Raw genomic sequence first — 69,465 nt, forward strand, 5'->3', positions numbered from 1 at the left:
TTGTGATGTTTTAAATACCACATTTACTAATAAGATAATCTCTGAAAGTGATTGCCATATCATAACTCATTTTAAAGTTATTTCCAACATCCAGAGAATTCTGCCAGCAATACGTTTTGGTCTCAATTTCCCGGTTAGGCATTATCCAGTCCAGAACAGAAGAACCCCATGTCCTGAAGTTAACTTTTAACGGAATAACATTGAAACATTATGGCTAACCCATTTGATGTAATCTTCTGATAAATCATCAAAGTGTTTGTGAGGTTACACATTTGAACACCAGAGCAAAAGCTTAGTGTTTATTAAGATGATGGATTTGGACAAATCTGTTCAAGGCTTGCTTGATGGTTATTTGAAAAATGAGTTTACATTAAATTGCACACTTAGCTTGTAGGAGGTGAAGGCCGACATTTTGCACCGTTTTCCAACCTTGTTAGACTTTAAAATTTTGAACTGACCTTTACTATGAAATTTTATGACACCAGTAAGTATCTCCAGAAAAAGGAAATATCAAAATCGTTAAAGTCCCTCTAGGATATGGTCTCAGATCTAATGGAAACAAAAGATTATCATTGTTTACAGCTAATAATGTCAATATGTAATTGCATTGACAAAAAGCTTGAACATAGGATAGTTTCTTGGTAACTCATTTACAATTCAGTAGCAGCGAAGCGCAAACATCTCTGATGAAAACAATATTAGATCTATACTTGTATTTTGTGTAACATTCTATTTCAATGCTAGTTAATTGTTCAGATAACTGTGGATCGATCCTCTCTGTTCCAAGATTTTGCATTACATGTTTCCTATTTCAAGATGGGTCATTATGTACAGACTTGTATTCCCGGACCTTCTTTGTGTTCTGTGCTGTACACCTGTACATAAACGCTGGCAGTTCATGAAGTCCAGGTATTGTGGAAGTTTGTATGTAAATTAGGATTCCACAAACAAAGTACATATATAGAAATAAAATGGTATGATGATTACAAAAATGATTTCCTTATATTCAGTGTCATTTTATCATGGTGTACAGATTTTGAAGATAGAAACTTTACTGAGAATTGCTGCAGATCAGCTGTTGAATATTTGCTTCTGGGTATGTCCAGATAGTCCATGGAAACATACTGTTTACAAGCCCAATATTACCGCTTCCAGATTTCCAAATAAGATCAAATAGGTTATGCTGTGATTGATTTGTTTACATTAATTATATACAGACAAATAAGATGCATGAAGTAGTAGACGGCATGTAACTCATTTTCACTCGCCATTTGCAATCTGCCAGCTAAAATACATTAAAAATCACATACGTATAACTTGCTTCTTTAAATAACATTCACAAACGACGGATACCAAAGTATCACAAGCAGAATTCATCAACAACGCTCGCAATCACGTAACGTTTCGCCGGCGGTGACGCCATTGCGATTTGTCAGTGGTTGTCCCCCCTAACGTCAAAAACGAAGTGGGCGGGGCTTATCGGCCGGGACTGGATCGCCAGTGGAGAGTTAACCACGCCCCCAAAAGAAAGGGAGATAACTCTCAAAAGGTCCGACAACATAGCTGTCAAAACCAACTGTCAAAATGGCAGTCGTGATATCGTTTAGAGACACTCCCGATGATATTGGCCCGAAATATTTGCCTTATGAACCTACTTTGCAAGGTAAAAACAACGTGGAGTGGCTTTAGTTCGGCCTCATACCTTCATTCCGGTTACTTTCCATTCATGCTGTGATAATATCGTACACCCCAGGAGTGACTTATAGGTCACCCAAAACCGAAGCCCACATGTCAACAACTGTCCCTTGGACAAAATTCACAACCGTTCACCGACGCCCACAGCTGCAAATGCGGGTGAGTAGCAATAATGAAAACACTTCGCGCCTTCCAATTTGGCGGCATAAATCTGTTGGGTTTTATAAGCTGCGCGCTATGATATCAAATCACTACAAGTCCGTGCTGGCCGCTTCAGTTGTTGACAATGAAACCATGCTATCCCATAATTACGTTAAATCTCCCCATCAACGTAAAGAAACAGATTCTGTAACAAACGCAAGAGGTAAACATTCAAGTATTAGAAGCATTGCGTGAACAAAACCATGTAAACGTATTTTCTTCCCACCATATCATAGCATTATATATTCCTGCCGTCACAGTCTCTGCAAATGTTCTTATTCACCCTACTCTGTTCAGCGCAAGTGGGAAAGCGTTCCATGTAATCGCACTTGTCCTGATACTGGAAGGCTGAAGAGGACAGCTATCAAGCCATTCCTTCCACAGCCCCTTCCACTAGCCCGCCCCAGCAGTGGACATGTCCGCGGACCAAAGATTGAATCTGAAGCAGTGTCACAGATAATTATTGCCAGGCCTGAAATCTTAATAGAAAAGGAGACCTGTGATGGCCACATTCACGACAACAGGTGATGTTATTATATACTTAAAGTTTTATTTCAGATTCTGAACTGTTTCATGAAAATGATGTATCATAATGCAAGAATTACCTATATGACATTTTACTCCATGATCATCAGATATTTCCAAGGATGAAAATACTCATCACAGTTTAGAAAGCAATATCAGATGACTATTGAGCAGTTGTTTGCATAAATATTACAGCGTTCAGTTAAGTGAACAAGGAACAAGAGCACGTACAAAATATTCATTGACATTGCAAGTTTTAACATACACAAATACAATATTTGTGACTAATATTTTGTAATGAAAGTTCAAATATTAGGTCTTTATATGTCTCTGCTAGTAATAAGTATGAAGAGATTCCTATTTCATACCTGACAGATACATGTTCCAGCACCAGTCGACAGTTGACACACCAATAGGTCCTTCAGGTTGTTGGATCAACTTTGGACATCATAATTACCTTATCTTGAATTAAATATGGTATAAAATTGGTCAAGAACAGCACACAAAACCAAATTTGATTTACTTGAGGAAAAAACAAACTTAAACGCAATTTTTACCAACAATTTTGAATTTTTACTCCTTCCAATGGCATTTTCACTCCTAATTTGTGCGTACCTTTCACTGTTTCTGCCACATCAGACACACACATCTGACCTATACCTGGTGCAAAAAGGGGAATCGCTGAGGCAGTAATCCAGTGGTCTCTTATTTCAATATTAAAGTCTCTTGTTCCGCCATCAGACCATCTCCACTTGAAGTTTCCAACACTTAACTATTTGAGGAGGGACAGATAACCACTTTTTTCAGTTAATTTTTGTTCGATCGCCTCTAGAAAACAGCATTGATATGAATGTAATTGAACCTCTTGGGTCCACACCAATGAGACCTTTCAGGGTAGTACTCTTGATTTGTAATCTGAATATGCTTGACTTTGCCTTTGTCAGCGAAGAGGGTCTCGAATTTTTATTTCTGTTCCATCAACATACTGAAAGTGTTTGATACTCCGGCGAAATTTTGAAGGCATATGTTGCTGCAAAACATCACGGTGGAGAAGCAAATTGACACAGATCCAAACCTGTAATATAAGTAATTTATCCAATTTGAAAACGCAGCAATTGCAATCTTGGGGTGATATCAGAAACAACTTTGAGAGATGTTTAAAAATCAAAAATTCTGTCGAGTTTAATCAGAACAAGCAAAAGCCGGTCTTCAAGACCCATACACTTCAAACTGCTGAACTGTTCTGGGTAAATTGGAAAAGGTTCATCATCAGCATTGCCAGGACAACAAATTTAAATATCTTCTGAAACCACCTCGTAGGAAACTCGTGTATCACTTGCACTTTTTTCATATTTTACAAAAAGAATACACATCATGCTTAACATTTTTAGCACTACCTTGGTGTTGATCTGCTGCCATGAGTCCTCCCTTTCAGGATCAGCTCTACTACATCTCTTTGGAGTTGTTTGTTCTCGCAGCCAGAGCCAGCATATCCAGTGGCAGAAGACCTGGTAAAAGCAATTACAACTGTTTCAACTTCAATAATACATTTACAGAGAAGAAATGATCTGGCTAGTTTAGGGCACCAAACTCATTATTGGCCTGAAACAGACTCTTACGTATTATCAATCTGACTTGTTGTACGTTTAAAAATGCAATAATAAAAGAATAAGTTAAGAATGAACACATAGCACCCAATAACATACTTGTTTCCAATTTGAGATTTAAGAAGCAAAAACAGCCTTATTACCTCCCCTTGTATGAAACTAAGGTAAATAAACTGGCTTCTCTTTACAGGCACCCCTAATTGTGACCAATAGTGGTTCCGCAAAGATGGAGGACAGTGCGGTGATATCACATCTAAAAGATGACAACTTACCCGAACTGATTCAATTGTAACTTTAAAACATCAGTGGAAAGATTTAGAACTTCAGCTGACGAGTCCCATAATTTAGAAAAAAATACAAGATCCTCAAAGCAAGTCTGATTTGTGGTACAAAGAGAAAGGGCGAATTATCAAGCCCAAACTTGGTCTGCTTAGTGACTCGCAAAAACAAATCAATGACACATTTATCAGAAACACCTTTGACAGCAGCCTTCTCCAATCCAACAACTTATGGGAATTCTACGAGAAAATAGCCAAACAAATGCACATGAAAACTCAAAATCATCTTCATGATATTGGTTTCTGTTGTAAAACCCATCTATTCCATTTATAGGAGCCACCCCTGATGCTATAGTGTGTGACACTTCTGTTTCTGGTATTAGAAATTAAGTGTCCTTATGCTGTAAGGGACTTGACCATTAATGAAGCCTCCTGTATGACTGGTTTCTTTTGAAAAGGAAGAAAATATAACTTGAAGAGAGGTGGATATAGGCATTGGTATCAGGGTACAGGGCCAACTACTGTAACTGGGGCACCATTTTGTACTTGTAACCTACACCAGACAAGATCTTTAACATTGAACGGATATATCCAGATAGGAATAATTTTCAGGACTTGCTTGAAAGTCTGTCACAAACATATGTCAATCACTTCTCTGAAACCATACTTTGCAGGGAACAGATTCTCTATAAAAACTTACCCATGGTGTCAATATTGGACAAGAATATCAGATTCTGCTGCATGGTTGTAGGCTCTTGATGTTCCATATCCATTTGATTTGGTGAATCAGAAACATCTGTATCATGATTACATCTGAAAAGAAGATGAAGACCAAATTTTCATCTTATACCTGAACCTCAAATGTGTTACAGCCTTTAAATGGTTACCATCTTTGTCGATTTCCTATAACTTCTTGATTACCTATCAGACTATTTATGCCTTTTCTAATATATATGTGTTTATTAAGTTGCCATAATTCAGCTGATAAATAACTTCTTTGGCTTCACTTGTTAAGTGCCCACAGTTGATATCATCATATGACTGTTGTTCTTTTCACATGTAATATTGCTATCTTGCTTCCTAGTTTTATTCCTCTCCCAGCTGATAGCTATAAGAATATATTCTGGAAACACTGTGCCCGCCGAGAAATGACAAGTATGAATGGACTAGTTGGATGTGATATTGACCATCTTGATTCATACACATCTCTATATTTGGAGAAGTCATCTTTCATGAAATATTACAGCAACTTCGGATAGGACTAATGGCTGTGTCTGGCCATGCCAGCGTAAAAACATCTATAACATGTAAATTAATGTTGCATTTAAACATTATTTAAAAGAATCCACCGTCGTATTGATCCTCAAAGTGGTTACAGCAACGTCCATGTTGATGGCCAATATTTTATGATGGATTGTAATGAATACTGAACCTTCCCAGAGCTACAGTAATATCACTCAACATTATGGGCCCTAAGAAACACAGCCTTTACCTGAGCAATTAGATGTCAATATACCGCAAGCAGATATCAGTCCCCTTCATCATGCTTATATGAATAGAACCAGCATGATTGTGATCTTGTGATGCACGTGATACTTCTGTCTTTCATAACTACAAAGGATCTAAATGTGTGACATTACCTTTACTAACTTTCTCGTGATACCTCAGAATAAACAAGGATTTGTTTGGATTTTATATTTCAAATGGCCTTGTCGCAAGCCTTTGAGTTGCAAGTATAAAGCAACAATGCTCTTTACCTGTGTGCCTCTCAAGAAGAACTTCCTTTTCTGTCGCCCATAAACGGCAAGTGGCTTTGGGCTGTGGTCTTAATTGTCTTTGGATTTTCATTTTGTTCATGAGGTAGCGCAGACGCAGGGTCCGAAATGTCTTGAGGGTTTTCCATCAACAAAGTGCCGGTAAATAAACTCGCATTTACAATTCATAGAAACGACGAAAAACAACATGGATGAGCTCAATCGTATGTCAAACACAGACATCGTCTGTCCTGACATACCACGCGGTGAAACATTAGTAACTAAACCAAGGAAAATCGGTGTAAACTGCTATATAACAACTAACAAGCACTGAAAAATCTATCAAGTTAAAGATTTCTAAATTTACATTAACTACAACATTCGTTAAGCTGTTATTACCTTACATTTTAGTTTCCATACCTTTGTACATACGAAGAAATGTTTCCCTCAGCTGTGGTCACGAAGCATGTCCATGTTCAGTTGATATTTGGGGCGACCACACAAACGTATCCATCGCTGACATTTGTCAAAAATTCTGGCATGCTTGGGTAATGGAATAAATGTGATACCACCAGCAAGTCGTTCCGGGTACCGCGTGTCCGAGTTGCAGGTACCCCAGCTACACCTTTTCACCATGATCTAAAAGTTGACTGTAAACGTTGATTTACTTTTGAAAAGTCCTCCAGACCGCTGATATCGGACAAAATGGTGGTTAGCTGACCGCAGCGCGATACCGATTGAATAATTTGACGTTCCTCATTGGTCAGGTCATTTGTTTGATTGACAGGTGGCGATATGTTAATTTAATGCTATCTAATGAATTCCCTTTGAATCCCACTATAACTTCTAAAAGTCTTATCGAATATATTTGTTTGATTTGATGTATTGATGCCTCCAGTTTTCCATATGTTTATGAGCTGCTTTATTAGTCAGTTTCTGCATTTCATATTTTAAAAAAGACACAAAGTAATTGTAGTCATATTTTGCTGTGCTCCTACACCCAAATAATTAACTTAAGGTAGGTGCACATGAGCAAACTTGTAGGCATGTAGAAATGTAGTGGTGTGTGTGTGGTGTGTGTGTGGGGTGGTGGTGGGGTGGGGTGGAGTTGTAGTCGTGAAGAATCTACAGGATCAGCAGAGCTTTTAAGTGATAGTATATGGTCCTACAGACATACAGAATTTGTGTACAACCGTCCATATCTATCAACACAGACAGGATACATTCCAGACGTAAGGCAGAATAAGCTTTTGGACATGAAGTATACAACTGTAACTGCACTTCTAGTGATGATGTCCACAGCAGATACAGATTGTCTTTGATCAGTATATACATGGTGATGATGGCATCAGTAGGTCAGTCCCACTCCAAGATAGGTGAAGACCAAGGCCACTCTCTATTTTGCGTGTGTATACATTACCCGTTTCATAACAACAACATGGTCAGCATTAGAGAATTATTGTTTTCCCCCAAATCCAAGTAAGATGTTTTCTGGTGCAGTCAATGTTGCCTTCAGTTCCAGTCATGTAGCCATGTGGTCAAACTCTCCCAAACTCTCTTGACATGACACAACAAATACGAATAGATATGGGACAATGAGTTTCAGTTCCTTTGAAATCAGAACGTACATTTGTGACCGACCTATTTAAGAAAATGCTTGCTGGCAAAATATCACATAACATTCCATCTGCAGTCCATTTCCGCGTTACTACATGCTGTACATCGATTTGTTAATCATACATATATGTTTCGTAACATTGTGTCATCATACACGTGTTACAGGTGACTTTTCCCAACTTTGCATAAGCATACGATTTCAGTGCAATTAGGTCCAGTGGAGATAAGACAAAAGGTTTTGGATATATTGAATGGTAGTATTTTAGGAAGCACATCACCTCATTGCAGTTATGGAAGATTTGATACTATGATATCTTAAGATATTAGTTTTAACTTGATAGGATTTTATAGTTCTTCATTAGTATAAGACTCTGTAGTTGGGTCTTATTAGATCATAAATAAAGTGTATTCCTGCATTGTACCAACCTGTTTATAAAATTGTCTTGTTACTTCCAGGCAACATATAATTAAACCAAATACATTGATTGGTTTAACATGTCGCCTGAGCTTAGTGTCTTATACTGCTTTCTGTAAATATTTAATCCCATGAGGAGATTACATCTCTGATTCTGTATCTCTATTAGATCGTATATCAGCCTTGTGACCTCACCAATATATCTCTCCTGGTACAAAACCTTTGGATCACGGCCTTATTATTAGCCAGGTATCTTTTTCATTCTATTGGCTATAACAGCCGATGAAAATTTTATATGACGTGTTAAGGAGAGAAATTACCAACTTTTAAAATGGTTTTGGCTGGGTTTTTGGGCAGGCATGCAATTAATCCTGTTTCGAAGAAACTGATAGATTTTTGCTTCGATATGCATAATTTACAGAATTTATCAAGAATTTATTTTAAGTCTCCAAAATAATTTTTAAAATTTCGTTGTAAAATCCGTCTGTCTGTTTTTCGGGTACAGATAAAGAGGTGTATGATAAACGGGCGCCAGGAGCTGTTGTTGCCAGTAGACGTTATGTTGGTGGCTAAGGGTCAAACTAAAGGCAAATTTTCGCCAGTACTATGATGAGAGGCGATAAAATGGCTATGTAAACGATGTGGCGATAAAACGAGGTGGCGGATAAAATGAGGTGTATGATAAAACGGGGTGTATGATAAAACGGGCGCTAGAGCTGTTGTTATGACCGATGTTGCGTGTTGGTGGCTAAGGGTCAAAATACCGGCAAATTAGTCACAAAGTGCTATGGATGAGTAGAGTAATAGAACGCATGATAAACGAAAAGAGAAATGAGGTAAGGAAACGAAGGATCAAGAATGCTACACAGATAGAAGAAGGTAACAACCAGCAAAACGCGTAATACATTTTAGAGGCGATAAAACGGGCTGATAAAACGAGGTGATAATATACGAGGTGGTATGATAAAACGGCGCCAGATCTGTTAAAGCATTTACGTTATGTGTTGCGGCTAAGGGTCGTCTCAAAGCAAATTGTCACAGTACTCTTTAAGATGAGAGTATGATAAAACTGGCTGATAAAACGAGGTGTATGATAAAACGAGGTGTGGCGGATAAACGGGCGTCAGAGCTGTTGTTATGACAGATGTTATGTGTTGCGGTTAAGGTCAAAACATCGGGCTAATCGTCACAGTATCGTCTATAACAGGGATAGAACGGTTTTAGAGTCGTTATGTCAGATGTTGGTGCCAAGGATGTAAATCTATATCTTTTCTACAGAATCGTGTGATGGGTGACAATACCCATGCTATAGCTGCGATGGATGATTGTTAGCCCTAATTTCCGTGTCCAGTTAGAAACAATAGACCAGCAAAACAAGAAAAGGAAGTTGTCTTCCGGATTGTTGTCACTGACGGCAAACACATTGATAAAATTCCCATATTTCGTTCAATAAAATACCGTATTTGCTGTTACTGATCTTTGTAAGAACGAAAAATTTCTATTTTCAACAGCTTCTGTCACAAGTAAACCCAGCATATGATGTAAAAGAAATGTACTTACAACTGATAGTGTTAATCTTCCACAGCTTGTCACAAGTAAACCCAGCATATGATGTAAAGAAATGTACTTACAACTGATAGTGTTAATCTTCCACAGCTTGTCACAAGTAAACCCAGCATATGATGTAAAGAAACGTACTGGCTGTAACTGATAGTGCGTTAATCTTCCACAGCTTTGTCACGAGCAAAACCCAGTATATGATGTATAGAAATGTACCTCTACAACTGATAGTTAATCTTTCCACAGCTTATCGTACAAGCAAAACCCAGCATACATGCCTAGAAATGCAATTCTACAACCGATAGCAAGTTAATCTTCCAGCCAGTCACAAGTAAACCCAGCATATGATATGTTTAGAAATGCAATTTACAACCGATAGTGTTAATCTTCCACAAAGCTTCGTCACAAGCAAACCTATAGCATGATGTAAAGAAATGTAATTTTACAACCGATAGTTAATCTTCCACAGCCTATCACAAAGTGTTCCCTTAGTATATGATGTAAAGAAATGTACTTTAATAACCGATAGTGTTTATCTTCCTACAGCTTGCCTACGCGAGTAAAACCCAGTATATGATGTATAGAAATGTACTTACAACTGATAGTGTTAATCTTCCACAGCTTTGTCATGAGTAAACCCAGTATACGATGTAAAGAAATGTACTTACAACTGGATAGTATTTATCTTCCACAGCTTTGTCACGAGTAAACGCAGTATATGATGTAAAGAAATGAAAATTCTACAACTGATAGTGTTAATCTTCCACAGCTTCTGTCAGCTGGAAGTAAACCTTTAGTATATGATGTAAAGAAATGTACTTTACAACTGATAGTGTTTATCTCCACAGCTTCTTTGTCAAATGAGTAAACCCAGTATATGATGTATAGAAATACCTTACAACTGATAGTGTTAATCTTCCACAGCTTTCTTGCCGCGAGTAAACCCAGTATATGATAAAAGAAATGTACTTTACAACTGATAGTGTTTATCTTCCACAGCTTTGTCACGAGTAAACCTTAGCATATGATGTAAAGAAATGCACCTACAACTGATAGTGTTAATCTTCCACAGCTTCTCTTTGTCACACAAGTAAACTTAGTATATGATGGAAGAAATGTAATTTTACAACTGATAGTAAGCGATCTTTCCACAGCTTTGTCATGAGTAAACCCAGTATATGATGTGTATAGAAATGTAATTTACAAATTGATAGTGTTAATCTTCCACAGCTTTATCACAAGTAAACCCAGTATATGATGTCAAGAAATGTACTTTACAACTGATAGTACATCTTCCAGCTTTGTCGCCAAGTAAACCCAGTATATGATGTAAAGAAATGTACTTACAACTGATAGTGTGTTTATCTTCCACAGCTTTGTCGTCAAGTAAAACCCAGTATATGATGTATAGAAATGTACTTTACAACTGATAGTGTTAATCTTCCACAGCTTTGTCACGAGTAAACTCCAGTATATGATGTAAAGAAATGTACTCAATAACTGATAGTGTTAATCTTCCACAGCTTTGTCACAAGTAAACCCAGTATACGATGTATAGAAATGTACTTACAACTGATAGTGTTAATCTTCCACAGCTTTGTCACAAGTAAACCCAGTATAAGGATGTATAGAAATGTATCTTTGCTAACTGATAGTGTTTATCTTTCCACAGCTTTGTCACGAGTAAACCTGTAGTAAATGATGTAAAGAAATGTACTTACAACTGTTAGTGCTAATCTTCCACAGCTTGTCACAAGTAAACCTAGTATATGATGTATGTGAAATGTACTTTACAACTGATAGTGTTAATCTTCCACACAGCTTTGTCACGAGTAAAACCCAGTATATGATGTATAGAAATGTACTTACAACTGATAGTGCTAATCTTCCACAGCTTTTGTCACAAGTAAACCCAGTATATGATGTAAAGAAATGTACCTACAACTGGATAGTGCAAGTTAATCTTCCCACAGCTTTGTCACAAGTAAAACCTAGTATATGATGTAAAGAAATGTACTACAACTGATAGTGCTTATCTTCCACAGCTTTGTCATGAGTAAAACCCAGTATATGATGTGGCAGAAAATGCACTTACAACTGATAGTGTTAATCTTCCATGCTTTGTCACGAGTAAAACCCAGCATATGATGTAAAGAAATGTACTACAACTGATAAAGCACCTTCCACAGCTTTGTCACAAGTAAACCAGTATATGATGTAAAGAAATGTACTTACAGCTGATAGTGCTAATCTTCCACAGCTTTGTCACGAGTAAAACCCAGTATATGATGTCAAGAAATGTACTTACAACTGATAGTGTTTATCTTCCACAGCTTTGTCAATGAGTAAACCCATATGATCTGCATAGAAATGTACTTACAACTGATAAGTGTTAATCTTCCACAGCTTTGTCACAAGTAAAACCCAGTATATGATGTAAAAGAAATGTACCTACAACTGATAGTGTTTATCTTCCACAGCTTTGTCACAAGTAAAACCCAGTATATGATGTCAAAGAAATGTACTTGCTAACCGATAGTGTTAATCTCGTCCACAGCTTTGTCTAGAAGTAAAACCCAGCATATGATGTCAAGAAACGTACTTTGCACAACTGATAGTGTTTATCTTCCACAGCTTTGTCACAAGTAAACCCAGTATATGATGTCAAGAAAATGTACTTTACAACTGATAGTGTTTATCTTCCACAGCTTTGTCACAGAAGTAAACCCAGTATATGATGTATAGAAATGTACTTTACAGCCTGATAGTGTTAATCTTCCACAGCTTTGTCACGAGTAAACCCAGTATATGATGTATAGAAATGTGGTTATTAAACTGATAGTGTTTATCTTCCACAGCTTTTGTCACAAGTAAACCCAGTATATGATGTATAGAAATGTACTTACAACTGATAGTGTTAATCTTCCACAGCTTTGTCACAAGTAGTAAACCCAGTATGATGTGATGTAAAGAAATGTACTTACAACTGATAGTTAATCTTCCACAGCTTTGTCACAAGTAAACCCAGTATATGATGTAATAGAAATGTACTTACAACTGATAGTGTTAATCGTCCACAGCTTTGTCACCAGTAAAACCCAGTAAACGATGTATATGATGTACTTTTATAGAAATGTACAGCTTACAACCCTGATGTATTCTTACAACTGATAGTGTTAATCTTCCACAGCTTTGTCACAAGTAAAACCCAGTATATGATGTATAGAAATGTACTTTACAACTGATAGTGTTAATCTTCCACAGCTTTGTCACAAGTAAAACCCAGCATATGATGCATAGAAATGTACTCCTTTACAGCTGATAGTAAGTTAATCGTCCACAGCTTTGTCACAAGTAAACCCAGTATATGATGTAAAGAAATGTACTCTTACAACTGGATAGTGTTAATCTTCCACAGCTTTGTCACAAGTAAACCCAGGTATGATGTAAAGAAATGTAATTTACAACTCGATAGTGTTTATCTTCCACAGCTTTGTCATGAGTAAACCCAGTATATGATGTATAGAAATGTACTTTACAACTGATAGTGTTAATCTTCCACAGCTTTGTCAATGAGTAAACCAGTATATGATGTATAGAAATGTAATTTTGCCAACCGATAGTGTTTATCTTCCACAGCTTTGTCACGAGTAAACCTTGTGTAAATGATGTAAAGAAATGTATTTCATAACCGGATAGTGTTAATCTTCCACAGCTTTGTCACAAGTAAACCTAGCATGGCGATGTATAGAAATGTACTTACAACTGATAGTGTTAATCGTCCACAGCTTTGTCACGAGTAAATCCAGTATATGATGGCAGAAAATGTACTTCATAACCGATAGTGTTAATCTTCCACAGCTTTGTCAGCTGTAAGTAAACTCCAGTATATGATGTATAGAAATGTACTCTACAACTGATAGTGTTAATCTTCCACAGCTTTGTCACAAGTAAACCTTAGTATATGATGTAAAGAAATGTACTTTAACAGCTGATAGTGTTTATCTTCCACAGCTTTGTCATCACAAGTAAAACCCAGTATATGATGTATGAAATGTACTTTTACAACCTGGATAGTGTTAATCGTCCACAGCTTTGTCACGGAAAGTAAAACCCAGTATATGATGTAAAGAAATGTACTTACAACTGATAGTGTTAATCTTCCACAGCTTTGTCAGTTAACCTAGTATATGATGTAAAGAAATGTACCACAACTGGATAAGTGTTAATCTTCCACAGCTTGTCAATGAGTAAACCCAGATATGATGTCAAGAAATGTACTTACAACCGATAGGCAGTTTTGTCTTCCACAGCTTTGTCAGCGAGTAAACCCAGCATATGATGTAAAGAAATGTACCTACAACTGATAGTGTGTTAATCTTCCGGCTTTGTCAGAAGTAAACCCAGTATATGATGTCAAGAAATGTACTATTAACTGATAGTGTTTATCTTCCACAGCTTTGTCACAAGTAAACCCAGTATATGATGTAGAAATGTACTTACACAACTGATAGTGTTTATCTTCCACAGCTTTGTCACGAGTAAAACCCAGTATATGATGTATAGAAATGTACCTTACAGCTGATAGTGTTAATCTTCCACAGCTTTGTCACAAGTAAAACCCAGTATATGATGTATAGAAATGTACTTTACAACTGATAGTATTTATCTTCCACAACTTTGTCAAGTAAACCCAGTATATGATGTAAAGAAATGTACTTACAACTGATAGTGTTAATCTTCCACAGCTTTGTCACAAGTAAACCCAGTATATGATGTATAGAAATGTACTTACAACTGATAGTGTTTATCTTCCACAGCTTTGTCACAAGTAAACCCAGTATATGATGTAAAGAAATGTACTTACAACTGATAGTGTTAATCGTCCACAGCTTTGTCTAGAAGTAAACCCAGTATATGATGTATAGAAATGTACTTACAACTGATAGTGTTTATCTTCCACAGCTTTGTCACAAGTAAAACCCAGTATATGATGTAGAAATGTACTTACAACTGATAGTGTTAATCTTCCACAGCTTTGTCACGAGTAAACCCAGTATATGATGTATAGAAATGTACTTACAACTGATAGTGTTTATCTTCCACAGCTTTGTATTAACGAGTAAACCTGTAGTATATGATGTAGCAGAAATGTACTTACAGCTGATAGTGTTAATCATTCCACAGCTTTATCGCGAAAGTAAACCCAGTATATGATGTATAGAAATGTACTACAACTGATAGTTAATCGTCCAGCTTTATTGCCAAATAAAGCCTAGTATATGATGTATAGAAAATGTACTTACAACTGATAGTGTTAATCTTCCACAGCTTTGTCACAAGTGAACCCAGTATATGATGTCAAGAAATGTACTTACAACTGATAGTGTTAATCTTCCACAGCTTTGTCACAAATAAAACAGTATATGATGTAAAAGAAATGTACACAACTGATAGTGTTTACATTCACAGCTTTGTCACAAGTAAAACTCCAGTATGATGTATAGAATGTACTTTACAACTGATAGTGTTAATCTTCCACAGCTTTGTCACAAGTAAACCCAGTATATGATGTATAGAAATGTACTTACAACTGATAGTAAGTTAATCTTCCACAGCTTTGTTGTCACGAGTAAACCCAGTATATGATGTAAAGAAATGTACTTATTAACTGATAGTGTTTATCTTCTCCACAGCTTTGTCACAAGTAAACCCAGTATATGATGTAGAAATGTACTTACAACTGATAGTGTTAATCTTCCACAGCTTTGTCACAAGTAAACCCAGTATATGATGTAAAGAAATGTACTATTACACTGATAGTGTTAATCTTCCACAACTTTGTCACAAAGTAAACCCAGTATATGATGTATAGAAATGTACTATTACAACTGATAGTGTTAATCTTCCACAGCTTTGTCACAAGTAAACCCAGTATATGATGTAAAGAACTGATATGTTAACTTTACAACTGATAGTGTTAATCTTCCACAGCTTTGTCACGAGTAAACCCAGTATATGATGTATAGAAATGTGCTTACAACTGATAGTGTTTCGTCCACAGCTTTGTCCACAGCTTAGAAATGCAATGTGGCCACGTTAGTGATGGTAAAACCCAGTATATGATGTATAGAAATGTACTTACAACTGATAGTGTTTATCTTCCACAGCTTTGTCACAAGTAAAACCCAGTATATGATGCAAAGAAATGTACTTACAACTGATAGTGTTAATCTTCCACAGCTTTGTCACAAGTAAACCCAGTATATGATGTAAAGAAATGTACTTACAACTGATAGTGTTAATCTTCCACAGCTTTGTCACAAAGTAAACCCAGTATATGATGTAAAGAAATGTACTTTACAACTGATAGTGTTAATCTTCCACAACTTTGTCACAAGTAAACCTAGTATATGATCTAAAAGAAATGTACTTACAACTGATAGTGTTAATCTTCCACAGCTTTGTCAACAAGTAAAACCCAGTATATGATGTAAAGAAATGTACTTACAACTGATAGTGTTTATCTTCCACAGCTTTGTCACAAGTAAACCCAGTATATGATGTATAGAAATGTACTTACAACTGATAGTGTTAATCTTCCACAGCTTTGCAGTAAACCCAGTATATGATGTATAGAAATGTACTTTACAACTGATAGTGTTAATCTTCCACAGCTTTGTCTACAAGTAAACCCAGTATATGATGTAAAGAAATGTACTTTACAACAGTAGTGTTTATCTTCCACAGCTTTGTGAGTATACCCAGTATATGATTAGAAATGTACTTACAACTGATAGTGTTAATCTTCCACAGCTTTGTCACAAATGTAAACCCAGTATATGATGTATAGAAATGTACTTTACAACTGATAGTGTTAATCTTCCACAGCTTTGTCATGCAAGTAAACCCAGTATATGATGTAAAGAAATGTACTTACAACTGATAGTGTCCAGCTTTGTCACCAAGTAAAACCCAGTATATGATGTAAAGAAATGTACTTACAACTGATGGTGTTTATCTTCCACAGCTTTGTTGCTGGAGTAAACTGGCCAGTATATGATGTACAGAAATGTACTTACAACTGATAGTGTTAATCTTCCACAGCTTTGTCACAAGTAAAGCCAGTATATGATGTAAAAAAGAAATGTACTTACAACTGATAGTGTTAATCTTCCACAGCTTTTGTCAGTAGTAAACCATGTATGATGTAAAGAAATGTACTTACAACTGATAGTGTTAATCTTCCACAAGCTTTGTCACTTAAGTAAAGCCACAGTATATGATGCATAAGAAATGTACTTACAACTGATAGTGTTAATCTTCCACAGCTTTGTCACAAGTAAACCCAGTATATGATGTAAAGAAATGTGCTTTTACAACTGATAGTGTTAATCTTCCACAGCTTTGTCTAAAGTAAACCCCAGTATATGATGTATAGAAATGTACTTACAGCTGATAGTGTTAATCTTATCTCCACAGCTTTGTCACGAGTAAACCCAGTATATGATGTATAGAAATGTACTTACAACTGATAGTGTTTTATCTTCCACAGCTTTGTCACAAGTAAACCCAGTATATGATGTAAAGAAATGTACTTACAGCTGATAGTGTTAATCTTCCACATCTTTGTCACAAGTAAACCCAGTATATGATGTATAGAAATGTACTTACAACTGATAGTGTTTATCTTCCACAGCTTTGTCACAAGTAAACCCAGTATATGATGTATAGAAATGTATTTTACAACTGATAGTGTTAATCTTCCACAGCTTTGTCACAAGTAAACCCAGTATATGATGTAAAGAAATGTACTTACAACTGATAGTGTTTATCTTCCACAGCTTTGTCACAAGTAAACCCAGTATATGATGTATAGAAATGTACTTACAACTGATAGTGTTAATCTTCCACAGCTTTGTCACAAGTAAACCCAGTATATGATGTAAGAAATGTACTTTGGTAAATAGTATCTTGATGTAAGTAAACCCAGTATATGATGTATAGAAATGTAATTTACAACTGATAGTGTTAATCTTCCACAGCTTTGTCACAAGTAAACCCAGTATATGATGTATAGAAATGTACTTACAACTGATAGTGTTAATCTTCCACAGCTTTGTCACAAGTAAACCCAGTATATGATGTAAAGAAATGTACTTACAACTGATAGTGTTAATCTTCCACATCTTTGTCACAAGTAAACCCAGTATATGATGTATAGAAATGTACTTACAACTGATAGTGTTAATCTTTCCACAGCTTTGTCACGAGTAAACCCAGTATATGATGTAAAGAAATGTACTTACAACTGATAGTGTTTATCTTCCACAGCTTTGTCAGTATATGATGTAAAGAAATGTACTTACAAGTAAACCCAGTATATGATGTAAAGAAATGTACTTACAACTGATAGTGTTAATCTTCCACAGCTTTGTCACGAGTAAACACAGTATATGATGTCACAAGTGAAATGGCTTACAACTGATAGTGTTAATCTTCCACAGCTTTGTCACAAGTAAAACCCAGTATATGATGTATAGAAAATGTACTTACAACTGATAGTGTTTATCTTCCACAGCTTTGTCACATGAGTAAACCCAGTATATGATGTAAAGAAATGTACTTACAACTGATAGTGTTAATCTTCCACAGCTTTGTCACAAGTAAACCAAGTATATGATGTAAAGAAATGTACTTACAACTGATAGTGTTTATCTTCCACAGCTTTGTCAGTGCAAAAGTAAACCCAGTATATGATGTATAGAAATGTACTTACAGCTGATAGTGTTAATCTTCCACAGCTTTGTCACGAGTAAAACCCAGTATATGATGTATAGAAATGTACTTACAACTGATAGTGTATCTTCCACAGCCAAGTGACAACTAGTATATGATGTATAGAAATGTACTTACAACTGATAGTGTTTATCTTCCACAGCTTTGTCACAAGTAAACCCAGTATATGATGTATAGAAATGTACTTACAACTGATAGTGTTAATCTTCCACAGCTTTGTCATGAGTAAGCTGATAGTATATGTCAGAAATGTACTTACAACTGATAGTGTTATCTTCCACAGATGTCACAAGTAAACTCCAGTATATGATGTAATGAAATGTACTTACAACTGATAGTGTTTATCTTCCACAGCTTTGTATTACAAGTAAACCACAGTATATGATGTATAGAAATGTACTTACAACTGATAGTGTTAATCTTCCACAGCTTTGTCACAAGTAAACCCAGTATATGATGTAAAGAAATGTACTTACAACTGATAGTGTTTATCTTCCACAGCTTTGTCACAAGTAAACCCAGTATATGATGTAAAGAAATGTACTTACAACTGATAGTGTTAATCTTCCACAGCTTTGTCACAAGTAAACCAAGTATATGATGTAAAGAAATGTACTTACAACTGATAGTGTTTATCTTCCACAGCTTTGTCACAAGTAAACCCAGTATATGATGTATAGAAATGTACTTACAACTGATAGTGTTAATCTTCCACAGCTTTGTCACAAGTAAACCCAGTATATGATGTATAGAAATGTACTTACAACTGATAGTGTTTATCTTCCACAGCTTTGTCACAAGTAAACCCAGTATATGATGTATAGAAATGTACTTACAACTGATAGTGTTAATCTTCCACAGCTTTGTCACAAGTAAACCCATATGATGTAAAGAAATGTACTCTACAACTGATAGTGTTTATCTTCCACAGCTTTGTCACAAGTAAACCCAGTATATGATGTACTATAGAAATGTACTTACAACTGATAGTGTTAATCTTCCACAGCTTTGTCACAAGTAAACCCAGTATATGATGTAAAGAAATGTACTTACAACTGATAGTGTTAATCTTCCACAGCTTTGTCACAAGTAAACCCAGTATATGATGTATAGAAATGTACTTACAGCTGATAGTGTTAATCGTCCTCAGCTTTGTCACGAGTAAACCCAGTATATGATGTAAAGAAATGTACTTACAACTGATAGTGTTTATCTTCCACAGCTTTGTCACAAGTAAACCCAGTATATGATGTATAGAAATGTACTTACAACTGATAGTGTTAATCTTCCACAGCTTTGTCTCAGCCAAGTAAACCCAGTATATGATGTATAGAAATGTACTTACAACTGATAGTGTTAATCTTCCACAGCTTTGTCACAAGTAAACCCAGTATATGATGTAAAGAAATGTACTTACAACTGATAGTGTTAATCTTCCACAGCTTTGTCACAAGTAAACCCAGTATATGATGTAAAGAAATGTACTTACAACTGATAGTGTTTATCTTCCACAGCTTTGTCACAAGTAAACCCAGTATATGATGTATAGAAATGTACTTACAACTGATAGTGTTAATCTTCCACAGCTTTGTCACAAGTAAACCCAGTATATGATGTAAAGAAATGTACACTGATAGTGTTAATCTTCCACAGCTTTGTCACAAGTAAACCAGTATATGATGTAGAAATGTACTTACAACTGAATCTTCCACAGCTTTGTCACAAGTAAACCAGTATATGATGTAAAGAAACCTTACAACTGATAGTGTTTATCTTCCACAGCTTTGTCACAAGTAAACCCAGTATATGATGTCAAGAAATGTACTTACAACTGATAGTGTTAATCTTCCACAGCTTTGTCACAAGTAAACCAAGTATATGATGTAAAGAAATGTACTTACAACTGATAGTGTTTATCTTCCACAGCTTTGTCACAAGTAAACCCAGTATATGATGTATAGAAATGTACTTACAACTGATAGTGTTAATCTTCCACAGCTTTGTCACAAGTAAAGCCAGTATATGATGTAAAGAAATGTACTTACAACAGTAATAACAGGGTATCAAATTTTGCCACAACAGAAAATTTGATTATCCTGATTGGGCCGCACTCACGCACGCATGCACGCAACACACACTCTCTCTCTCACTCACTCACTCACTCACTCACACTAAGACAATAGGTGACCCTTGCTGCTCCACTACATATTGTTTTCTATATGTTCTATAGCAGGTTTCCATGCATCCCAGGATGGAGGCAGTATTGGTTGCTGTGGTTACATCTTGTACTTGGTATCAATCATCTGTATGCTAGCAACCATTCCATTCTCCCTCTGTCTGTGCACTAAGGTAAGATCAGTGCTTTCAAGGGTGTGGACATGTCCAGTTAGCACATCCTTTAATGGGGTCAGGGCTCGACCCAAAAGACCTATTGAAGTGCTATGAATGTTTTGCGGTTTGGGTCCCTGAATGAAATCTTTTACGACTAGTTTTAAGAGTGTTTTATGCTTGGAACTATTTTTTTTGTTTTTTTGTTTATTTTATTTTTTGGTTTGGTTTGGTTTTTGTTTTGTTTTTAGGGTTCCCAAATCAAGTATACATGATGCATATAGAAATATGTAAGCAGGTGTAATTTGCTGATACAACCAGGTTCTCCAATAAATACCGGTAAAATATCAAAAGTTAACAGAAGTCATCAGGTTCAAATACTGGGTAAATGGAGACCATTTCGTTTTTAAATTTATCAAAATCATTTTTTCTTTTTGGAAATAATTTTTTCAACTATTAAAAACTTTAAGAAATTGATCAATTTTGGATACATTTTATTCAAAGTGCAAATGTATATCTAACTTTTAGCAGAGAGGATTATATGATTTAATAGTGGGTCCTTATCTAAACTACCAAACCAAACAAGGAATAATCCAATTTTCAAGGTCATTCCAAAAGGTTTTGGTTCCATTGCTATCCCAATAAACGTGGCATAAATTACGATATCATTACAAAAAGAACATACTGCATTGTCAACCAATCTTATTTTCACCATTTCTTTTTTAGTATAAATAGTTCAGGAACTTTTATTGAAAGTTTGTTGTTTATATAAGTGAGATATACAAAAAGGAATATGCCCAAGCCATCAACAGCTTGTGGTATTTGACTAAGGCCCCCGACAGAACTGCATTAGACTACAAGCAGCATTGTTCGCAATGTATCTATTTCTTTTTTGGCTTTATAGAAAATATTATTTAAATTTTTCAGTTTGAGCAATGGCATGACATATTTATTATTCTAATTTCTTGATATTTAATATAAATTATTCATGAAGACATATTTATATTCTCCAAACATTTCGTATTTGCATCATAATGTATTGGCTGCAGACTATTCATGCCATCGCTACTCACCCCTTGATGACTCGTTTATCAGATCTGATCTCCCCGATGACATTATTCATCTTTGAACTTCCTTGTTATGGGGGGGCGCTGGGGTAGCCTAATGGTTAAAGCGTTCATGCTGAAGACCTGGAGTCGATTCCGCACATGGGTACAATGTACTGAGCCCATTTCTGGTGTCCCCTGCCCTGATATTTGTGGAATATTGCTAAAAGCGGCATAAAACAACACTCACCTTTAAAGCGACCCATTTTCTCCACAGCAGCATACAGTGAGTGAGCGTGTGTCAGCCATCCACTGTATTCTGGGACTTGGTAGTTCCGGTAGATCTCGCAGAATTGGTTCTCAGCACACATATGTCTGCTTTGAGTGGCATTTTAGAAGTTGGGAAGTACAATATGATGCACTCTTCCACCAAGCCCAATCTACTGTATAAACTCTGCTGTATAAACATCTCATTATTATTTGTACATCGTTGGCTTCCACGCCTGTCCTTTGTCTACTCTCTGGCTTCATCAGCTTACTGCTTTGCCAATTATGTTAATTATGTGGTTTTCTTTGTTACATTGTTACATTCAGTATATATATACTTCCCCCTTCTTCATGTTCCATTAATGCTTGACAACGGTACAAGAGTCTGTATCGAAAACGTCGCACTCACGAATAAAAAGAAGTTGTTATCCATAAAGTTTGTTGTATATTACACATATGTCCCATGGTTTTTTTACAACAATGTTTTATCAAAATCCTTACAGTCACTGGTCTAACCACTGGTATTGTTGTTACATTGACCTTCATTTCTCCTGAGATTTTGACAAGTTACATCAGATAAATATAATTGATAAGAGGATTAAAAAAAACCAGGTGATTATTTTCAGTTCATCACAATATTTTTTAGAATTATTTGAATATAAATACTGACAACATTTATGATGTGGCGATCTTTGTAAGGTGTGTTTCTCAAATATGTAGATAGCCTTCAGTGCTTGTGACCATTAAAGGTAGGGTTCAAACTTATACACACATGGGGTGTAGGCACATAGCCTGGTCCAAGCTGTATTTCGATGCAAAGCAAAGCAGTATCCCAGTACAATCCATGATATATCTTGAGTTACCGGTTCAGGATGATTTTAGGCCATAGTATGTAAAGAAGTGTGTTTATGAAGGCTCACAGCTAAACGTATGGATGAAAACAGTCTACAAAACATACATTTTGAAAATATAATTATCTTTTTCTAAATCTAGATTTGAATTTCCCACTGCATCACTATACGGGGGATGTTTCATTCAGGGTTTCATATTTCATGCCGGCTGAGAAAATGACCCCCTACCCACTCCCCCTGACCCCAAGCTGTGCAGGGTTAGGGCTGTACATGTATTTGATGCTGACATCATTTTGTTGGAGTTTTCAGAAAATAGTGAGTGAGTGAGTTCGGTTTTATGCCGCACTCAGCAATATTCCATTTTCAGAAAATAAGTATAATTTGACTCTGGCCACTCATGGGCAGATAACATCTTCACTGCTGAGGAGTAGCCAATGGAGGACTAGTTGGAAACCCATGGGATATTTTGAAGTTTGCACTCTGGCCTGTAACTTTTGACATAATCTTTCATCTTTGGGACAGGTGCTAAATCATTATGAGAAGGTGGTTATATTCCGACTTGGTCGACTGAGGTCCCGACAAGACAAGAAACCAGGTACAATGTTTTTCTTTGTTTAAGTACCACCTGACTTCCTCCCCATTGTCATATCCCACTGGACACCCGTGAAGATCCGGGTGTATGGGTCTTCAGGACCCCATGCTTGTCGTAAGAGGTGGTCAAACTCGCTGACTTGGTTGACACATGACATTCCAATTGCGTAGATCGACACTCATGCTGTTGACCACGGGATTGTCTGGTCCAGACTCGATTATTAGCAAACCGCCGCCATAGTGCAGCATTCAGATAGGAATAGGTTCCCAGCAGGCAGCGCTGGTCCAAAAATGTATCCAAATGTGTTAGCAAAATCAGGCTTTGTTTGTTGTTTATTGTTTATAATATCAATCACTAGCAAATCCGGCCCAGATTCCAGTATATTCAGATCAGTATATAAATGATGGTCAACAGAACAGCGCACCTGGTATAAGCAAATGAGCCACAACACAAGAGAGGGTTCACAGGCCAGTGGCCAATTTGCCCACCTTGTGCATTCATGCAGACCTAACACTTTTGTCTCATTGAGGCCACTAAACGATTTCCAATCCAGGCATTTTCTTCATCAACCCATACTTGGACTCCTTCATCAAGGTGGACATGAGGACCCTGATCTTTGATGTGCCGCCCCAGGAGGTGGGTGTCATTGGGTTTAGGGGGATATTTCATGCGTGTGGTGGGTTTAGGGTTGAGGATGGTGTCGCTGCTAGGAAGGGGGTTTTATCACAAAGGAACAAGGAAGTATATCTGGCTGGGGGTGGGGGGGTGGGGTGGGGGTGGGGGTTAGGGTTGAAGATGGTGTCGCTGCCAGGAAGGGGGTTTTATCACAGAGAAACAAGGAAGTATATCTGGTTGGGGGTGGGTTTAGGGTTGAGGATGGTGTCGCTGCCAGGATGGTGGTTTTATCACAAAGTAACAAGGAAGTATATCTGGCTGGGGGTGGGTTTAGGGTTGAGGATGGTGTCGCGCTGCCAGGAAGGGGTTTTATCACAAAGTAACAAGGAAGTATATCTGGTTGGGGTGGGTTTAGGGTTGAGGATGGTGTCGCTGCCAGGATGGTGGTTTTATCACAAAGTAACAAGGAAGTATATCTGGTTGGGGGTGGGTTTAGGGTTGAGGATGGTGTCGCTGCCAGGATGGTGGTTTTATCACAAAGTAACAAGGAAGTATATCTGGCTGGGGGTGGGTTTAGGGTTGAGGATGGTGTCGCTGCCAGGAAGGGGTTTTATCACAAAGCAACAAGGAAGTATATCTGGTTGGGGGTGGGTTTAGGGTTGAGGATGAATTGTCGCTGCCAGGATGGAGGTTTTATCACAAAGTAACAAGGAAGTATATCTGGTTGGGGGTGGGTTTAGGGTTGAGGATGGTGTCGCTGCCAGGATGGTGGTTTTATAACAAAGTAACAAGGAAGTATATCTGGTTGGGGGTGGGTTTAGGGTTGAGGATGGTGTCGCTGCCAGGAAGGGGTTTTATCACAAAGCAACAAGGAAGTATATCTGGTTGGGGTGGGTTTAGGGTTGAGGATGGTGTAAGCTGCCAGGATGGAGGTTTTATCACAAAGCAACAAAGAAGTATATCTGGTTGGGGGTGGGGTTTAGGGTTGAGGATGGTGTATTAAGCTGCCAGGAAGGGGTTTTATCACAAAGCAACAAGGAAGTATATCTGGTTGGGGGTGGGTTTAGGGTTGAGGATGGTGTCGCTGCCAGGATGGAGGTTTTATCACAAAGTAACAAGGAAGTATATCTGGTTGGGGGTGGGTTTAGGGTTGAGGATGGTGTCCCTGCCAGGAAGGGGGTTTTATCACAAAGCAACAAGGAAGTATATCTGGTTGGGGGTGGGTTTAGGGTTGAGGATGGTGTCGCTGCAAGGAAGGGGGTTTTATCACAAAGCAACAAGGAAGTATATCTGGTTGGGGCTGGGTTTAGGGTTGAGGATGGTGTGGCTGCCAGGATGGAGGTTTTATCACAAAGTTCCAAGGAAGTATATCTGGTTGGGGGTGGGTTTAAGGTTGAGGATGGTGTCGCTGCCAGGATGGAGGTTTTATTACAAAGTAACAAGGAAGTATATCTGGTTGGGGGTGGGTTTAGGGTTGAGGATGGTGTCGCTGCCAGGATAGTGGTTTTTCACAAAGCAACAAGGAAGTATATCTGGCTGGGGGTGGGTTTAGGGTTGAGGATGGTGTCGCTGCCAGGATAGTGGTTTTATCACAAAGTAACAAGGAAGTATATCTGGTTTGGGGTGGGTTTAGGGTTGAGGATGGTGTCGCTGCCAGGATAGTGGTTTTCACAAAGTAACAAGGAAGTATATCTGGCTGGGGGTTTGGTTTAGGGTTGAGGATGGTGTCGCTGCCAGGATGGAGGTTTTATCACAAAGCAAACAAAGAAGTATATCTGGTTGGGGGTGGGTTTAGGGTTGAGGATGGTGTCGCTGCCAGGAAGGGGGTTTTATCACAAAGCAACAAGGAAGTATATATCTGGTTGGGGGTGGGTTTAGGGTTGAGGATGGTGTCGCTGCCAGGATGGAGGTTTTATCACAAAGTAACAAGGAAATATATCTGGTTGGGGGGTGGGTTTAGGGTTGAGGATGGGTGTCGCTGCCAGGAAGGGGTTTTATCACAAAGCAACAAGGAAGTATATCTGGTTGGGGGTGGGTTTAGGGTTGAGGATGGTGTCAAGCTGCAAGGAAGGGGTTTTATCACAAAGCAACAAGGAAGTATATCTGGTTGGGGGTGGGTTTAGGGTTGAGGATGGTGTGGCTGCCAGGATGGAGGTTTTATCACAAAGTAACAAGGAAGGATATCTGGCTGGGGGTGGGTTTAGGGTTGAGGATGGTGTCGCTGCCAGGATAGTGGTTTTTCACAAAGTTCCAAGGAAGTATATCTGGTTGGGGGTGGGTTTAGGGTTGAGGATGGTGTCGCTGCCAGGATGGAGGTTTTATCACAAAGTAACAAGGAAGTATATCTGGTTGGGGGTGGGTTTAGGGTTGAGGATGGTGTCGCTGCCAGGATAGTGGTTTTTCACAAAGTAACAAGGAAGTATACCTGGCTGGGGGTGGGTTTAAGGTTGAGGATGGTGTCGCTGCCAGGATAGTGGTTTTGTCACTAAAAGTAACAAGGAAGTATATCTGGTTGGGGGTGGGTTTAGGGTTGAGGATGGTGTCGCTGCCAGGATAGTGGTTTTTCACAAAGTAACAAGGAAGTATACCTGGCTGGGGGTGGGTTTAAGGTTGAGGATGGTGTCGCTGCCAGGATAGTGGTTTTGTCACAAAGTAACAAGGAAGTATATCTGGTTGGGGGTGGGTTTAGGGTTGAGGATGGTGTCGCTGCCAGGATAGTGGTTTTTCACAAAGCAACAAGGAAGTATATCTGGCTGGGGGTGGGTTTAGGGTTGAGGATGGTGTCGCTGCCAGGATAGTGGTTTTATCACAAAGTAACAAGGAGGTATATCTGGTTGGGGGTGGGTTTAGGGTTGAGGATGGTGTCGCTGCCAGGATAGTGGTTTTTCACAAAGTAACAAGGAAGTATATCTGGCTGGGGGTGGGTTTAGGGTTGAGGATGGTGTCGCTGCCAGGATGGAGGTTTTATCACAAAGCAACAAAGAAGTATATCTGGTTGGGGGTGGGTTTAGGGTTGAGGATGGTGTCGCTGCCAGGAAGGGGGTTTTATCACAAAGCAACAAGGAAGTATATCTGGTTGGGGGTGGGTTTAGGGTTGAGGATGGTGTCGCTGCCAGGATGGAGGTTTTATCACAAAGTAACAAGGAAGTATATCTGGTTGGGGGTGGGTTTAGGGTTGAGGATGGTGTCGCTGCCAGGAAGGGGGTTTTATCACAAAGCAACAAGGAAGTATATCTGGTTGGGGGTGGGTTTAGGGTTGAGGATGGTGTCGCTGCAAGGAAGGGGGTTTTATCACAAAGCAACAAGGAAGTATATCTGGTTGGGGGTGGGTTTAGGGTTGAGGATGGTGTGGCTGCCAGGATGGAGGTTTTATCACAAAGTAACAAGGAAGGATATCTGGCTGGGGGTGGGTTTAGGGTTGAGGATGGTGTCGCTGCCAGGATAGTGGTTTTTCACAAAGTTCCAAGGAAGTATATCTGGTTGGGGGTGGGTTTAGGGTTGAGGATGGTGTCGCTGCCAGGATGGAGGTTTTATCACAAAGTAACAAGGAAGTATATCTGGTTGGGGGTGGGTTTAGGGTTGAGGATGGTGTCGCTGCCAGGATAGTGGTTTTTCACAAAGTAACAAGGAAGTATACCTGGCTGGGGGGTGGGTTTAAGGTTGAGGATGGTGTCGCGCCAGGATAGTGGTTTTGTCACAAAGTAACAAAGGAAGTATATCTGGTTGGGGGTGGGTTTAGGGTTGAGGATGGTGTCGCTGCCAGGATAGTGGTTTTTCACAAAGCAACAAGGAAGTATATCTGGCTGGGGGTGGGTATAGGGTTGAGGATGGTGTCGCTGCCAGGATAGTGGTTTTATCACAAAGTAACAAGGAGGTATATCTGGTTGGGGGGTGGGTTTAGGGTTGAGGATGGTGTCGCTGCCAGGATAGTGGTTTTTCACAAAGTAACAAGGAAGTATATCTGGATGGGGGTGCGTTTAGGGTTGGGGATGGTGATGCTAATGCCACACTCTGAATACCACTCTGAAAGTCCTTGAAGACGATTGAAGTCGTTGAGAGCCCGCATAGTTGTGTTTATACTCTGTTTCTGACAAGGTGTTGACACGTGACTCGGTGACAGTGGCAGTCGACGCCGTCATCTACTACCGCATCCAGAACGCCATCATGTCTGTCACCAATGTCCGTGACGTTTACAGCTCCACCAAACTGTTAGCAGCATACACACTCAGGAATGTCCTGGGAACCAAAGATCTCAGCCAGCTTTTGTCAGAGAGGGAAGCTATCAGCCATCTCATGCAGGTATTAAATATACTGTAGAAATAAAATTACGGGTGATAACTATTTTCAATGTGAGTGGATAGGAGTGCAAAGGGAAGAACAGCCAGGTGTGCGTCAAAGGATGGATACGGCACAGCACAGATAAATGTATCAATATCTATGTTGGCACTTGTGTACGTGCCTCGCGTACACCTGGCTGTCCCTTTCTCTGCACACCTCCCTCGTAACAAATAGTAAACTGTCAACATTTTAATGATAGTTTGTTAAACAAGTTTTTTTATATGTAGGACATAAATTCTGCAAATAACTCCCAGATTTGATCTAATGTTTTGATTATGATCAGCGTTTCATTGAGTATTATATGTTTTCGTTTTCGAGTTCGATTGCAATTCATGGGTCTGCTTTTAAGCCAAATGGACTATAGCATGGTTAGACATGACTGAGTAGACTTAAATATGCTGAGCAAAGCGGACTATATCATGGTTAGACATGACTGAGTAGACTTAAATATGCTGAGCCAAACGGACTATAGCATGGTTAGACATGACTGAGTAGACTTAAATATGCTGAGCCAAGCGGACTATAGCATGGTTAGACATGACTGAGTAGACTTAAATATGCTGAGCCAAACGGACTATAGCATGGTTAGACATGACTGAGTAGACTTAAATATGCTGAGCCAAGCGGACTATAGCATGGTTAGACATGACTGAGTAGACTTAAATATGCTGAGCCAAGCGGACTATAGCATGGTTAGACATGACTGAGTAGACTTAAATATGCTGAGCCAAACGGACTATAGCATGGTTAGACATGACTGAGTAGACTTAAATATGCTGAGCCAAACGGACTATAGCATGGTTAGACATGACTGAGTAGACTTAAATATGCTGAGCCAAACGGACTATAGCATGGTTAGACATGACCGAGCAGACTTAAATATGCTGAGCCAAACGGACTATAGCATGGTTAGACATGACTGAGTAGACTTAAATATGCTGAGCCAAGCGGACTATAGCATGGTTAGACATGACTGAGTAGACTTTAAATATGCTGAGCCAAACGGACTATAGCATGGTTAGACATGACTGAGTAGACTTAAATATGCTGAGCCAAGCGGACTATAGCATGGTTAGACATGACTGAGTTGGACTTAAATATGCTGAGCCAAGCGGACTATAGCATGGTTAGACATGACTGAGTAGACTTAAATATGCTGAGCCAAACGGACTATAGCATGGTTAGACATGACTGAGTAGACTTAAATATGCTGAGCCAAACGGACTATAGCATGGTTAGACATGACTGAGTAGACTTAAATATGCTGAGCCAAGCGGACTATAGCATGGTTAGACATGACTGAGTAGACTTAAATATGCTGAGCCAAGCGGACTATAGCATGGTTAGACATGACTGAGTAGAGTTAAATATGCTGAGCCAAGACGTGTAACATTCGGGAAGGACTAATGACATTTCCTACACTACCAAGTTTTAATTAGGTTATTGAAAACCGTATAGGTGATTATGTTTGTGGAATGCTGATAATAGTTAAATCTATTCCTCTCCGTCATTAGTTTACACGCTATAACACATTGTATCACAGTACAGATAATGTTGAATTCAGTTTTTCATCCTCGGAAGTAAGTATCAATTAAATATTACAACAAACATTTCTGTTTGTGATGACTTGTCAGTGTTTTCATTGAACATTTTGTCGTCTAGAGTTTACTAGCGGAAGCGACTGCTCTGTGGGGAGTCCAGGTGGAGAGGGTGGAAGTGTGAGTAGAACCCGTTTGTTTTCAAATTTTCTTTCATTCACGACCTGGTTTCATGACTGATTTTCAGCGATCCATTGATATACTTTTCGTCATTATTCTGCCGTTTGTACCATTTGTACCATTGCCGGAATGACACGAGTACTTACGAATGCCTTTTGCACCAAATGGAATCTGTTTCAGGCAATTACTGATTTTGGTCATTTTCTCGTGCTGAAATTTTGAATTTTCCTAAAACCAGGGGATTGTGATTGGAATGAAATTGAAAAGAATCATTATGGAAAGATGTTTTTTGTCCCAAAGTGATCCCTGAAACATATTGTTGGAGAAATACAAAAAGCACCTTTTCTATAGCTACAGCTCCATAAATACATGTGTTGATAGTACACTGTAATACCGAGACGGTAGAATGTTTTAAAAGTGTCTCCCCTCGACCCAAGTCTCATCATCATCATTACAGCAAGGATGTGAGACTGCCTTGTCAGCTTCAGAGAGCCATGGCTGCTGAGGCTGAAGCAACACGAGAGGCTCGGGCCAAGGTACGTCACTCTTCCATGATTGTTCCACTCAAGTTGTGGATGAACTCGAGATTTTTACGGGGACGTCCCACCGCTCGGTTTCATGGTCGTTATGAAGCTGGATATGAATATAGGGTCGTTGTTCCTATGGTCCTCCAATATAGATTGAAACACTGTGAAAGCTCTATGCGCAGTGAGAGATAGAACACCGGTCTGGTACAGATCACCAGTGTACCAAACAGTCTAGGCCTGTGATGACTACTGGATGTGCTGGTCAGACTAGGTGACTTGGTTGAGTAGGTGTCATTATTCGCGGGCTGTTGCTCATGACATCAATCTCTGGTTTGGCTGACCCAGACTCGATCATGTGCAGTTCATATAGCTGGAGTATGGCTGAGTGTGCTGCTAATCAACAACAACGATACAACTGAGACAAAAGCTTATATTGATTTACATAGGTTGACAATTCTATGACCTTATGTCACATGGTACATTCAGGTTACATAGGACCAACTCTGACCTTGACCTTTGTATGTCCTTTTGACCTCTTGACCTCTTGTTGCAGATTATTGCTGCTGAAGGAGAACACAATGCATCCCGAGCCCTGAAGGAGGCTGCAGATATCATCGCGAAATCTCCAGCTGCTCTGCAGTTGCGTTACTTGCAGTCTCTGAGCAGTGTCGCAGCTGAAAAGAATTCGACCATCATTTTCCCTCTGCCGATGAACATATTGGATGGACGTCTATGAAAATGAAGTCTGGCAGTCTCGTGTGTGGTTGAGAACGCTATAGTACAAATGGAATATTTCTGAGCGCATCTTTAATAAACATACAATGAAGCTTGGTAGAACTAGCTTGTCATGAAAGTCATTAGGGCATGACAAGTCTTCAGCTACAGTGTTTGTGTTATACGCCTAACTGTCATGAAAGTCATTAGGGCATGAAAAGTCTTCAGCTACAGTGTTTGTGTTATACGCCTAACTGTCATGAAAGTCATTAGGGCATGAAAAGTCTTCAGCTACAGTGTTTGTGTTATACGCCTAACTGTCATGAAAGTCATTAGGGCATGAAAAGTCTTCAGCTACAGTGTTTGTGTTATACGCCTAAAATTAGTTAAGGAACACTCAAACATGGCATCGGTGTCAAAAACAAAACCAAAATTAATAAAATTGATAATTTAATTTTTAAGGCGGAATAGACACAGGTTCACACAGGAGAGCGATCTATTGTTCATTGTCCTGTTGTAACAAAGGTTACAGACTTAAGACACGATCTGGTTGTGGACGAGACATGACTTCCTCTGTTCACATCAGCCCTGACATCTTGGCATAGAACGGACAAGCCTCTGTCTCCTTGTACTTGGTATTGCCTGCCATTGAATCTTGCTGAAGAAATCCCTCTAGCTGAAGGTTTTCTGATTCGGCATAAGGGTGGTTGTTTTAACAACATTTTTGACACCGAAGACAATCAAAGATTTTCGGTTCATTCATTTTGTTCAGATTAAGGGTGTTATAATTTTATAACTGTTTCACCAATTAACAGAGTTTTATGATAAATTATGGGAACATAACAAAAGGGTTTGATACTGAGGGAGTTTATGAAAGCTAAGATTTGTGAAGATTTTCTTCTTTGGCATCTGTAAAACGTTAAACATATGTGACCCTTTAAGTTTTTCAGTTTGGCATAATGTGAAGAAATTTATCCTGCATGACTGAAAAAATACGATTTGGCTGAATTTCTCCAATCCAGCCCATGTTTTAGGAGGGGCTATGGGGCAGCCTAGTGGTTAAAGCGTTCGCTGAGGACCCAGTTCGATTCCCTACATGGGTACAATATGTAAAGCATGTTCCTGGTGTCTCCCGTTGTGATATTGCTGGATTATTGCTAAGGCGACGTAAAGCTCAACTCACTTCCTCCCAAGTTTTAGGTACAAGTAGCCATGTGAGCACATTTTGGTGAAGATGAAACCATGGTCCATAGCTGCGATAAAATCGTTGAAATACCATATTTCCTCCACTAAACGCCGGAACAAATAAGCGAGGGGGATAAATAAGCTGGCGGTTTGGATAAATCAGCTGGCGGTTTAAGAAATACTGTATTTCCTCTAATACGTTTTTTAAATAAATGTATTCTCCCTTGATCCAAAAATGGATTTCTTAAGGAATGGTTCCTAGCTTTGACGTAACGTTCACTAACAAGTAATTACTGTACACCCAGTAAACGCAATAAGCGCCGGGTCTCCAATAAGAGCCTTGCACTCTAATATGTGCCGGGTCTGGATGTCCGTTTAGAAAATAAGCGCCCGACCGCTTATCAGCGGAAATACGGTAAGTGTTGGGTCTCTAATACACGCCGGGTCTCCAATAAGCGCCTTGCACTCTAATATGTGCTGGGTCTGGATGTCCGTTTAGAAAATAAGCGCCCGACCGCTTATCAGCGGAAATACGGTAAGTGTTGGGTCTCTAATACACACCGGGTCTCCAATAAGCGCGGAGTACGTTTTCAAAATGTATTTTCCCTTGATCCAAAATTAGAATTAATAAGGATCGGTCCCTTTGGAGGACATGGGCTGATGTACCCTCGATGTTTGTGTATGTTTGTTTGAACATAAAGAAACATCGAGGGTACATCAACCCATGGGCCCCGAGGGACCAGTGAACAAAGTATTTATTTTACCAAACACCTCAGTGGTAATTTTGAACTGTTGAAGCACGGGTATCGGATCATAGTTATAAGTATGGAGGACAAGACGACAAGACGACAAGAAATTTAGAGTTATCTCCCTTCCATCGATTTGAATGCGCAAACATCGGTAATCTCCGTACATCATATGTGTGATTCAATGTTATTTTAACCTAGTATTTAAACCTCTAAACCTTCTGTCCAAATATTGAAGACCCACATCGTTGGAACATGGTGACACGTTTAAGGTTCTATTGTTTAAGGGGAGCGGTGGGGGTAGCCTAGTGGTTAAAGCGTTCGCTCGTCACGTTCGATTCTCCACATGGGTACATTTCGGGTGATATTGCTGGAATATTGCTCAAAGAGGCGTAAAACTAAACTCACTCACTCATTCAACAGTTGTAAATAATATTATGTGACAGATTTGCTTTTAAACATGACAGTATTTGTTTACCTCTTAGGTAAATGTACAAACCTGGTCTCACCGCTGTATGACTGAAATAACGCGGAGACGAAGTTACCTTGGGTCTCACTCACTCACTGTGGGAAACTTCACACGTGCACCCTTTTGAGACCAAAATAACGACCTATGAAATATGCGCTTGCTCTGGAAAACCCCACAAGTGCATGCGTACTATAACATATTTTTATCGTACATTACATCCATCTATACAGGGAATATATATATAAAATGAGACATGTCTTATGCATCGACCACCTATGGTACTTGTACGTTATTTATTTTATTTTAACTTTGTTCCTAACCTCCCCCCACCCTGTTTTTTTTTTATTCAGGCCCCATAAACACACGCCTACAATATGATTACGATTTGTAAAATTGTTGTTTATTAATTTGTTGTTTAATGCCGTACTCAGTAATATTCCAGCTCTATGGTGGTCTCCTGTCAATACTAAATAATTGAATCTGGATCATACAATCCAGTGATCAACATCATGGCCTAGATTTTCGAAGCTCTCTTAGCGCTTATAGCGTTTATATATCGGCTCTCATGGGTCCAATTGAGTGTATTTCTGACGCATTCGTGATCAACTCCATTTGTGACCAACTCGTGTTATTCCGGGACAAGCCGAATCTTTTAGGAGGTTACGGAAAGGTGCAAGTGGTGACGAATGTTTCTGACGATCATACGGGCTTGTTTTGGAGATTGTACGTGCGCTTCCCAACACTGTTTAGGAAGGACAATTATATCGCTTTGAGTTTCAAAACAATAATATTATATCTATGTAACTAATCAACTTTGGGCTTATATTTCATATCTCTTTAGATATTTTAGTCTGACTTTTGGGGGGTCATTCACATTTTTTCAAGCGTATTCAGTTTTATATTCTCCCAGGGGTATGGCAGCAAGGTTACACGAATGTTCAGTTTCAGAAATATTTTAAAGTCATTTTTGAGCATCCTATTTGGAACAAAAAAGAATCTTGTATTTGCAAATTCAATAAATAAATTCCATTTATGATTCTTAAAGCCTATTTAGAAATATACATTTGGAATTATAAGGTAAACAGCTGGTTATAATTAAGTTAGATTGTCTTTCACAAATATTTTTTCTCCTTATTTTAGTTGTATCAAAGAAGTTTACTTCATTAAAAGAAATGAATAAAAAAAACCAAGCAATTCAATATGCAAGTGCTTCGGTGATATTATAAGTACCTTTTAGTGCTGGGACGGGTAACCCGGATACCTGGGACGGGTAGGTAATGAGTTGGACCCGGGTACCCGTCACGTTACCCGGACCCGCTTTGATCACCTGACTAATAAATAAAGACTTAATTCAATGTGTTTATGATTGTTATATTTACAACGAGATTGTTGTGTTATAGCCCAGCGGATAAGTGATCAAATTGTGCACTTTGTGTTACAAGCATGAAACTTGGCATGATTGTAGCTTATACCATTCTAACTGAATAAAGATCGAGAGGCCTCGCAGATTTTTTATATTTTCCATAATTGTGGGGAAAAAAGTGAAAAAATATAATTTTTTATACTATTTTCGTTATAACCTTTTACAAAATTCTCCAATTCTCATAAGACATATATCAAATTGTAGTAAATCCATAGCTGGTCATTTTCCATCTATACATGTCTTTTTATCTTTAACGGTTAGGTCTACGGAAGTCAATTTATATCATGACTACCCGAAAATGCGAAAATTGGTGGCCATTTTGCAAAATGGCCGCCAATTTTCGCACACCAGTTTGCAAAATGGCCGCCATATAGAGTACATCAGTAAAATAAGTATGAGATCATCCCATGATCTAAAATATTTTTATCATTTCTTTGCAAATTCAATACGAGAAGCCTCACAGATTGTTGTAATTTTATATATTTGGGGGGGAAAAGTGGGGAAAAAATTGACTTTTCCAAAAAATGTTCCTTTAACTCAATTTTAAATCCTCATAAATTATCTAACTAGAATATTGTGAGAACAGACCAAAGTTTATTTTAAGGAATATATCATTAGATTTACTTACATTTATAATGTATGAGCTTGATTGGCTATAGAACACCTATAAAAACATATCAAAATCAAGACAACATCAATGTCAAAGTAGCTATCTCATCACTCTATGGAATGTGTAATTGTATCTAGCTTGACTGAATGAGAAAAGTGCATAGCACTTGAGAGATGCTTTAACGCACTTGGACCGGTTTGAACATTTTATACACATGCATTTCAGCAATTCCCGGCAGCTCTTTCATGCCTTCGTGAGAGTTGTCCATAGTTACTAGTATGTTGGATCAAAGTTGATTCTGTTGGGGGAATGATTCTGTTGGGGGAATATTGTCCAGTGTTCTCCCCTTTGTGGCAAACAAATGTTTTCTTGCTCATTCACTTTCATGAGGTTGCTTGCACTGTCATACAGCAGTACAACAACTCTCTCATGCTGATTAATTTTGTGCATTAGGATTTCAAGTGGTGGACAAGCGAGGGAAATAAAGGTGCCTGTAAGTTCAGGAAAAGTATTCCATGTATTCCGCGAGGCCTTCTTTTCAATTCCACCTAAGGATGACATACTGTCATGGCCTGTGAAGCTGTGAAACACTGAGAACGCTTGATGCAGCAATGGCCAACACAACCACGTCTGTGTCAACAATACGGATGTAGAACTTCTTCCATGAAGACAAGATATACACAGACGAGTCAAGGGATGGAAACCTGGATGAGTTTGTCAGACATAAAAATCAGTCTTGCTACCCAACTATATCTCATCAAGGTTCTCTACGTCTATGCGCAAAATCAGTTCTTCTCAATTGCTTTGAAGAAAATTTCACCACCAACTGACTCAACACCAAATGTTGACGTATCAATCCTTGATGGATCTGCAGTAATAAACATGCTAAAACCAGCAGCTCCAATAGCATTTGATGAATACTAGTATGCTGATAATGTGTTCTTGAAGTACTTGCAGTCTCTTCTGGACACTAATCAGAGAGTGGATATTGTCTGAGACGAATACAAAATGGACAGCGTATAAATCCAGTGTAAGAACAAAAGAGGAAGTGGAAAAAGACGACGAGTGGAAGCCAGTTCTGAGGAACTGGCAAGAATTCCCGAGGTGTGATACCAGCAAGAAATATCTTTTTGCTTTCCTTGTACAGAAAATAGCCTTGATAGAATCAAGCAAGTCATCAGCCCTATTGGCGAATATGTGGTGTCCAATCATCCAAAAGACCTTTTTGGAATTGGCACCCTGTAACTATGAAGAGATAAAAAAGATAAAAGAAAGTTGCTTCACTGATGCTTCACATAAAGGATGGAAGAAGTTTTACAGCCGTAATGTTGACACTGATGTGGTTGTGTTGGCCATAGCTGCAACAGGCATTCTCGATCTTGAAGAAGTATGGGTGGGGTTTGGTACCGGAAAACTCTTCCGCTATATTGTAATTCATGAACTTGCATCAGGTCTGGGTCCTGAGAAAAGTAGATCCCTTCCAATGTTTCACAGCTTCACATTCTGTGACATTGTGTCATCCTTTGATATGAAAAGACCTCGTGGAATGCATGGATTGCTTTTCCTGAACTTACAGGCACCTCTATTTCCCTCACCTGTCCACCACTTGAAATCACTAATCACTAATGCTGATTCATCAGCTTGAGAGATTTGTTGTACTGCTGTATGACAGAGCAAGCAACCTCATGAAAGTGAATGAAGCAAGAAAGCATTTGTTCACCACGATGAGGAGAACTTTGGACAATATTCCCCCAACAGAATAAGCTTTGATCCAACATATAAAGAGAGCTGTAAATCAGGGGAGTTATGTTTCAGAGCAATCCCTGATGAAATCACAGGAGTTACCAAGCCCTCTGTATAGGGTTGGCAATAACTCTAGGGAGAGCTTGGGCCTGTATGGACAACTCTTCTATTGGCATGAAAGGGCTGCCAGGAATTGCTGAAATGCATGTGTATAAAATGTTCAAACTGGTCCAAGTGTTTAAAAGCAGCTCTTAAGTGCACTGCACTTTTCTGATCCAGTCAAGCTAGATACAATTACACATGATTGAGTAACCTTCCATAGATTAATGAGATAGCTACTTTGACATTGATGTTGAAATGAAATATGTTTGCGTTGATTTTGATAAGTTTTCATAGGTGATCTATAGCGAATCAAGCTCATACATTATAAATGTAAGTAAATCTAATGATATATTCCTTAAAATAAACTTTGGTCTGTTCTCACAATATTCTAGTTAGATAATTTATGAGGATTTAAAATTGAGTTAAAGGAACATTTTTTGGAAAAGTCAATTTTTTCCCCACTTTTTCCCCCAAATATATAAAATTACAACAATCTGTAAGGCTTCTCGTATTGAATTTGCAAAGAAATGATAAAAATTTTAAATCATGGGATGATCTCATACTTATTTTACTGATGTACTCTATATGGCGGCCATTTTGCAAACTGGTGTGCGAAAATTGGCGGCCATTTTGGCAAAATGGCCACCAATTTTCGCATTTTTGGGCAGTCATGATATAAATTGACTTCCGTAGACCTAACCGTTAAAGATAAAAGACATGTATGGATGGAAAATGACCAGCTATGGATTTCCTACAATTCAATATATGTCTTATGAGAATTGGAGAATTTTGTAAAAGTTATGACGAAAATAGTATAAAAATTATATATTTTTCACTTTTCCCCAAAATTATGGAAAATATAAAAATCTGCGAGGCCTCTCGATCTTTATTCAGTTAGAATGGTATAAGCTACAATCATGCCAAGTTTCATGCTTGTAACACAAAGTGCACAATTCAGTGAAAAAGTGCACTTATCCGCTGCAGTCAACTCTCCCAACGCTTTCCATCCAGAATGAACCTTTATGATGACAATCTAATCTACTTCCTGAAGACATATTCTTCAGTCAATGTCCTTTTGTGTAATGCAATATTTAGGGACAGTTGTCATCCTGTACGCTCCGCTCTGGTTCTGTGTAAATATGAAGACGACAGGTTTGATAATCCCAAGTTTTGGGTGTCTATACTTCCCGTTTTAGTGTCCTTAGGTAGTTCTGTTGGATCTGTGGTCCTCAACAACGCACACGCCTGCACCGAGATATATTACATCTACGCCATATAATACGCCAAAAGCCACTTCAACAACCACTCCCATCGATATATGTCTCTATACCTACCATCAACCCTTGTTCATATACATTATTTGGTTCACCATAAATTGTCAAAAGTATTACAAGAAAACGATAATATTTCTTAGAAGAAAGGCCAATGTAGTTAACAATACGTAAAGTAAACTACTTTCAATGGACCTCTAAATAGTTAGATAAACAAATAACATAAATGTTGAGCAAAATACGTTCACTATTTTAACGTTAGTATACATCAACCATATAATTCATGCCACCCTGAACAACATGATGTCATGTAGTCCTATCCTGTTAGCGCTGAATCACCACAAGGGTACATAAGAATTCCGTTTTTTGTGTCAAGTTACTACACCAGGTCAAGAAACCTTGTGTCATAGTGACTCAGCCAGGCCTGGGGTAAGGTCGCAGCTAAAACTACAGACAGGGCTTTCGTGCCAGGATTAAACAGTGCCCTGCTACGGAAACGGCAACACGCTTCTTTAATGATCAACTAAACAGTCAAGCTGTCATGCAACAGTTTCTGCATTGGGCGCTGTCTTTAGCTCTCCCTCTCCCTCCCATTACCAGTTACAGCCTGACGTTTAATATTTGAGTAATATTCTTACTCTATCTTGTCACAACATTTTCATCATCCCCTTACAGTGGATCTCTGATCTGCCTAACCAAATGTTAGCATTGTCTAAACCTTCAGTGAATCATGTGAGCCTGCTCTTGCACCGACTGGTCAGCCTCTCATCCCCACCTCATCCTCTCTCCACATGATCAGAGGAATCCACTGACATCAGTCTGTGCTTTTAATAGAAAACACCCAAATGTATGTTTAGCGAGTCATTCTAAACGTTGCAGGTTTGATGATCAGTTGGGGCCGTTGAGACAATCATGCCAAGGAAATTCAAAGGAGCACAGAACGGTGTAAGTTGTATATTATATAACTTGTCTGGATAGATCATGGTATAATGTAGGTTGTATTACTGTATCACAGTGTATGTTAGTTCCAGCGTGTATGGCACATGTATTAATGAAGTTGGGGTGCCTCAGTGTTGGCATTCCCTATCTGACAGAGTGTTCAAGAGAGACAGGAGACATTTAGACAGACAGAGACAGAGAGAGAGAGACAGAGACAAAGAGAGACACAGAGAGAGAGAGAGACAGGGACAGAGAGAGACAGAGAGACAGAGACAGGGACAGAGACAGAGGTCAGAGACGACAGAGGGAGTCAGAGACAGAGTTTTGAGGTCAGGTCGTCTTATGTTCTACTTGGAGGTCACATGGGGTAGCAAGTGATTATTATTACGCCAAAGGCCCTGATTCGATTTTACAACATGGCAACAATGTGTGAATTTCTTGTGGTCACGTCGGGTATTGGAGAATTGTGGTGTATTGCTAAATAACTCTAACTCCAATCGATCGATTACATGTAACAGGCAAGCCTGCTGCTTTATTTGAATTCCACATTTATTACAATACAACACTGCTAAACGCCTTAAACACATACATGTTCACTCACTGGCTCACAACCGAGGGTGGCAGTAAACGCTTAACACTGAACTTTAATCAAATCTCACTATGGATTTCTACCGTCGACCTTTGTTGCATGTTGGAAGCTTTTATACCGTTTATGGGTTTTATTACTCCCGTTTATGACAGTTATGTGTTGGTCGATAAACCATTTTAAGGGTCAATTCTTGAAGATCAAATCAATAGTAAAGTACTATGTAAGGATAATGTAAAACCGGTTTTTCCAAATCTAATATTTGATTTCATGTCGGAATCATTGACCTATTTACCCTGATGCTCACAGCACGTATGTTATATTTTCAATATGCCTATCACCAGGTAATTTGACTTACATCAAATAAACCTGACAACCAATATCCACACTGGCGCCATGACCATTAGTAATATGCCAGGCGATTACAATCGTAAAGTGTAAATATTGCCAGTGACAAGTTATAGCAAAGTCAATATTAATCTCAGAACGTATCAAAGTAACTTGCACAATGCGTCCTGATCGGAGGTAGTTGGGTTAAGCGCCGCTGTCATGCTTGTCGCAATAATCTTCAGAGTACATAAGCCTACGCCAGACTATCGACACACACTTCAAGTAAAGAACCAAAACTGGCGAGCCTGTCCTGATGCTTATATTCTGATGTTTGCTGGTACATCGGTTGCCGTCCCCTTCCTTTTGCATCATGTATCTTTTGCGGTAGCGAGTCCCCATTTAGAAAGGTCGCGACGTTTGGGATAAAGTAGACATCTAGGATATATGATAACCATTTAATAAAGTCTTAAACTCTGGGTTTAATTTGGTCAGTATTAAGACATCTGATGTCTTTGGTATCACATGAGGTTCAAATTCTTAGTAAGCAGCAGTAATACCATATGCCTCTCACACCTACTTACCTCTTCATGTTTCCACAGTTACGGAAATGTACTTCTGTCATGTTTTCTTACTCGGCATACAGATTTAACTCTATACATTACTGTACTATATCATAACAGTAAACGTTTCATGAAATATATTCATTTAGTACTAGTCGTACTTGTAACGTTTTGGATCCGATTGAATTGAATTACAATGTACACATTTTCTGATTTGACTTGATTTATCACTATGTATATTGCTAAACAGTCTAAAAAAGTATTTTTTTGTCAAATACATTCATCATTTGTCATACGTTGTTGGATCCGATGAATAGAATCAAAACTGCCGTCAAGAGATACGCAGCATGTGAAGGAATTATCAGACCACATAAAGCCCACATAATACCAGAATTTATTTCGTTACGCCGGAACAAGATAATATGTTAACAAGCAGTGACCGGTAGTCTGACTCGACTCGAAGTCAGAGACGAGGGATGAGTTCCCCCTGAAGTACATCTCTGTGGTACGATCTTACGCTCATGGAGAGCTGTTCATCAGACTGACAGTAACATGATACTAACTAATTGCTAGGAGTGTTTTCGCAGGACATATTCCCTAGATTTAGCTGTTAATGGTTGGAAAGAGTTGTGTTCACTACCAGCCAGAGAACTGTTACAGCTGAGCTCGCTGTAAGGCTTTGATTAATAACTAAAGAACGATTTTCTTTTTCGTTCACGTTTTAGTCATAAACATAGAGGACGAATTACTGTACTTAATGTGGATACAAAAGTACGAAGTCGAGCCCTAACTTTACATTTTTTTAACGATTCTGAGTTATAGAAAAACAGCATACTCGAGTAAATCCCTGCATAAAGTTGAACCAAATAATTATCTTCCAAACGAAAGTAACAGAACGATGATGCGTAAGCTGGTTGGTTAGTTCGTTGTTTAACACCATACTCAGCAATATTGGCGATGGTCTATAAATAATCGAGACTGGACCAGACAATCCAGTGATCAAAAGCATGAGCATCATTCTACGCAACTGGGATACAATGACCACACGATCCCGTTATTTGCTTCTGACGACAAGACCAATTCTAACCTAGATCTCTACGGATAGACACGTAAGTAATGTTAAATTAAAAAAGTTCACATACTGAGTTCATACTGTTCTCATTTCAGTTCATGCAAAGACCGGTTGCTGAACTATATGAATCGGTTATTTTGCAATATAAGGGAGTTATTGTGGGGTTGGGAGAAAAGGGATATTGATTTCGAAAGAGTATTCTGCTTCATTATCATATTGAATTACATGGGTCAAAAATTTATTTTAGGTTTCAAGTCATTATATCACCCTTTGTAGTTCCGTATTGTAATCTTTTTCTCAAAATTAATTCACTCGACTGCATTCAAAATTTACAATTTCTAATTTCATTTGAATATGTGTACCACCTCAAGGTCGGATACATTATATTTATTACATAACAATATACGTTACATACAATAAATATTTGGTTTAATTCAATGGGCCCCACTAACGGGTATCAATATCTTAGGCCTAAGCATAAGTGTACAATATATCTGACAACCCGGCCCTTGTTAAAACGATTACTTTACGCTGGAACTGAGTGACTGTTCAACAGCAGCATGTGTGAAGACTCCACATATCACAGGTATCGAGGCAACATAGGTGTCACTTCAGCATTCCAGCACATTAGAGGTTACTACATTCTAATTTTCGGTCATGCAACAGAGTCTTCCTCGTATGATACACTGTACCCAAGATGTGTTCTTTACTCTTCACTGCAGAAATAAACGCATGTAAAGTGGATAAATGGAAGGCTCAAGCGTCCTTCTGCGACGAGAGAAACAAAGGTCCCTCACTGTTTTTCGTGTTGGTTTAATGATGACTGAGAGGTTTAGTGGGCTAAGCTTGTTATCTAATGGAACAGACTGGACTACTAATCTATCTATCTATCTATCTATCACATATGCATTTATATATTAAAAAGTCCGCCATTTATGCATAACATTACTACATCTCGAACAATACAACCCCAGCTTCAGCCTGGGACATCTTCATTCCACAGCATCGTAGGTACATCTGATCATACACATGGTATTGAGATATGAATTTGAGGTATGACACGTCGCTTGTCGATGTCTTTGAGATGATATTATAAATAAAACGTTTACATGACATTTTCAGACCTCCTAACCTATTTGCACTTGAGGGGCGGTTGGGTTGTCTTGTTGTTAAAGTGTTCGCTCATCACGTCGACGGCCTGGGTTCGATTCCCCACATGGGTACAATGTGTGAAGCCCATTTCTGGTGTCCCCTGCCGTGATATTGTTGGAAAATCCCTGAAGGCGGCATAAAACCCAACTCACTCACTTTTGGCATTTGCATAAGTTGGAGGCGTAAGACGTTCCTTGCAATATTTTTGAAAGAGCATACTCAGTTGAACCGGAAAAATTATGAATTGTCGGGAAGGTTTGGAATATTGCTTAACAAGATTTGATAAGTGGAATCTTGAAGACGTATCTCTTCTCAAGCAGAACTAAAGTTACATCACTGATGCTTAGCGCAGAGATATGAATATTAATCAGACGAAACGCTCTTATTGGCCTCCTCAATTTCATGCTCAGGAGGGAAAATCAGAGTAATCATGTATCATTAGTATCATTAAACGACGTCAGAACATCGATGTACCTGGACTTAATATGGAACTTCTTGGTCAAATAATCTTGTTTTGATGCCGCCAATCCAAATCGGATTCATATCCATAAAGACAAAATTTCCCCAAACAATTTCTAATATAGTCCATACATGCATTGTACTGATTCGCATAGAAAGCATCAATTTATGAAATTAACTTTTTATGTAATCATGTATCATGACTATCATAAATACAGCACATAAAATAACGATAAACATTATCTTTAATTACACCACATCATGAAAATGAGATATAATGCGATATATCCTGTGTAACATGTTAACACAAGCATCAGCTCACAACGGTGCAGATATGTCCGAATACTATGAATGTCTGATAATAAGAGTTTAGTTGCTAAAGGATAACCAACAAATTGACCAACACGACCGGTCCTCGTTCCTCAGTAATAAGCCTTCTCAGGAAACATTTCCACAGTTCCCCTTTGTTGGCTGAGATCAATTGTATATAGTAGGAGTCGTTATGAGCTGGAATTAGTTTTGAAGTCTTGATGTAAGGACTTCTATTGACCGTTGTGATTGGGATAAAGACAGGCGTGCATATTGGTTAAAATCTCTAGTGTTGTATGACTTGGCATTGGACATTACACGAATATCAATTTAAGTTGTTTGGAACCGCCACGATTCTTCACTATTTTCACAATTAATGGGTCTAATTACTCTGAATCAAACACAACAAATTAAACGGTTTTCTGCACAATCTGCGTCATTAATATTAATGGGATTTGCTCGTTTCAGAGCAACTGAAATTTCTGAATAACTGCATCACGTTGAAAATAAGAGAATGTATTGTCAACGAATTCTTCAATTAAAGGATCTGAAAATTCGACAGTATAAACATAACAGAGAGCAATTTTCTATAATTTTACTTCAGTTCGGAGCAAATGTTATTCCTTATTTTGTATGGTAAACATGGTACACAAATACAATCAATCTGAAAATGCAATTGTGTGAGTTAAAGGGCCTCGAGGCTTGAAAAGTTAACAAAATACGTTATTCAAATGAAATAGCAATTTCTATCTTGGATGCTTTGAAAGTGATGCTTTGACAGTGCCGAAGATAATCAGGTCACAAGCAATGCGAAAAGAATGATAAACATATAATCTCTTTAATGTATTGGATGAAATCACAGAATGTATATTTTGCTCCAGACAGTTAAAATTATTGCACACTGATAGCCCAGTATATATCAATTTAAGATCTTCGAATAATTCATAATTCATAATTCATAGCAGAATGATTGAAATCTATACTTGTTTTCATCAGTAGAATTATCTGCCATATACTTGCCAAACATAATCAATACACAAAATATCGAATTCTATATGTTTCATATACATGAGAACCACTAAAGAATACAAAACGTCTGTAGAGCTTACACTGATGGAGTAGTTCTTAATTCCAAAAGCATGGCAAAAGCCATGATATCGTCAATACATTCAAATCGTGATTCCACACCCTCGTGTATATATAGAATCGCTATAAAACTTTATATGCACATTTTAGCTCCAGTTTTGCATATGCCACCTTCAACACCATTCTCATGTTTGATACTCTTCACCAATATTATATTACTTTCATTTATTGGAACCCATGCAAATGTCAGAGTCCAATTCTACCATATGGCACCACATTAGAAGTACATTCTTTAACCCAACACCAAGTCATCGTTTAGCTAATGCTGAGTGAAATCAGTGAAACAACACCCCTCGCTACAATATAACGGATAAAATCAGTACCATGACATGGCAGGTTTTCTGATGAGATCCACAGATTTCCAGTAATCTATAGCTATTTTTGAATTGTTCATCACTATTTGCCTTGGTGCTCTGTCTGTTGACATTGGAGACTGATGTCGAATCTTGGATCATCACATTCTGACTATTACGGGACGAGACAAAATATACTTCCCATCGAAGCTTAGACTCATTTAAAATACTCACTATATGTTATGTATATATATATGTGGTTACATCGAAGACTGATTTCTGCCATTTGGAACCAAGTGCAAACCTTATGCAGATGAATTGCACGAGGATCATGCATCAAATTGCTGACAAGCATGTGCAAATATCCTGCATGTGAACAGCTGCGTTTTGGTGTAAAGTTTTGTTAAGAATTCGCCAATTTTCACTGAGTTTTATCATTTATGGAACTCATGACAATCATCTTTTCAAAATTACGAATTTGTTTTTCAATACATCACTTCACGTGTAAACAGTACCTTTAAACAGTATGGAATATTTTGCAAAATGTAGTTTAGAACAGTTGCCTGAAGCAAGTGGCTATATTTACACTAGTGAGTCTAAATGTTTTAAAGCGAGTGGATGATGATCGAAATAGTATATTCTTTTTGTTTCATGTGTAGTTGTGTAAGTTCTTTATACATATATAGGTTTTTAATTTTTAAGAGTTCACAGGTAACACTGACCACACAAACTGTATTTCTATTGTAGGTGAAAAATAACTGATCACATCTCTCCAGCAATTCTTAGCTGGCAATGGACAATATTCTTACTAAATGAAATAAGCTGGATAGGTAAACATGTTCTTTTGGCAAATGTACAAGCAGTTGATAAGACGATCAACTGATATGTGAAACACGTTGGACGTCACGTCTGAAGTCACGTCTAAGAGATCTGCAACTCGACCTTTATGGTTTGCTAGAAGTGAGGGACTGATCTGGCAACTTCTTTTTTTTACCACAAATTATTGTTATTACTCTTTGAAAGACAGTACATTCAATTGACGTATTTACAGTTATAGTTACTGTTGGAATGGCCTACTTGAATGATAACCCCGGATTTTCTTAGCTGGTAATGGACAATATTCTTACTACATAAAATAACCTCCGTCTTCAAGTATATTTTGGAATTGGCATCGTACTTAGGTATGGTAAATGTTTGGTGATTTGTTTTTGTCTACAAAAAGACCTGATAAAAGGGCATTTCGGGACCATCTTTTTAGAGATTCGCACCTGATAGGCAAATATAAAATATATTTGGACATCATTGTCTTTGTTGGACGACGGGTATCCACTGCTGACTTGTCGACACTCTGCATTCATTGTTTGAACGTGACACTTTGAAAATTCCAAACCAATTATACCAATGTCAAACACTGACTGCACATCAGGCACACATTACTTGCAAGAGACTGGTCTGGAAACAAATATGTCCATTATGCAGTGAAAGGTCTAGCGTAGTTTAAAGTTAATTGTCTTCCAGTATAATCTGGACAGGATATTGCCATTTCATAATGCTGTTGCGATGGCACGTTTCAGTCGCCTGTTTGGTGCTTCTTGTTGCATTCTATTGTTTTGGTTTACCGTCAGTTCATACATGTAATTGGTACTCTTCAGTACTATTCTGTTCCTGAAACTTACTTGCCCATCCTATTCCAGACACATTGTCTTCATTCAACTCCGCCACGTACGTCAATAAGCCCGTTTCAGTCATATCGACAGCTACAGTCGTCTCGACTATGTCACTTTAGGGATCCCACACATTTGTTGAACTTCATCCCTTTCAGTCCGCTAACCCTCTCACTTCTATCAACCCAATCACTTCAGTCAACTCGCCAACTATTTCCAGCGAAACTACTTCCTGAAGATATATTCTTCAGTCATTTTCCTGTGCAATATTGGGAGCAGTTGTCAATCCTGTACGCTCCGATCTGGTTCTATGTAAATATGAAGGCGACGAGTTCGAAGATCCCAAGTCTAGGTGTCTAAATATACTCTCGTTTTAGTCGTTCTGTCAAATAAATTATGTTGGATCTGTGGTTCTGACAACTTCATTGTTCGACCGCACCCACAACCACACACGCCTGCACCCATATTACCTTTACATATACATACAATAATACACATATAATACACCAACAACCACTACCATTGCATTCGATATCTGTCTCTATAAGTCAAGCAAACCACTTTCAATGGACCTCTAAATCGTTGTTTACATAACCAAATAACAGAAATATTGAACAAAGTATATGTTCACTATTTGGACGTAAGTATACATGCACCAATATTTGATGTACCGCTGAACAACATGATGTTTCGACTCCTGAATCACCACAAGGGTACATAAGAATCCCTTTTTGTGTCAAGTTACTACACCAGGTCAAGATGCCTTGTGTCATAGTGACTCCGCCAGGCGCTGGGGTAAGGTCACAGTTAAAAGTAGAGTCGGGCTTTTCGTGCCAGGATTGGACAGTGTCTGAGACGGAAACGGCAACACGCTCACTGAATGATCGACTAAACAGTCAAGAAAACATGCAACCGTCCATAGCTGTCTTTAGCTCTCTCACACACCTCCACCCCTCTAACTCTACTCTAACTTGTCACAACACATTCTTCATCCTCAAAAGCTGATCTATGATCTGTTTAACCAAATGTTAGTTTTGTCCACAGCTTCAGAAGCCACAGTCTGCCTCTTCTTCATAGACCGGCCAGTCTGACCTTGTGCACTCGTCTTATGTGTGCTTTGAGTAACCTCTCATCCCCATCTAATCCCTCTCAACACATCATCAGGGGGATCGACTGACACCAGTCTGTCCATTAATAGCAAACTCCCAACTGTATGTTTAGGGATTCATGCCAAACATTGCAGGTTTCAAGTCAGCTTAAGATGCATGATCAGTACAGGAACCGCCGAGACCATCATGTCATGGAAGCACGGAACGGTGTACGCTGTATATTATACAATTTAGAAGAAGAATGAGGACTATTTTCATGGATATACAACTTTTTATTCTATGTAGGCGACGTTTCGTAATAGATTCTAATGTCGTTGTCAAGCAATCTATGTCGAAGCGTCGCCTATATAGAATAAAGAAGTTGTATATCCATGAAAATAGTCCTCATTCTTCATCTACCCAACTTCTAGAATGCCAATCAAAGAAGTCATATTATACAATTTGTCCAGAAAGTTAATGTAGATCATGGTACAATGTATGTTGTATATTTATATACTATATTTATTGCAAAGAGTTTGCATGTCGCATGGAGAATAGTGGCTGATGTATCACAGTGTATGCTAGGTCCAATGTGAATGGCGCATTGGAAAAATGAAAGGTGCATCTCAGTCTGTATTATGTCCGGAAAGAGTTGGGCGCATGGCACCTCTTCCACGTCATGTGATGGTTCATCAATGTCAGGTTTCAAAGGTAGCCCAAGTCAGCATCTTTGAGATGTGGAGTACTGAGATTACAATTGTTCAATACACATTACGTCATCTGGAGATAACAAAGCGAACAGATATTATATCTATGTCAACGATAGTTGGGAGGTCTAGTCATCTAATGTCCTTCTTGGTGGTGGCATGGGGTAAGCCCAATGATTAAAGCGCCAATGAAGCCAGTTTCTTGTGGTCCCGTCGGGGTATTGGACAATGTGGTGTATTGCTAAAGCAGGGTAAAACTAACTCGCTCAATCAGTTAGATATAACATAAGCCCGTTGTCGTTAGTTCGAATGCCCGATTTGACCTTAAAATAGTTCTATGTTAGTACCATACCAAACTGGTAAACGGCTCACAGCTGTATCATTTGTGGTTTTCCTCGTACATGAAGCTGATGCAATACAACACAAACCATCAAATTCACTCACTAACTCACAACAGAGTGTGGCAGTAAACGCATAACACTGAATTTTAATAACATCTCACTATAGATTCCCACCGTCGACTTTTGTTGCGTGTTGAAGCCTATACAGTTTGGGGGTGATGGGGGGTGGGTTTTTTTACCTTACTTATGCATAGATCGATTAACCATTTTAAGGGTCAATTCTGAAGGTAAAAAAATCGTACAGTGCTATGTAAGGATCGTGTAAAACCGATTTTTTCCCAATCTAATATTTGATTTCATGTTGAATGAGTGACCTATTTACCCTGTTGCTCACAGCACGTACGTTATATTTCAATATGCCTATCACCAGGCAATTTGACTGACATCAAAATAATCTGACAACAAAAACCAGACTGGCGCCGTGACCATTAATAATATGCCACGAGATTACAATCGAAAAGTGTAAATACTGCGAATGAAAAGTTATAGCAAAAGTCAATATTAATCTCAGAAAGTATCAAAGTAACTTGCACAATGTGTCCTGGTCGGATGTAGTTGGGTTAAGCGTCGCTGTCACGCTTGTCGCAATGTCTTCAGAGTACATTAGCCCACGCCAGACTATCGACACATACTTCAAGTAAACAACAAAACAGACCAGCATATCCGCATTCGTTGCCTACATATGACAGGCTTGGACTTATTTCTCTGTGTTGGTGACGTCAAGGAATATTTAGTAAGGATGATACGCGCGACATCAACTGCCGTGTTTGATGAAGCTGATACGGTTTAAGACAATGTGACATATATTCTGATGTTTGCTGCAACATCGGCCGTCATCCTTTTGCATCATGTATGTGTTGCTGTATAACCTGTAGCGAGTCCCGAAAGAAAGGGCACGATGTTCTTAAAGGGATATCATAGAGGACCAGGATACATGATAACATTTAGCAATGTTTTACACGGTTCAACTACAGCTTTCAATTTGGTCATCTTATGTTTTTGTCATCACATGGCTCAGTGAATGAGGTTCAAAAACGTAGTAAGCATCATCATACCATTATAATTCCCACAAATACCTATCTCTTCGTTTTGACACGAAAATGCACCTCTGAGCATCCGGAAAACAAGTCAGATAATATCCGCCATGAGTATGAAAACGATGCATCCGGAATCGATATTTACATGGAATTAGATATGTACGCTCGCGGAGTTGCCATATTGTACCGCTATTGTATAGCAAATATAGTCCACAAAGTAAGAGACCAGACAGTATGTTAAGGTGCGATGAGCATCCATCAAATGCTGTCGATAAGCTCTGGCATGTTACTGGCAGTGCAACACGGCCTAATGTCGGCATATCACGGTGAACATCCTCCCAATACTAGTCCTATTACACGGTTCTTAAAGACGGTGATATTTTACGGTCTATTTAATTACTCGCACTGGTTGATCTAAGTCGAGTCGAATGAAAAACTAATTTCTGTCATATTTTCCAACTGGGAATACTGATTTAACTCTACATTTTACAGATCCATATCATAGCAGTAAACTATTTATAAAATATATTCATCACGAATCGTACTTGCAACCTGCTGGATCCGATAAACTGAATCAAAATTGTCACGTTTTCTAAAATGACATATGAACAATTTAAAACCAATGAACATCATATCAAATACCTTTAGTACTTACTTGTTGGATTAAATTAATAACTGATTAAATTAATATTTAATTTGACTTACAGATTTAACCCTACGCATTGTTAAACAATCAAAGAACACTAAACATTTTATCAAATACGTTCATCATTAGTCATACGTTGTTGGACACGCGATAAATAGAGTCAAAACTGCCATCAAGAAATACGCAGCATGTGAAGGAATTATCAAACCACAACAGATAAAGCCCACATAATACCAGAGTTTATTTCGTTACGCCGAAACAAGATAATATGTTAACAAGCAGGGATCGGTAGTCTGACACGGCTCAAAGTCATACCAACAGAGACGAGGGATGAGTTCTCCCTGAAGTACATCTCTGTGGTACGATCTCCCGCGCATGGAGAGCTGTTCATCAGACTGAACGCAACATGATACTAACTAATTGCTCGCAGTGTTTGTTTTTTTTGCGAACGTATTCCCTGGCTTTAGCTGTTAATGGTTGAGAAGAGTTGTGTTCGCTACTAGCCGGAGAACTGTAACAGCTGAGCTCGCTGTAAGGGTTTGGTTAATAACTAAAGGAACATATTTTTATCACATGAATCAAGCGACCGAGGGCGCGTGGTTGCACTTAATCTCGAAACAAAGGTATGAAGCCGAAGCCTAATTTCTAATGCCATTACTTTTCTTCCAGATATAGTTCTGTCACGATTCTGTGTTAAAGAACAACAGCATACTCGAGTTCCATGAAGAGTATATCCGTGCACAAAGTTGATATTCCAAATGGTCTTAAATTGATAGAACCGTGTTATCTAAGTAATGTAAAATCAAACACATATTGAGTTCATACTGATGGAACATTTCAGTTCATGCAAATATGGCCGGGTTAGAAGGTCTTCTTCCCATATGAAGGAACTATACTACCCATCAAAAGTTTAGACTCACTTAAAGCACTCACTATATGTTATGTATGTATATATGGTTACATCGAAGATGAATTTCTCCACTAACTTAGGGGAACCATCTGCAAACCTTATGCAGATGAATTGCACAAGGATCGTGCATCATTTTTCTGAAATGCATGTGCAAATAACGTGCATGTGAACAGCTGCGTTTAGGGGTAACGTTTTGTTAAGAATTCGCCAATTTTCACCGAGTTTCATGATTTATTGAACTCATGAAAATAATTTTTTCAACGTTACGAATTTGTTTTACAATACATCAGTTTATATATAAACAGTACCTTTTAACATTGTGGAATATTTAGCAAAATCTAGTTTAGAACAGTTGACTAAAGTAAGTGGCTACATTTACACTAGAGAGTCTAAACCTTTGATGGGTAGTATACTTTGCTACCCACAACAGTACCTTCCTGTGGCCTGGAGTTGACAGCTAAGGGGTTTCACACAGGCAATGACAAGCAACTGTTCATAGTTGAGGTCAACGTCGGCATCGAGCCACAAGCAAACGATCTCTGCACTTACAATACACACCCTCCGGGCCACCTTGGCCGTTGTTATCTTATTCTATATAACGCGTGGATGTATCGTTCATTTAGTTATATCTTACAAAGTTTTGAGTTTTGTTTGTGCTTTAAAAGTACATTTTTCATTGGACACCCTTGTAACGTTAACACTCAAGAATTTAAATTCAATTGGAATTTGCTGTTGTTACCCTTTTCGAGATGTGGAGGATGGAGATAAAAAGTATATTGATTTCTACATATCATTCAGTTTCATTACACGTCATATTGAATTACATTGGTCAAATATTAGTTTCAGATTTCAAGTCCTCATATTACCCTTTGTAGTTCCATATTGTAATCCTTTTCTCCAAAGCAATTTTATCGATTGCATTGAAAATTTACAATTTAATCTCCTTTGCTTGCTCGTACCGACTAGAGTGAGTGAGGTTAGGTTTACGCCGCACTCAGCAATAGTCCAGCTATATGGCGACGGACTGTAAATAATCGAATCTGAACCAGACAATCCAGTGACCAACAGCATGAGCATTGATCTGCGCAATTGGGAACCGATGATATGTGTCAACCAAGTCAGCGAGCCTGACCACCCGGTCCCGTTAGTCGCCTCTTACGACAAGCATGGGTTACTGAAGATTAATATTCTAAGCCGGATCTCCACGGGTCCGTACCGACTAGAGGCCTGAGACAATTTTTGTATATTTTCAAAGTAACCATTTTCATCGTAATAGTGTTCTGCCTGTCTGGTCCGCCGTGATATTGCTGGAATGTTGCTAAAAGCGGCGTTAACTTAAACTCACTCACTCGCTCTGCCTGTCTGGTCAATAGTATTCGTATTTCAAATGCTTTACTGTATTAGTGAGGATCATAAAGATTCATTGAATGGTTCATGAAGCTTTGCATGTATAACTAGAGCCGTATCTTGTAAAACCGTTATGACGTCAGTGGGCCTGAGAGTTTCCATCCTCGGTTGGCAGGTGGTCCTTATCTTCATTCTATCATAGTGGTCCATCCATTTACAACCGTAGCCTCCTCTTAATCTGAAATCTTTTAATGCCAAATTAGACGTCACGTAATATTACCCAGATACATTATGTGTCATTATGGTGTCCTCACCTTAGTTGCTAGCAATCTCTAGCTCACCTACATATTGTTTTTTGTAAATGAAAAGCTAAATATTTTAATTTTTCAAATAGTTTTAATAATGTTCTCAAACGAGTTTTAATAATGTATGTGATATTCCAGCTGTTATGCTGTCCTCCGATGACAGCTTTTTAATCTACGATTTATTCTTTATTTATGAATTTCTGTTTATCTGACGATATGGCTGAAATATTGGCGATGTGACGTAAAATTGAAACTCACTCAATACCTAAATAACGCTAAACTGACACATGGGTCCAGGGTATTACCAAGACAATGGTCTGAATTATTGAGGATCAGTATTGTCCAGAAAGGTTTGTTGGAGCTGCCAGCTTTGACTTTCAGGTGTATATGTTTTATGATAGCTCGGACAATTCCCCTATTTCCCAACACTTATCAATAGAAATTGTCAATGCACTTCTGAAATAGAGCATAACAATTACCACACATACTTGTATGAAAAAACAAAGATTTTCATTTCGCTTATAAAAGAAAATGCAGTTGTACCAGTGCATTTATGTCTATTTATACACATATACCAAAAGGAGATTGACATTCACATATCATTCATATGAATACAGTAAACATGAAATATGGAAACTTGCATACAAGGGTGGCTCTAGTGTTATTGAAGAATAGTGTACCCGTGGAGGTCCGGTTTAGAATTGGTCTTCAGCAACCCACGCTTGTCGTAATAGGCGACCAACGGGATCGGGTGGTCACTCTCGCTGACTTGGGTGACATGTCATCGTATCCCAATTTCGATGTTCATGCTGCTGATCACTGGATTGTTTGGTCGGGACGCGATTATTTATTTATATGGATGAGTGTGGCGTTAAAAAACAATCTAACCAACCAGATCAGTCGTCTTGTATGACAAGCATGGGTTATCGGGGCATGTGTAATGTATACTGCATAGAGTTGTAGCAACAGGAAAGTTACCGGAGAACGGCGAAGGAGATACGTCAGCACTTCTGTCAATGGAAACCCCATCAACTTGGCAACGACCAGCTCAACTACCATGGGGCATGTCTGAGTGAAAACCAGATGGATGCAAACGCAGTATCGGTCGGTAGCGCAACAACGCAGCTGCGGGTTATCACCAGCTGACAGTAAATAGATAGCTGAGAACCTCTCTAACGTCATTTTCGTCCGAGCGTTACGTGTAAGCACGTGTCAACTTCTCATGGGAATGCAAGGTCGTGCGATCACTTATGAATGTCATCCGTGATAGTCCATGGGAAATATAATATAGACATTATCGCAGTGTGATACATACGATATCTGTCGATAGTTCATTCGCTACGTATTGAAACAAACACATGACTGACGCTTGAACAGTCCGGGTAAAAAATGCAATATCGCTTTACAAAAGCTTTACCAAGCATAAATACCCGACCTTCTATTGAACAACGTGCATTGAAAAACCCATATCAATACACGTATCGCATTTAAAACACATCTGTTTATCTGTAAAGATGATGGACATTTATCATATGCTAGCAGGTGGGAAAAGATGATGTAACATGTTTGAGATCTTTTGACGTACATTTTTTATTCACTGTGTGATGTATACACGAGGGACCAGGGGTTTAATGCATCTTATATGTTTATCCTGACAATACATCGGACGTTACAATGTGAAGAAATGATCGAATGTCAAGGGATAGAAAAAAGCTATTTTAAGGATCATTATTTCCACCGTCAATTTGTTTTATTAAGGTTACAACGCTATGTCATGATCGCTCGTGTGGAGCGAGTCTTGAATTCGGACACAGGGTCAGCTTGTGAGTGTATCACTGCACAACAAACTGTGACGCGTCAGACCGGAGGGGTGTTTTAATGTGTATACCACTCAATGTTTATACGAAGGATTGATTTCGTTAATTCTTGCGTTACCTCTTCAACTGGTTAACGTGTTCACCTCAGTAGTAACATTTCCAAGATGACTGACTCAGGGTAATTAAATTCCCATTTAACTCCATTGGCTGAAAACAAGTAACGCCACGTGTAAGTTGCAGTGCTTGGAAAAAAAACTAAAGTCAGAAACCACAGCGTTATTTGATAAAACAATCTCAAGCCATATGTTTCACAATTAGGTATGTTGATTGCGATCAGCATGGTCACACATATAACCGGTTGTAAAACATGTAAAGTCAGAAACTACAGCATTATTTGATAAAGGATCTCAGGCGATGTTCATTCTGTTCAGCACAGCCACACATGTAAATACGATTAATAGCAGGTCATGATCTGATTCATCCTTCTCAGGAATCTGCATGACTTGAGGGCATTCCAGTCATTCAGTCTCCGCTAATCTTGTAGTGTTTCAGACAACATATGGGACTACGGTCAAGACAGCAGTCTCTTGTGTGTACTCTTTAAGAATGCTCGATGTCCTTTAGATATGACATATGATATTTGAGATAATAGTATATTATATTAATCATGTGGTTTATCTTTCACAAACATTTCAGGCAGCTGTAAATGTCCGCCTTCTCAAAAGCGAGGTTGTTTGGGTTAAATAAGTTTCTATTTTGACTTGTACCAAACTTTCCTGTGTTTGAGGTAAATATCTGACATACCTTTGGATATGTTCCTGATGGGTGCCACCTCATGAGTCAGACTACGCTAACCATTTCGCAACTATGTGATATGCTAAACCACATGCTTGTGATTGCAATTGTAGAATTAACTCTGCTTCTAGGGAGGGTGAAACAGGTAGATCAGAACATGGTGATCGGAATGTCGGAATGTTCATACTACCAGGATGTATAACATATGTTATATCATACTAGTCTGTAACGATCTCTAAACGTTGAGTAAATTATTGTAGTTTTTCAAACTGCCTCTGAAATTTTATTTCAATTCTTTGCTTACAAGTATTTGCACAGGAAAAATAAATGTAAATCTCTCGTTCAAAAAAACTATTTTATCAACTTTTGTCTATGACGTTTGCTTCGCAAGCTGCCTGTCCCAGTCCGTCTTTGTAATACCCTCTACAGACACAGATTCAGGGAAGTGATATTCCATCGACAATCAATAGAATAACGCTGTCCTGTGTCGAGGAAATCCACTTTCCCAGATACCGTGCTGAGTACCAATTCCATTTCGAAAACGTATTTTGATAAACCTTCTTATAGTTGTGCTTAAATCGTTTGCTCTCATATCGTGGTATCAGCGTTATCCCAAAATGATCGATGCACGCACACGGTGGAATTCTTCCAAACTCGGCAGGCTATGTGCAGAACTGGACAGAGATAAGATACTACATCTGCACAATATTTTAGAACAAAATGAAATATTATCACAAAGTGTAAAGACAAGATGAAACATAGCAGCAAGATAAATCACGAGAATACGCCAAAACAGGAAGTTATATAGTTGCAGAACCAGAACAAGATGAAAACAGTATAATTCGTCAAATACGTGATACGATCTTTATTCACTATGTTCACGAACAAATTATCAACACCAAAAAAGGTAACAAAGGATCACCAGCCGAAGGGTTCTACAAAAGTAATCGGCTCCTTTCGGTGCTCCTTCAAATTACGAACACTACGTTAGATTATTGAGTCGCCAGCACCATAAGCTCTGAGAGGAAGGGCCTTGTAGAATTTGTGTAATCTAGCATTTACCCTTCAGACATAAATTGCCCATAGAGAGTACTTCCAAACGAGAAACTGACTCATCCGACCCACTGTAACAGCCATCCTTCCGGAAACTGTCGCTTCCAGTGTCCGGTTGGTTAAATGGAGTCGGCACTGATGTAACTGAACACATTCAAAATGCTCAGCACGTAACATGTTTGTGTCTGTCGATTTTCCCAAGTGTTGGGTCCCACTCCGCTTCCATTGATGGATTACAGCTACTTTAACGCTGTGGTATCTATCTATGGTCAAGTTCCGTGCACACCTTTGCAAAGTCATCTGTTCCGATATGTCATGCAGCTAAAGCTGTACAAGTTGACACTCCTTTCAATTACTTGTATGCAACACTACTCTGTTTAATTTGGACACTGTCTAAATTGACAATATGTGTCATTATAATTAATAACATTGTCACAGTAACCACTTTTAGTTGTATGGGTAAACTAAAAGTAGGGTCAAAATAAGCATTATAATTCAGTTGACTGAATTGCAAAGTGTTGTGTCAGGGAAGGCAATATCTCCGTTTGACTTTTTATGTTATTCTTCAACAATCCTCAGAATTGTAAACGGCTAAATATCTTCCCCACGTATATATCCCGAAATGAAACAGTAAGACGATGGAACCACAGTTATAATTTGAAGTAGTTTTGCAGGTTCATGGAAAGTAGTTTTGCAGGTTCACGGAAGCTCAGCTGCTCTCTTGCTTTCCATCTGATAGATATTCTGTTTCCAACGTTTGATGATGTTTGGGAGTAAATAAGATAAGCCTGTGGTGGCTGAAGTGATAGCTCGTCACCTACAGACCAGGTTGCAGTTCCTACCAATGCACATGTCAGTCAAATTCGAAAATCATCATTATTGATGAAATTTGTTCCAGGGAACCACGCCAAGACGTCAAGCCAACTACTGGCTCCACAACTACTACGAAGTGACACAAGAACAAGTCTTTGAAAAAGCATAAAAGAATTACTGTATTGCATTCCACCTGGTGATAAATATTCTATTCCTGCATGTCATGAGATAATAAGCCATCAATGTTGGAATGAAATTATTCGATTGGTAATTTTCAAAACGTCTGACAGCACAAGCATAATAATCTTGTATAATTTAATGAAGTGAAATGGAGGATTGAGGTTTTTCATGTCCATTCAGTTCCAGTCAACAGACGAATTAGTATTACCGTCACCGTCAATGTTGTCAACAGAAAATTCATATAATTGTATTGACTTTAGCAAATTTAGCGCTAGCCCATAAAAAGAGCATTTTGTAAGTTTCATAGCACTATTTCCAAACTGGGTGAGGTTTTATCTTAATTCATTGCTTCCAGCCCAATATTAAATAGCATTACAGTGTAATCTGTGAACATGATTGATGCATATGCAAGTTCTTTGATTCGTTTCATTATGGACAATAATCTTTTAGATATTTTTGCCATAAGATCAATCCATTTCTAATTATGCATTAAAGTTCAAATGTAAAACGTCAGTTTACTTCCACGTTATAATGGCTGCCAGAGTATTTTCCAGTGTGCATCGCAACATTGACAATGTGACTTAAATACTGGATACTCTTAAAGTTGTGTAGCAGGTCCATCATCGCACGCAGTAGTTATTTGGGACGCATAATATATGATATAGCAATACATAATATAGTGTGTCTAATATGTGTGTCTAACTTGCTCAGAAAAACACGCATTTTGTGATGATTCCAGGGTATTTATTTCTAAGTGTATTCAGAGTGTAAAGATATAATTCTTATTCATACAAGGTTTTGATTCACGTTTTGTCTGAACATTAATCATTATAGATATTTGCATGTAAAACCTACTGGTCTCCATTACCTGAAGTTTCTAAAGTGTTGCAAGTTTAATTCCACCAGTGATGTCAACGCCAGTTAGTGTCATATGGTGTTTGGACATATGATCTCTTCAAATGTCATGCTCTGGTTTCAGCTAACATGTATTTCAGTGAAAGTAACACTTTCTGATTTACTAGTTGGCTAGGTGCGACCCTTGTTGTATCTTCAATAGTTGATGGTATCAATGGCAGACGCCTGCTGGCTGGAATCTCAGCATCGTTGCTTAACTATTCTTGAATCTTTTTTACCTAGATACAATTGCATGTCAAAAATAAAGTTTGCTATGTCAGAAAGATCCCAATCAATTTGCTACCCAAATGAAAGAGCGTTGTTGGGCATTTCCTCCAAGCTCTGCATTATGTAACATGTCACCCACAGAAAAACACCCATCCGTGATTACTACCAGTGTCTGCATGAATTACTACTTGATATCATCATCTTCGACCTGCCTCCCGTGTATGGTGACAGCAAATACATGTAATGTCCAAATGTATTTCACGTGGACTGACGGTACCTACGTAGCCTGCGCGTGTATTGATCAGGGACATCCGCTGATCCTTTGATGGGAACTTCAATTGTAATGGTAAAGAGGCATTTTATTGAGGCATGCACACTGCCAGCAAACACTTTCTCATCTTTTCCTGAACCTTTTTTGGCTCGTTGTCCTCACTAGGATGAAAAGTAGGATCAACAGTTTCAAGCGTGTTTTTCTCCCTAAAATGACGTCTCAAACGGACCATTTTTCCTTAATTGCGTGACTACATTTTGGTCGACGATTCCACCGTGTTTTAAACATCACTTAACTTAGATAATGTAACTTGATTGGAGTGTAAAGTTGTGTTAAAATGTGCTTAGTTTCCTGAAATACATCATCACAGCAGAGACACAAATAATACAAGGTCTTTCATCGACACCACTCCAAAATATCTCCGAGGTAATTTGAGAAACTCACGGCGGATGGAACTCACACTGCTGAAAGGACCAAGTGCAGGTTGGGACAGTAATCAAGCGATTTTATCACATTCACACGCAGTGGTCATGGACTGACTTTTCTACCGAATCTGATTCCATCATTTTCAAGGCGTAAATGGCAATATTGTGCTGCTCTACAGAAGTGTAATTTACAGCAAGATAAGGGAAGGAATTCTGGAAAAAATGGCAGACAGTCATTACGGTGTGTCCTGATAGTCGCAACATCGCTACTGTTACGTTGTATTGTTCTGGGCTACCTGCATGCTAGTAGCTCGTCCTTCTGGAGGTAATGGGGTCCCTGTGTTAATTGTCTCTAACCTGAGGCACCCTAAACATTTAGCTCCAGCTCGTTGAACATAAAGTACTCACTTGATTCTTCTCACCCCTTGTTAAGGAATGGGGACCTGGTACGGCAAAGTGTTATTCAACATGTTTCCCAGTAAAAACCTTCTTTGAAAGTGTGATTGACTCTTGTTGCCATTTTGAGTGCTTTAAAAACTGTGTGGAAAATTCGTGTAAAATCACCGAAATGTGATCCCCGTTTTTGCTTTCTCTAAAATTGCAAACGTCTCCGACACGTGGCTTTATTTATATACCGTTACTATTCCAAGTGGCTTTAAGCTAACTCACAGTCTCAATGCTTAGCCAAATTATATTTTTGATAGACGCCCTCTTTGCGTCGTCCTTGTCCTTCATACACATGTGACATTATCTTTATTGTGTTAGTTCTAGAGGAAAGGACCGCTCAAAGAAAACTTAATGCAGTTAAAGGCGAAGACAAAGAGGGTAATCGGTGAGAAAAGAGTCGAGCTATCATCATGGTTTACCTAACTTTAGACAATTTTCTGACAAACCTTTAGTCTAAACCATATGTTTCTGGCATATATAATATATCCTACATTCAAGGAGGCACTGGGGATAAAGAAAGGACTATTATGTTGTGAAACATGTCACTAATCTAATTGATATCTTGGAATTACTATCATGAGTTAACATGTTCGACTGATGGTTAGAGGGTGGCTATCGAAGTAACATCATTCCCTCCATTCACATATATTCATCAGTACCATATCTACTTGGACACATTCGTGCACTGTCAGAGGAGAGTTTGTCAAAATTAAACACCTAATCTTTTGGTGTCTGAATTGACATTGCTACCTGACATTAAATCGCACTTCACATATCAAAAGTTCCGTGCGAGGTATATTTTGCTTGATATATTCTTCACACATATAACTCTTTAAATAGTGGGAAATCACAAGGAAAGCTGAACAGATGTCTTGTTCCTGTTTATCATGAAGTTAAAATGATGCATGCCACTGCGAGACACGGAAAGGGATTTCCTCCAATGTTTATATAGGTTGGACACCGAAAACACCATTCCTAAAGTTATGTTAGTCATGAGTTCAATGGCGTCAAGTTCCACAACTACGAACTGAAGGTGAAGTGACAGCTGAAAAATCGGAAAGGAATCACAACAATCGATATTCTATTTCTGTATATAATGAGATAAAAAGTCATCGATTTTGGAATGAAATATTCGATTGGTACTTTCCCCAAAGTCTGACAACACAAGGATAATAATCTTGTTTAGAGTAATGAAGTGAAATGAAGGAGGGAGGTTTGTCCTGTCCATTGATTCCCGTCAACAGAAGGATCACTATTGCTGTCATCATTGCTGTTGAGAACAGCAAATTGATAACTTTGTATCAGCCTTCGAGAATTTAAGCTCGCCCCCCAAAACGGAGTTTGTAGGTTTCAGAACATTATTACCAAACTGGGTGAGACGGTTGTAAACAAGGTTTGATCTTAATGCATAGCTTCTGGGCCATGATAAAGCAGCATTACAATGTAATCTGTGAACATGATTAATGCAGATGCAAGTGCTTTCGTTAAATGTATCATGTCCAATAATCACTCACTCTTTGCTCCATGATCAATCCATTGCCATCTGTGCGTGAAATTTCAAATGCGAAAAGGCTGTTTCATTTCAAATATTAGTCACAGCCGGACCATTTGATTTTCCATCTTTCATCGCCATATTGGAGATAGTGACTTAAATACTGCGTTCGTTAAAATCGCCGTAGTAGGTTGATCATCGAACTGGAAATTTTATAGAAGTAGATTACCTTAACTTGCATTTGTTTCCTTTCGGAAAGGTTACGGTTTTTGTAAACATCTGGCATCATCACTGTTTGATGATGATTCATAAATACACATGCGCTCATACATAAGGCAGTGGAAATAATACAATGGACACTGACTTTAACAGAAACTCTTCTTGATAATGGAAAGGGTTTTGATGTCATCAACAATGTCGATGACATTTGACATCTATGAAAAAACAGCGAATCCAGCTTTAATCCCAACTAACTCACTGCCTCACATTTCAGGTAAACACCTCATTTTCATGGTCGCTTCCGTAGTTCCACCATCGTCTTTAGCTTTCATATGCATGTGGCATTAACGTTATTGTGTAATTTAGAGAGGGGTCGGAGGACAGAAGGTTTATGCAATACAAAATACACGAAAATGGCCAGGGAAATTGGAGAGAATTAATCAGTCGAGGTCTCAATATTGGGTTGACAAACCATCCATTGTGTTACTGTCGTCCAAGCTTTCAAAGTGTACAGGTTGAACCACTACAGCAATGTGCAGCTTTTGTTCCACTTCATGATTTGTTTGGATTTGTATGTATTCCTACAGCCAAAGAGTCAATCTTGATGATGCATAGCATGACTTACTGTGTTGTGACACCTGCCATTGTTACTTCTGTCCCCAACTGCTACCATATTGGTATCCTGTGATTGCTATCAAAGTTTAGCATGTTTGACTGATGTTAGATGGCATGTCTGTTAACAAATAGATTATATCGAGTATCAAGTTGACATCATGCAGTTGTGCAGTTGCCTTATAAATGCTGGGACACAGACTGAACTTTGACATGTGATGAAAGTAGTAACTCTTGCGCAGCTATCATGTATCCAAATCACAGCGCTAAATCGACCAATACAAGGTGCGCTTCTCAATTACTAATTACCAACAAAGTGAATTTCTACGACTCCAACTTTTTCCACAGTGGATGAGAATCATGTTCTCTGAAGTGAATGTTTGAAGTTCAACGATTTTGATGATTTGGGTGTCAATGCTTTTGCCTATGTTGAGGGTCAATTATCACATAATAACTATCCAATTACAACATGATGCGCTAACCCCGAAAAACAAAATATTAACTGGAAGCGTTATTATGAAAATACATTTTTTTCCGTAACTTCTTCAATGATTCTTCAATGGTTCTATTTACAGAGCAATACAAAGTTGCCTTTTTTATTGGAAAATATATTTATTTTAGTATTGCTCTCTAACCTTGTTTCGGCATCTGAGTAAATTGATAGTTCATTAAAAAACGGATTTTGTTACTACAATTTGGGCATGTTCTCGAGGGAAAATGTCCAACTGCAGACCATCATTTATAAAAAGAACCTCCGGAGCACTACAACTTTGCCGTTGTTTAATTTTAGGAACTAAAGCGCATGTTAAAAATCGAGTTGTGGAATCTTGGTATATTGATTGTATTGCTTACAACAATTCGGTGATGTTCTTCTGGGATGTGGTCTGATGGACAAACTTTATATCAGGAAATGAATTAAACATTTGGCTCAACTTTCAATTATAGCGACAACAAGGGAAAAAGGTTTATACAAGAGTGAGAAGAGCGTATCTAAGCAGTATGTGTACGTATATGTACCCTTGAAACTAAATTTGGACAGTGCATGTGTAGTCTCTCACCACATGAGGAAGGAACGCCACCACATGATGAAGGTTAATTCCACATCGTGTGTTTTCTGTATCGTTGACATGTCACGTAACTTGTCTGGCTTAATAGAAATGTCCCATAGTGTCCTATTATTCAAAGAGCGAATGACTTGTGACTCTCCAATAACAATGGGTGTTTTGTCTCACAATTATATCTTAGTCATAAATATTCCATAATAGTTACTCAATGATGTTGAGGTATCAACCAGAAGGCGTCAGACATAAACACCAGCAGTCATCGAGCCGTCAAACAAATCAAGACGGGTTTATCGTGTGTTGTTGTAATACGCGTAAGCTGAAACCAGGGCATGATATTTGAGTGAGTGAGTTTAGTTTTACGCCGCACTCAACAATATTCCAGCTATATGGCGGCGGTCTGTAAATAATCGAGTCTGGACCAGACAATCCAGTGATCAACAGCATGAGCATCGATCTGCGCAATTGGGAACCGATGACATGTGTCAACCAAGTCAGAGAGCCTGACCACCCGATCCCGTTAGTTGCCTCTTACGACAAGCATGGGTTACTGAAGGTTCATTCTAACCCGGACCTTCATGGGTGCATGATATTTGAAGATAGCATATGTCCAAAAACAGAATATAACATGTACTACACTATTTGATACTGACAAGACTGAAATTGAAATTGAAACACTTTGCAAACTTCCAGAAAAGGGACATTCTGGTTTGATGTTGAATTTTCTATCATAGATTCAATTTTATTCAATCTTGAAATTGAATTCTGAACCTTTTACGAATTGATATTGAAGCATATCCCCCAAATAGCCCAGTTGTCTCAACAAAACCGTTCTAAAGTGACTGCCAGAAACGCAGAAAGGGAATCATATTGGGATCCGCTGTTTGATATTCTATTCCGTGATATAAAGTCATGGATGTTGGGATGAATTATTCGACAGGCGTTTTTGCAAAATCTTTGCAACACAGCATAATAACCGTGTTTAATTCAATAAAGTAAAACGAAGAAACGATTATTTTCCTTTTCATTGATTCCAGTCAGAAGGATCGCAATGACCTCCATCATCGCTTTTGTTGACAGCAAATTGATAACTTTGTATCGGCTTTAGGGAGTTTAACGCTCGCCCTCCCAAAAAGCATTTTGTCAGTTTTAGAACATTATTACCAAACTTAGTGAGACGGATGTAAACAAGGTTTTATATTAATGGATAGCTTTTGGGCCAGGATAAAGCAGCGTTACAGTGTAATCTGTGAACACAATTAATGCATATGCAAGTGCTTTGATTAATTTTATCATGCTCAGTAATCACTACAACTTTCTTTGCCCTACGATCAATTCATTGCCTTCTGTCTGTGAAATTTCAAATGATAATGATAGCTATGTGATTTAATTTTCCAATCTTTCATGGTGAAAACGTTACTTAAAATATTGCAAAATATCAGTACAGCAGGTCGACCGTCAAACTCATTTATAGACATAGAATTTCTGGATTCAGATTGTATTTCATTTGTATCTAGATTGCCAAACCATGGACTTCCAAAATATATACTAAGAGTCTCAATGTGGATGTGTTTTGATAATATTTCGTAATAGAATTCTATTTTAGTCTGTAGATTAAAATTGAAACTGTCATAGAAATTTCGATATGAGACCACCATTTGCTTGATTTCTCGAATTTCCCAAGTATTTTATTTTCACATGTTTTGTCAACATCAAATAGTGTCGTACATATTATCTGCTGCTATTTTTACTAATGATCTGTTCAAATGTCATGCCCTGAATTCCGTTTACGTGCATTAGAGAGGAAGTAACACTTCCTGATTCCCTTAGTGGCGCGATAAGACCTTTTGTGTCTGCAATACATGCTGGTGTCGATGGCAGTCGCCTGTTGGCTGGAACGTCAGCTTCACTGAGTAACTATTGTGGAATATTTATTACTAAGATAGAATTTGTGATATATATAAATATAGTTATGTCAGAATAATCCCACGTCACTCATGATCCAGACGAAAGGGAACTATGGGGGTATCTCTGTTAAGCCACACACGTTATGTAACATGTAACTGATAGAGAAAACTCACAGTGATTACCGACAGTGTCTGAATTGATTTCTCCTTGAATTAACAATCTTCGGAGCGCCTCCCCTGTGTGGCGAGAGCAAATACATGCAATGTCCGAATGTATTATCAAGTGGCCTGACAAGAAGAGAGACCTTTCCATAGCTTGTGCAAGTATTGATGATCACTGAACCCTTAAGGCGACTGGCAAAGACGCTTTCAGTGAGGTATACATAGGTACTGCCAAGAAACCCTCTTCTCGTTTTTCGGGAAAGCCTTTTTGATTTGTTGACATCACCAGATTAGAATGTGGGACAAAATGAAGCAATTAACGTTCCTTTACCAAAATGAAGTAGGTTCCATCAGACCACAGTGCCGGAATTGTAAACATGCCACTGTGTAATTTTGGTAGTTGAACCATCCATTAACTAAGATTAACTTGATTTCTGTGCTAAACATAGACGTCACCTGATATTACTCAGTGACATTATGTGATTAGTGACGAAACGAAGATGGTGACTTCACTTCCAAAACAACGCTGGGGTGACACATGGGTCCACGGTATTATCAAGCCAATGGTCTGCATCATGGAGGATGGATATTGTCCAGGGATGTTTGTTGGAACTGTCAGCTATGACTTCCAGGTGTACATGTTTCATGACGACTCGGACAATTCCCCAATTTCCCCACACCTCTCAATTATGAAATTTCGACATAAACATTACTATACACATTTGCATAAGAAACGAGGATCTCCATTTAGCTTAGAACAGAAAAATACAGTCTTACTATGCATAGATGTATGTTTATTCATTCACATATACTAAACGAGATTTACATTCACATACCATTCATTTGAATGCAATAAACATGGAAAATAGAAGCGCCAATCAATGCAAACATGGACATGATTTGCTATACTGTTATAGAAGAATGGTGACTCACATAGCTGTACATAGCAATGATAATGGTGATATTAGTATGCATAATTAAGTCACTAAACCTGACTACCAGATCAGTCGACCTTCGAGGATCCGGGTTCGAATTGGTCTTCAGCAGCCCATGCTTTTCGTAAGAGGCAACTAACGGGATCGGGTGGGCAATTTCCGTGACCTGGTTGACAAATGTAATCGAATACAAATTGCGTAGATTGATGCTCGTAATTTTAATCACTATATTGTCTGGTCCAGACTAGATTACTTACAGACCGGCGTCATACAACTGGACCATATACGGAGTGCGGCGTTAAAAAACAAAACAACCATCAAACCAGATCAGTCGTCTCGAATGGCTAGCATGGGTTGTTGGGGGATTTATACTAATCTGTAATCTGTCAGTGAAGTCGTCCATGTGGAATGTACACTGTATAGAGTTGTAGCGACGGCAGGAAAGTTACCGGAGAACGGCGAAGGAGATACGTCAGCACTTCTGTCAATGGAAAGCCCCATCAACTTGGCAACGACCAGCTCAACTACCATGGGGCATGTCTGAGTAAAAACCAGATGGAGTCAAACACTGTATCGGTCGGTAGCGCAACAACGCAGCTGCGGGTTATCACCAGCTGACAGTAAATAGATAGCTGAGAACCTCCCTCACGTCATTTTCGTCCGAGCGTTACTGCCTTGTAAGCACGTGTCAACTTCTCAAGGGAATGCAAGGTCGTGCGATCACTGATGAATGTCATCCGTGATAGTCAATGGGGAATATACTATAGACACTACCGCGGTGTGATACATACGATATCTGTCGAGAGTTCATTCGCTATGTATTGAAACCAACACATCACCAAGTATACACCAGGGACCAGGGTTTTTTATGCATCTTACATGTATCTCCTGACAATACATCCGACGTTACGATGTGAAGAAATGATCGAATGTCAAGGGATAGAAAATATCTATTTTAAGGATAATTATTTCCACCGTCAATTTGTTTTATTAGGGCTACAATGCTATGTCATGATCGCTCGTGTGGAGCGAATCTTGAATTTGGACACAGGGACTGTGACGCTTCAGACCGCAAGGGGTGTTTTAATGTGTATAAAACTCATTGTTTTGTACGTAGGATTCATTTAGTTAATTCTTGAGTTACCGCTTTATCTGGTTAACGTGTTCACCTCAGTAGTAACAGTTCCAAGATGACTGACTGAGGGTAAATATTTTCCCATGTTTACTCAATTGGTTCCCAAACAAGTAACATCAGAAAACACAGTATTATTTAATAAAAGAATTTCAATGTTTCAGTAGAAGTATATGTTGAAGTATGTTGATTGCGATCAGCATGGCCACACATGTAAGCTGCAGCGCTCAGAAAACAAGTAAAGTCAGAAACCATAGCGTCACTTGATAAAACAATCTAAAGCCATATGTTTTAGTTGAACTATATGTTGAAGTATGTTGATTGCGATCTCTATGTCCACATATGTTAGCTGCAGCGCTAAAACAAGTAAAGTCAGAAACCATAGAGTTATTTGATAAAACAATCTCAAGCCATATGTTTCACAATTAGGTATGTTGATTGCGATCAGCATGGTCACACATGAAATTATAAGCTACAGCGGTTCGAAAACAAGTAAAGTCAGGATGAGCTATGTTCATTCTGTTCAGCACAGCCACACATGTGAATACGATTAATAGCAGGTCATGATCTGATTCATCCTTCTCAGCAATCTGCATGACTTGAGGGCATTCCAGTCATTCAGTCTCAGCTAATCTTGTAGTGTTTCAGACAATATATGGTGATTACCGTCAAGACAGAAGTCTCATGTGTGTACTCTTCAAAGTCATTAAGAATGCGCGATGTCATTTAGATATGACACATTTCAGATAATAGTATATTATATTAATCATATGGTTTATCTTTCACAAACATTTCAGGCAGCTGTAAATGTCCCCTTCTCAAAAACGAGGTTGTTTGGGTTAAATATGTTTCTATTTTGACTTGTACCAAACGTTCCTGTGTTTTAGGTAAATAACTGATATATCGTTGGATATATTCCTAATGGGTGCCACCTCATGGGTCAGAATACGCTAACCATTTCACAACTATGTGACAGCTAGGCTAGAACACATGCTTGTGATTGCAATTGTAGAATGTATGTTATATCCTACTATTTTGTAACGAACTCTACACGTTGACTAAATTATTATAGTTT

General features: G+C 38.5%; 1 protein-coding gene across 1 annotated transcript; it reads left to right on the forward strand.

Annotated features, from left to right (window-relative positions):
• The first annotated feature begins 8,904 nt into the window (after positions 1 to 8,904).
• On the forward strand, positions 8,905 to 31,927 carry LOC124272832 (stomatin-like). Its single transcript, XM_046708053.1, has 8 exons — positions 8,905 to 8,971; positions 20,685 to 20,800; positions 23,466 to 23,538; positions 24,089 to 24,171; positions 28,246 to 28,449; positions 30,151 to 30,206; positions 30,664 to 30,742; positions 31,287 to 31,927. The coding sequence occupies exons 1-8, from the start codon at positions 8,905 to 8,907 to the stop codon at positions 31,467 to 31,469; spliced, it is 861 nt and encodes a 286-aa protein (XP_046564009.1). The 3' UTR covers positions 31,470 to 31,927.
• Positions 31,928 to 69,465: the final 37,538 nt, after the last annotated feature.

This window comes from Haliotis rubra, unplaced genomic scaffold (assembly GCF_003918875.1).
Source record: "Haliotis rubra isolate DU_JTF1 unplaced genomic scaffold, ASM391887v1 Scf1732, whole genome shotgun sequence".
NCBI lineage: Eukaryota > Metazoa > Mollusca > Gastropoda > Lepetellida > Haliotidae > Haliotis > Haliotis rubra.

What these genes read in the sequence shown, in the direction of transcription:
- LOC124272832 (XM_046708053.1), top strand. Translation starts at nt 8,905, where the DNA reads ATGATAAACGAAAAGAGAAATGAGGTAAGGAAACGAAGGATCAAGAAT. An exon ending in CCGACAAGACAAGAAACCAG is followed by an intron (nt 23,539 to 24,088) that starts GTACAATGTTTT and finishes TTTCCAATCCAG; the next exon opens with GCATTTTCTTCATCAACCCA. An exon ending in CACGAGAGGCTCGGGCCAAG is followed by an intron (nt 30,743 to 31,286) that starts GTACGTCACTCT and finishes CTCTTGTTGCAG; the next exon opens with ATTATTGCTGCTGAAGGAGA.